The sequence below is a fragment of the Saimiri boliviensis genome, chromosome X (genome assembly GCF_048565385.1).
Source record: "Saimiri boliviensis isolate mSaiBol1 chromosome X, mSaiBol1.pri, whole genome shotgun sequence".
NCBI classification, from domain to species: domain Eukaryota; kingdom Metazoa; phylum Chordata; class Mammalia; order Primates; family Cebidae; genus Saimiri; species Saimiri boliviensis.
Window position 1 is genome coordinate 79,606,220 of NC_133470.1, and position 72,089 is coordinate 79,678,308.

The window sequence follows — 72,089 nt, forward strand, 5'->3', positions numbered from 1 at the left end:
ATTCTAGAATTTTAGAGTGTATGAATTCTAGAATCTTAAACTGGTCTAAATTCCGGAATCTTAGCATGTATGAGTTCTGGAATCCTAAAAAGGTCCGGATTCTAGAATCCTTGAATGAATTAATTCTAGAATCCTATAAAGGTTTGAATTCTGGAATCCTAGAATGTATGAATTCTAGAACCCCAACCTGTATGAATTCCAGAATCCTAGAAGGTACGCATTCTAGAATCCTAAGACAGGATTGAACTTTAGAATCCTGGAATGTGTGAAATTCTGGAAACACAAAATATCTGAGTTCTAGAATTGTAGAAAGTCTGAAATCTGGACTCCAACCATATCTGAATTCTAGAGCTTTAGAATGTCTGAATTCTAGAATCACAAAATGTCTAAATTCTAGAATACAGGAACGTTTGAAATTGGGAATTATAATATAGGATGAGTTCCAGAATCCTAGAAGAGATGAATTGTAGAATCATAAGGTCTATGAATGGAAGAATGATAGAATGTCTGAATACTAGAATCCTGAAATGTATGAATTCTAGAATCTTAAAAAGGTCTGAATTCTATAGTGCTAAACTGTATGAATCCTAAAATCATAAAATGTCTGAATTCTAGAATATGAGGATGTCCATATTCTAGAATTCTACAATGATAAAATGTCTCAATTCTAAAACCCTAAAAAATGTTAGTCCTAGAATTGTGGAAAGTCTTAATTTTAGAATCCAGCGATGATGTCTGAATTCTAGAATTTTACAATGACTGAATTCTAGCATCAAGAAATATCTGAATTCTAGAATGCTAGAAAGTGTGAATTCTGGAATCCTACAAGGCACAAATTCTAGAATCCTAAAGAAGTCTGAATTCTAGCATCTTTAAAACGTCTAACCTCTAAAATCGTAGAATGTATAAATTTCTGAATCCTAAAAAGTCTGTATTCTAGAATTCCGGAATGTATGAATTCTAGAATCATAAAATGCCTCAATTCTAGAATCCGAATAATGTATGAATTGTGGAATCGTTAAAATGTCAAAATTTTCGAATTCTAAAATGTGTGAATTCTACCATGGAAGAAATGCTGAATTCTAGAATGCAAGCATGTCGGAACTGTCGAATGGTAGTATGTCTGAATTCTAGGACCATAAAAAGTCTTAGTTCTAGAATCCTAAAATGAATGAATGCTAGAATCCCAGGGTGAATGAATTCTAGAATCTGAAAAAGGTCTCAATTCCAGAATATAAGAATACATGAATTCTAGAATACTAGAAAACTCTGAAATCTAGAATCCTAGAATGAATGAACTCCAGAATCCTCTAAAGGTCTGAATTCTGGAATTCCAGAATCCTAGAATGTATGATTTCCAGAAACCTAAAAAGTAGGAAACCTAGGTCCCTAGAATATGTGAATTCTGGCATCCAAAAAAAGATCCGGATTTCAGAATCTTCAAATGCATGAATTCTAGAATCCTAAAATGTCTGAATTCTAGAACCAAAAAAAAAAAAAAAAGGTGAGAATTTAGAAGTTCCGGATGTCTAAATTCTAGAATTGTAGAATCATAACACGTCTGAATTCGAGAATCTGAAAATGTGTGTGTTCTAGAATTGTAGAATGTTAAATTTCCAGAATCCAACGATGTCTGAATTCTAGAATTTTAGCTGTTGTGAATTCTAGAATCTTGGAATGTATGCATTCTAGAATCTTAAACGGCTCTGAATTCTACAATGTAAAAATGTCAAAATCCTAGAATCATAACATGACTGAATCATAGATTCCTTGAATGTATGAATTCTAGAATCTGTAAATAGTGCAAATTCTAGAATCCTAGAAGGTCTGAATTCTAGGATGATAAGATGTCTGAATATGGGAATCATGGAATGTCTGAATGCAAGACTCCTAAAATGTGTGTTGCAGAGGGTCTCAATTCTAGAATCCAACAATGGCTGAATTCCAGAATTTCAGAACGTCTGAATTCTAGAAACATAAAATGTCTGAATTCTAGAATCATAGAATATGTGAATTCTAGTATCCTATCATGTATAAATTCTAGAATCCTAACAAGACGTGAATTCTAGAATTTTAGAATGTATGTATTCTAGAGTCTTAAATATGTCTATATCCTAGAATCCTAGAACGCATGAATTCTACCATTGTAAAAACGTCTGAATTTTGGAATCCTAGAAAGAATGGCTTCTACAATGTTAAGAAGGCATGTATTCTAGAATTCTGGAATGTGTGACTTTTTTAATTTGAGAATGCATGAATTCCAGAATCCTAGAATGTATGAATTCTAGATTTCAAGAGTGTATGAATTCTAGAATCCCAAATATTTCTGAAATGTAGAATCATCGAATGTCAGATTTCTAGAATCATAAAGGGTCTGAACTCTAGAATCCAAAAATGAATGGAATCTAGAATCATAAAACGCTGGAATCCTGAATCTGCACATGTCCAAATTACAGAATTGTAAAACGATAAAACATCTGAATTCTAGAATCAGAAAATGTATGAGTTCTAGAATTGTAGACAGATACGATTCTAGGATCCAAAGATGTCTCAATTCTAGAATTTTAGTATGTGTGAATTCCAGAATCTCGGAATGTATGCATTCTAGAATCTTAAACGGCTCTGAATTCTACAATGTAAAAATGTCAAAATCCTAGAATCATAACATGACTGAATCATAGATTCCTTGAATGTATGAATTCTAGAATCTGTAAATAGTGCAAATTCTAGAATCCTAGAAGGTCTGAATTCTAGGATGATAAGATGTCTGAATATGGGAATCATGGAATGTCTGAATGCAAGACTCCTAAAATGTGTGTTGCAGAGGGTCTCAATTCTAGAATCCAACAATGGCTGAATTCCAGAATTTCAGAACGTCTGAATTCTAGAAACATAAAATGTCTGAATTCTAGAATCATAGAATATGTGAATTCTAGTATCCTATCATGTATAAATTCTAGAATCCTAACAAGACCTGAATTCTAGAATTTTAGAATGTATGTATTCTAGAGTCTTAAATATGTCTATATCCTAGAATCCTAGAACGCATGAATTCTACCATTGTAAAAACGTCTGAATTTTGGAATCCTACAAAGAATGGCTTCTACAATGTTAAGAAGGCATGTATTCTAGAATTCTGGAATGTGTGACTTTTTTAATTTGAGAATGCATGAATTCCAGAATCCTAGAATGTATGAATTCTCGATTTCAAGAGTGTATGAATTCTAGAATCCCAAATATTTCTGAAATGTAGAATCATCGAATGTCAGATTTCTAGAATCATAAAGGGTCTGAACTCTAGAATCCAAAAATGAATGGAATCTAGAATCATAAAACGCTGGAATCCTGAATCTGCACATGTCCAAATTACAGAATTGTAAAACGATAAAACATCTGAATTCTAGAATCAGAAAATGTATGAGTTCTAGAATTGTAGACAGATACGATTCTAGGATCCAAAGATGTCTCAATTCTAGAATTTTAGTATGTGTGAATTCCAGAATCTCGGAATGTATGCATTCTAGAATCTTCAACAGGTCTGAATTCTCCAATGTGAAAATGTCGAAAACCTAGACTCAGAAGATGTCTGAATTATGGATTCCTAGAATGTATGGACTCTAGAATCTTTAAAAGGTCCGAATTCTAGAATCTTCCAATGTCTGAATTCTAGAATCCTAAAATGTCTGAATTCTAGAATCCTAAAATGTCTGAATTCTAGAGTCATAAAATGTTAGAATTCTAGAGTCTCCGGACGTCTAATTTCCGGAATGGTAGAATCAAGAAACGTCTGAGTTCTGGAATCTTAGGACAGTGTGAATTCCAGAATCCCGGAAGGTACGATTCCATGAATCATAGGATATCTGAATGCGAGATTCACAGAATGTCTGAACGCAAGACTACTAAAATGTGTGTTGCAGAATGTCTCCGTTCCAGAAACCCACGATGTCTGAATTCTAGAATTTTAGAACGTCTGAATGCCAGAAACAATGTCTGAATTCTAGACTCACAGAATGGGTGAATTCCAGCATCCCATAATGTATGCATTCTAGAATCCTAACAAGATCTGGGTTCCAGAATTTTAGAATGTATGAATTCTAGAATCTTAAATGTGTCCAAATCCTAGAATCCTAGAATCCTAGAATGTATGAATTCAAGAACTTTAAGAAGGCCTGAATTTTAGAATCCTCGAAAGAATGGATTCCACAATGTTAGAAAGGTGTGTAGCCTAGAATTGTAGAATGCATAAAATTTGCAAGTTTAGAACGTATGGATTCCAGAATGCCCAAACGTATGAATTCTAGAATCCTAACTAGGTCTGAATTCTAGAATCTTAGAATGTATGAATTCTAGAATCCTAAATAGATCTGAATTCTAGAATCTTTTAATGCATGAGTTCTAGAATGAACAAAGTCTGAATTCTGGAATCCTAAAGAGGTCTGAATTCTAGAATCCGAGAAGGTGTGAATTCTAGAATCACCAAATACATGAATTTTAGAATTTTTAAATGCGAGAATGGTACAAATGAAGAAATTCGGAATTCCAGAATTCAAGCAATGTGGAAATTGTAGAATTATAGTATGTCCGAATCCTAGAACCTTAAAAAGTCTGAATTTTAGAATCCTAGAACGTAGGCATTCTAGAATTTTAGAGTGTATGAATTCTAGAATCTTAAACTGGTCTAAATTCCGGAATCTTAGCATGTATGAGTTCTAGAATCCCAAAAAGGTCCGGATTCTAGAATCCTTGAATGAATTAATTCTAGAATCCTATAAAGGTTTGAATTCTGGAATCCTAGAATGTATGAATTCTAGAACCCCAACCTGTATGAATTCCAGAATCCTAGAAGGTACGCATTCTAGAATCCTAAGACAGGATTGAACTTTAGAATCCTGGAATGTGTGAAATTCTGGAAACACAAAATATCTGAGTTCTAGAATTGTAGAAAGTCTGAAATCTGGACTCCAACCATATCTGAATTCTAGAGCTTTAGAATATCTGAATTCTAGAATCACAAAATGTCTAAATTCTAGAATACAGGAACGTTTGAAATTGGGAATTATAATATAGGATGAGTTCCAGAATCCTAGAAGAGATGAATTGTAGAATCATAAGGTCTATGAATGGAAGAATGATAGAATGTCTGAATACTAGAATCCTGAAATGTATGAATTCTAGAATCTTAAAAAGGTCTGAATTCTATAGTGCTAAACTGTATGAATCCTAAAATCATAAAATGTCTGAATTCTAGAATATGAGGATGTCCATATTCTAGAATTCTACAATGATAAAATGTCTCAATTCTAAAACCCTAAAAAATGTTAGTCCTAGAATTGTGGAAAGTCTTAATTTTAGAATCCAGCGATGATGTCTGAATTCTAGAATTTTACAATGACTGAATTCTAGCATCAAGAAATATCTGAATTCTAGAATGCTAGAAAGTGTGAATTCTGGAATCCTACAAGGCACAAATTCTAGAATCCTAAAGAAGTCTGAATTCTAGCATCTTTAAAACGTCTAACCTCTAAAATCGTAGAATGTATAAATTTCTGAATCCTAAAAAGTCTGTATTCTAGAATTCCGGAATGTATGAATTCTAGAATCATAAAATGCCTCAATTCTAGAATCCGAATAATGTATGAATTGTGGAATCGTTAAAATGTCAAAATTTTCGAATTCTAAAATGTGTGAATTCTACCATGGAAGAAAGGCTGAATTCTAGAATGCAAGCATGTCGGAACTGTCGAATGGTAGTATGTCTGAATTCTAGGACCATAAAAAGTCTTAGTTCTAGAATCCTAAAATGAATGAATGCTAGAATCCCAGGGTGTATGAATTCTAGAATCTGAAAAAGGTCTCAATTCCAGAATATAAGAATACATGAATTCTAGAATACTAGAAAAGTCTGAAATCTAGAATCCTAGAATGAATGAACTCCAGAATCCTCTAAAGGTCTGAATTCTGGAATTCCAGAATCCTAGAATGTATGATTTCCAGAAACCTAAAAAGTAGGAAACCTAGGTCCCTAGAATATATGAATTCTGGCATCCAAAAAAAGATCCGGATTTCAGAATCTTCAAATGCATGAATTCTAGAATCCTAAAATGTCTGAATTCTAGAACCAAAAAAAAAAAAAAGGTGAGAATTTAGAAGTTCCGGATGTCTAAATTCTAGAATTGTAGAATCATAACACGTCTGAATTCGAGAATCTGAAAATGTGTGTGTTCTAGAATTGTAGAATGTTAAATTTCCAGAATCCAACGATGTCTGAATTCTAGAATTTTAGCTGTTGTGAATTCTAGAATCTTGGAATGTATGCATTCTAGAATCTTAAACGGCTCTGAATTCTACAATGTAAAAATGTCAAAATCCTAGAATCATAACATGACTGAATCATAGATTCCTTGAATGTATGAATTCTAGAATCTGTAAATAGTGCAAATTCTAGAATCCTAGAAGGTCTGAATTCTAGGATGATAAGATGTCTGAATATGGGAATCATGGAATGTCTGAATGCAAGACTCCTAAAATGTGTGTTGCAGAGGGTCTCAATTCTAGAATCCAACAATGGCTGAATTCCAGAATTTCAGAACGTCTGAATTCTAGAAACATAAAATGTCTGAATTCTAGAATCATAGAATATGTGAATTCTAGTATCCTATCATGTATAAATTCTAGAATCCTAACAAGACGTGAATTCTAGAATTTTAGAATGTATGTATTCTAGAGTCTTAAATATGTCTATATCCTAGAATCCTAGAACGCATGAATTCTACCATTGTAAAAACGTCTGAATTTTGGAATCCTACAAAGAATGGCTTCTACAATGTTAAGAAGGCATGTATTCTAGAATTCTGGAATGTGTGACTTTTTTAATTTGAGAATGCATGAATTCCAGAATCCTAGAATGTATGAATTCTAGATTTCAAGAGTGTATGAATTCTAGAATCCCAAATATTTCTGAAATGTAGAATCATCGAATGTCAGATTTCTAGAATCATAAAGGGTCTGAACTCTAGAATCCAAAAATGAATGGAATCTAGAATCATAAAACGCTGGAATCCTGAATCTGCACATGTCCAAATTACAGAATTGTAAAACGATAAAACATCTGAATTCTAGAATCAGAAAATGTATGAGTTCTAGAATTGTAGACAGATACGATTTTAGGATCCAAAGATGTCTCAATTCTAGAATTTTAGTATGTGTGAATTCCAGAATCTCGGAATGTATGCATTCTAGAATCTTAAACGGCTCTGAATTCTACAATGTAAAAATGTCAAAATCCTAGAATCATAACATGACTGAATCATAGATTCCTTGAATGTATGAATTCTAGAATCTGTAAATAGTGCAAATTCTAGAATCCTAGAAGGTCTGAATTCTAGGATGATAAGATGTCTGAATATGGGAATCATGGAATGTCTGAATGCAAGACTCCTAAAATGTGTGTTGCAGAGGGTCTCAATTCTAGAATCCAACAATGGCTGAATTCCAGAATTTCAGAACGTCTGAATTCTAGAAACATAAAATGTCTGAATTCTAGAATCATAGAATATGTGAATTCTAGTATCCTATCATGTATAAATTCTAGAATCCTAACAAGACGTGAATTCTAGAATTTTAGAATGTATGTATTCTAGAGTCTTAAATATGTCTATATCCTAGAATCCTAGAACGCATGAATTCTACCATTGTAAAAACGTCTGAATTTTGGAATCCTACAAAGAATGGCTTCTACAATGTTAAGAAGGCATGTATTCTAGAATTCTGGAATGTGTGACTTTTTTAATTTGAGAATGCATGAATTCCAGAATCCTAGAATGTATGAATTCTAGATTTCAAGAGTGTATGAATTCTAGAATCCCAAATATTTCTGAAATGTAGAATCATCGAATGTCAGATTTCTAGAATCATAAAGGGTCTGAACTCTAGAATCCAAAAATGAATGGAATCTAGAATCATAAAACGCTGGAATCCTGAATCTGCACATGTCCAAATTACAGAATTGTAAAACGATAAAACATCTGAATTCTAGAATCAGAAAATGTATGAGTTCTAGAATTGTAGACAGATACGATTCTAGGATCCAAAGATGTCTCAATTCTAGAATTTTAGTATGTGTGAATTCCAGAATCTCGGAATGTATGCATTCTAGAATCTTCAACAGGTCTGAATTCTCCAATGTGAAAATGTCGAAAACCTAGACTCAGAAGATGTCTGAATTATGGATTCCTAGAATGTATGGACTCTAGAATCTTTAAAAGGTCCGAATTCTAGAATCTTCCAATGTCTGAATTCTAGAATCCTAAAACGTCTGAATTCTAGAATCCTAAAATGTCTGAATTCTAGAGTCATAAAATGTTAGAATTCTAGAGTCTCCGGACGTCTAATTTCCGGAATGGTAGAATCAAGAAACGTCTGAGTTCTGGAATCTTAGGACAGTGTGAATTCCAGAATCCCGGAAGGTACGATTCCATGAATCATAGGATATCTGAATGCGAGATTCACAGAATGTCTGAACGCAAGACTACTAAAATGTGTGTTGCAGAATGTCTCCGTTCCAGAAACCCACGATGTCTGAATTCTAGAATTTTAGAACGTCTGAATGCCAGAAACAATGTCTGAATTCTAGACTCACAGAATGGGTGAATTCCAGCATCCCATAATGTATGCATTCTAGAATCCTAACAAGATCTGGGTTCCAGAATTTTAGAATGTATGAATTCTAGAATCTTAAATGTGTCCAAATCCTAGAATCCTAGAATCCTAGAATGTATGAATTCAAGAACTTTAAGAAGGCCTGAATTTTAGAATCCTCGAAAGAATGGATTCCACAATGTTAGAAAGGTGTGTAGCCTAGAATTGTAGAATGCATAAAATTTGCAAGTTTAGAACGTATGGATTCCAGAATGCCCAAACGTATGAATTCTAGAATCCTAACTAGGTCTGAATTCTAGAATCTTAGAATGTATGAATTCTAGAATCCTAAATAGATCTGAATTCTAGAATCTTTTAATGCATGAGTTCTAGAATGAACAAAGTCTGAATTCTGGAATCCTAAAGAGGTCTGAATTCTAGAATCCGAGAAGGTGTGAATTCTAGAATCACCAAATACATGAATTTTAGAATTTTTAAATGCGAGAATGGTACAAATGAAGAAATTCGGAATTCCAGAATTCAAGCAATGTGGAAATTGTAGAATTATAGTATGTCCGAATCCTAGAACCTTAAAAAGTCTGAATTTTAGAATCCTAGAACGTAGGCATTCTAGAATTTTAGAGTGTATGAATTCTAGAATCTTAAACTGGTCTAAATTCCGGAATCTTAGCATGTATGAGTTCTAGAATCCCAAAAAGGTCCGGATTCTAGAATCCTTGAATGAATTAATTCTAGAATCCTATAAAGGTTTGAATTCTGGAATCCTAGAATGTATGAATTCTAGAACCCCAACCTGTATGAATTCCAGAATCCTAGAAGGTACGCATTCTAGAATCCTAAGACAGGATTGAACTTTAGAATCCTGGAATGTGTGAAATTCTGGAAACACAAAATATCTGAGTTCTAGAATTGTAGAAAGTCTGAAATCTGGACTCCAACCATATCTGAATTCTAGAGCTTTAGAATATCTGAATTCTAGAATCACAAAATGTCTAAATTCTAGAATACAGGAACGTTTGAAATTGGGAATTATAATATAGGATGAGTTCCAGAATCCTAGAAGAGATGAATTGTAGAATCATAAGGTCTATGAATGGAAGAATGATAGAATGTCTGAATACTAGAATCCTGAAATGTATGAATTCTAGAATCTTAAAAAGGTCTGAATTCTATAGTGCTAAACTGTATGAATCCTAAAATCATAAAATGTCTGAATTCTAGAATATGAGGATGTCCATATTCTAGAATTCTACAATGATAAAATGTCTCAATTCTAAAACCCTAAAAAATGTTAGTCCTAGAATTGTGGAAAGTCTTAATTTTAGAATCCAGCGATGATGTCTGAATTCTAGAATTTTACAATGACTGAATTCTAGCATCAAGAAATATCTGAATTCTAGAATGCTAGAAAGTGTGAATTCTGGAATCCTACAAGGCACAAATTCTAGAATCCTAAAGAAGTCTGAATTCTAGCATCTTTAAAACGTCTAACCTCTAAAATCGTAGAATGTATAAATTTCTGAATCCTAAAAAGTCTGTATTCTAGAATTCCGGAATGTATGAATTCTAGAATCATAAAATGCCTCAATTCTAGAATCCGAATAATGTATGAATTGTGGAATCGTTAAAATGTCAAAATTTTCGAATTCTAAAATGTGTGAATTCTACCATGGAAGAAATGCTGAATTCTAGAATGCAAGCATGTCGGAACTGTCGAATGGTAGTATGTCTGAATTCTAGGACCATAAAAAGTCTTAGTTCTAGAATCCTAAAATGAATGAATGCTAGAATCCCAGGGTGAATGAATTCTAGAATCTGAAAAAGGTCTCAATTCCAGAATATAAGAATACATGAATTCTAGAATACTAGAAAACTCTGAAATCTAGAATCCTAGAATGAATGAACTCCAGAATCCTCTAAAGGTCTGAATTCTGGAATTCCAGAATCCTAGAATGTATGATTTCCAGAAACCTAAAAAGTAGGAAACCTAGGTCCCTAGAATATGTGAATTCTGGCATCCAAAAAAAGATCCGGATTTCAGAATCTTCAAATGCATGAATTCTAGAATCCTAAAATGTCTGAATTCTAGAACCAAAAAAAAAAAAAAGGTGAGAATTTAGAAGTTCCGGATGTCTAAATTCTAGAATTGTAGAATCATAACACGTCTGAATTCGAGAATCTGAAAATGTGTGTGTTCTAGAATTGTAGAATGTTAAATTTCCAGAATCCAACGATGTCTGAATTCTAGAATTTTAGCTGTTGTGAATTCTAGAATCTTGGAATGTATGCATTCTAGAATCTTAAACGGCTCTGAATTCTACAATGTAAAAATGTCAAAATCCTAGAATCATAACATGACTGAATCATAGATTCCTTGAATGTATGAATTCTAGAATCTGTAAATAGTGCAAATTCTAGAATCCTAGAAGGTCTGAATTCTAGGATGATAAGATGTCTGAATATGGGAATCATGGAATGTCTGAATGCAAGACTCCTAAAATGTGTGTTGCAGAGGGTCTCAATTCTAGAATCCAACAATGGCTGAATTCCAGAATTTCAGAACGTCTGAATTCTAGAAACATAAAATGTCTGAATTCTAGAATCATAGAATATGTGAATTCTAGTATCCTATCATGTATAAATTCTAGAATCCTAACAAGACGTGAATTCTAGAATTTTAGAATGTATGTATTCTAGAGTCTTAAATATGTCTATATCCTAGAATCCTAGAACGCATGAATTCTACCATTGTAAAAACGTCTGAATTTTGGAATCCTACAAAGAATGGCTTCTACAATGTTAAGAAGGCATGTATTCTAGAATTCTGGAATGTGTGACTTTTTAAATTTGAGAATGCATGAATTCCAGAATCCTAGAATGTATGAATTCTAGATTTCAAGAGTGTATGAATTCTAGAATCCCAAATATTTCTGAAATGTAGAATCATCGAATGTCAGATTTCTAGAATCATAAAGGGTCTGAACTCTAGAATCCAAAAATGAATGGAATCTAGAATCATAAAACGCTGGAATCCTGAATCTGCACATGTCCAAATTACAGAATTGTAAAACGATAAAACATCTGAATTCTAGAATCAGAAAATGTATGAGTTCTAGAATTGTAGACAGATACGATTCTAGGATCCAAAGATGTCTCAATTCTAGAATTTTAGTATGTGTGAATTCCAGAATTTCGGAATGTATGCATTCTAGAATCTTCAACAGGTCTGAATTCTCCAATGTGAAAATGTCGAAAACCTAGACTCAGAAGATGTCTGAATTATGGATTCCTAGAATGTATGGACTCTAGAATCTTTAAAAGATCCGAATTCTAGAATCTTCCAATGTCTGAATTCTAGAATCCTAAAACGTCTGAATTCTAGAATCCTAAAATGTCTGAATTCTAGAGTCATAAAATGTTAGAATTCTAGAGTCTCCGGACGTCTAATTTCCGGAATGGTAGAATCAAGAAACTTCTGAGTTCTGGAATCTTAGGACAGTGTGAATTCCAGAATCCCGGAAGGTACGATTCCATGAATCATAGGATATCTGAATGCGAGATTCACAGAATGTCTGAACGCAAGACTACTAAAATGTGTGTTGCAGAATGTCTCCGTTCCAGAAACCCACGATGTCTGAATTCTAGAATTTTAGAACGTCTGAATGCCAGAAACAATGTCTGAATTCTAGACTCACAGAATGGGTGAATTCCAGTATCCCATAATGTATGCATTCTAGAATCCTAACAAGATCTGGGTTCCAGAATTTTAGAATGTATGAATTCTAGAATCTTAAATGTGTCCAAATCCTAGAATCCTAGAATCCTAGAATGTATGAATTCAAGAACTTTAAGAAGGCCTGAATTTTAGAATCCTCGAAAGAATGGATTCCACAATGTTAGAAAGGTGTGTAGCCTAGAATTGTAGAATGCATAAAATTTGCAAGTTTAGAACGTATGGATTCCAGAATGCCCAAACGTATGAATTCTAGAATCCTAACTAGGTCTGAATTCTAGAATCTTAGAATGTATGAATTCTAGAATCCTAAATAGATCTGAATTCTAGAATCTTTTAATGCATGAGTTCTAGAATGAACAAAGTCTGAATCCTGGAATCCTAAAGAGGTCTGAATTCTAGAATCCGAGAAGGTGTGAATTCTAGAATCACCAAATACATGAATTTTAGAATTTTTAAATGCGAGAATGGTATAAATGAAGGAATTCGGAATTCCAGAATTCAAGCAATGTGGAAATTGTAGAATTATAGTATGTCCGAATCCTAGAACCTTAAAAAGTCTGAATTTTAGAATCCTAGAACGTAGGCATTCTAGAATTTTAGAGTGTATGAATTCTAGAATCTTAAACTGGTCTAAATTCCGGAATCTTAGCATGTATGAGTTCTAGAATCCCAAAAAGGTCCGGATTCTAGAATCCTTGAATGAATTAATTCTAGAATCCTATAAAGGTTTGAATTCTGGAATCCTAGAATGTATGAATTCTAGAACCCCAACCTGTATGAATTCCAGAATCCTAGAAGGTACGCATTCTAGAATCCTAAGACAGGATTGAACTTTAGAATCCTGGAATGTGTGAAATTCTGGAAACACAAAATATCTGAGTTCTAGAATTGTAGAAAGTCTGAAATCTGGACTCCAACCATATCTGAATTCTAGAGCTTTAGAATGTCTGAATTCTAGAATCACAAAATGTCTAAATTCTAGAATACAGGAACGTTTGAAATTGGGAATTATAATATAGGATGAGTTCCAGAATCCTAGAAGAGATGAATTGTAGAATCATAAGGTCTATGAATGGAAGAATGATAGAATGTCTGAATACTAGAATCCTGAAATGTATGAATTCTAGAATCTTAAAAAGGTCTGAATTCTATAGTGCTAAACTGTATGAATCCTAAAATCATAAAATGTCTGAATTCTAGAATATGAGGATGTCCATATTCTAGAATTCTACAATGATAAAATGTCTCAATTCTAAAACCCTAAAAAATGTTAGTCCTAGAATTGTGGAAAGTCTTAATTTTAGAATCCAGCGATGATGTCTGAATTCTAGAATTTTACAATGACTGAATTCTAGCATCAAGAAATATCTGAATTCTAGAATGCTAGAAAGTGTGAATTCTGGAATCCTACAAGGCACAAATTCTAGAATCCTAAAGAAGTCTGAATTCTAGCATCTTTAAAACGTCTAACCTCTAAAATCGTAGAATGTATAAATTTCTGAATCCTAAAAAGTCTGTATTCTAGAATTCCGGAATGTATGAATTCTAGAATCATAAAATGCCTCAATTCTAGAATCCGAATAATGTATGAATTGTGGAATCGTTAAAATGTCAAAATTTTCGAATTCTAAAATGTGTGAATTCTACCATGGAAGAAATGCTGAATTCTAGAATGCAAGCATGTCGGAACTGTCGAATGGTAGTATGTCTGAATTCTAGGACCATAAAAAGTCTTAGTTCTAGAATCCTAAAATGAATGAATGCTAGAATCCCAGGGTGAATGAATTCTAGAATCTGAAAAAGGTCTCAATTCCAGAATATAAGAATACATGAATTCTAGAATACTAGAAAACTCTGAAATCTAGAATCCTAGAATGAATGAACTCCAGAATCCTCTAAAGGTCTGAATTCTGGAATTCCAGAATCCTAGAATGTATGATTTCCAGAAACCTAAAAAGTAGGAAACCTAGGTCCCTAGAATATGTGAATTCTGGCATCCAAAAAAAGATCCGGATTTCAGAATCTTCAAATGCATGAATTCTAGAATCCTAAAATGTCTGAATTCTAGAACCAAAAAAAAAAAAAAAAGGTGAGAATTTAGAAGTTCCGGATGTCTAAATTCTAGAATTGTAGAATCATAACACGTCTGAATTCGAGAATCTGAAAATGTGTGTGTTCTAGAATTGTAGAATGTTAAATTTCCAGAATCCAACGATGTCTGAATTCTAGAATTTTAGCTGTTGTGAATTCTAGAATCTTGGAATGTATGCATTCTAGAATCTTAAACGGCTCTGAATTCTACAATGTAAAAATGTCAAAATCCTAGAATCATAACATGACTGAATCATAGATTCCTTGAATGTATGAATTCTAGAATCTGTAAATAGTGCAAATTCTAGAATCCTAGAAGGTCTGAATTCTAGGATGATAAGATGTCTGAATATGGGAATCATGGAATGTCTGAATGCAAGACTCCTAAAATGTGTGTTGCAGAGGGTCTCAATTCTAGAATCCAACAATGGCTGAATTCCAGAATTTCAGAACGTCTGAATTCTAGAAACATAAAATGTCTGAATTCTAGAATCATAGAATATGTGAATTCTAGTATCCTATCATGTATAAATTCTAGACTCCTAACAAGACGTGAATTCTAGAATTTTAGAATGTATGTATTCTAGAGTCTTAAATATGTCTATATCCTAGAATCCTAGAACGCATGAATTCTACCATTGTAAAAACGTCTGAATTTTGGAATCCTACAAAGAATGGCTTCTACAATGTTAAGAAGGCATGTATTCTAGAATTCTGGAATGTGTGACTTTTTAAATTTGAGAATGCATGAATTCCAGAATCCTAGAATGTATGAATTCTAGATTTCAAGAGTGTATGAATTCTAGAATCCCAAATATTTCTGAAATGTAGAATCATCGAATGTCAGATTTCTAGAATCATAAAGGGTCTGAACTCTAGAATCCAAAAATGAATGGAATCTAGAATCATAAAACGCTGGAATCCTGAATCTGCACATGTCCAAATTACAGAATTGTAAAACGATAAAACATCTGAATTCTAGAATCAGAAAATGTATGAGTTCTAGAATTGTAGACAGATACGATTCTAGGATCCAAAGATGTCTCAATTCTAGAATTTTAGTATGTGTGAATTCCAGAATTTCGGAATGTATGCATTCTAGAATCTTCAACAGGTCTGAATTCTCCAATGTGAAAATGTCGAAAACCTAGACTCAGAAGATGTCTGAATTATGGATTCCTAGAATGTATGGACTCTAGAATCTTTAAAAGGTCCGAATTCTAGAATCTTCCAATGTCTGAATTCTAGAATCCTAAAACGTCTGAATTCTAGAATCCTAAAATGTCTGAATTCTAGAGTCATAAAATGTTAGAATTCTAGAGTCTCCGGACGTCTAATTTCCGGAATGGTAGAATCAAAAAACTTCTGAGTTCTGGAATCTTAGGACAGTGTGAATTCCAGAATCCCGGAAGGTACGATTCCATGAATCATAGGATATCTGAATGCGAGATTCACAGAATGTCTGAACGCAAGACTACTAAAATGTGTGTTGCAGAATGTCTCCGTTCCAGAAACCCACGATGTCTGAATTCTAGAATTTTAGAACGTCTGAATGCCAGAAACAATGTCTGAATTCTAGACTCACAGAATGGGTGAATTCCAGCATCCCATAATGTATGCATTCTAGAATCCTAACAAGATCTGGGTTCCAGAATTTTAGAATGTATGAATTCTAGAATCTTAAATGTGTCCAAATCCTAGAATCCTAGAATCCAAGAATGTATGAATTCAAGAACTTTAAGAAGGCCTGAATTTTAGAATCCTCGAAAGAATGGATTCCACAATGTTAGAAAGGTGTGTAGCCTAGAATTGTAGAATGCATAAAATTTGCAAGTTTAGAACGTATGGATTCCAGAATGCCCAAACGTATGAATTCTAGAATCCTAACTAGGTCTGAATTCTAGAATCTTAGAATGTATGAATTCTAGAATCCTAAATAGATCTGAATTCTAGAATCTTTTAATGCATGAGTTCTAGAATGAACAAAGTCTGAATCCTGGAATCCTAAAGAGGTCTGAATTCTAGAATCCGAGAAGGTGTGAATTCTAGAATCACCAAATACATGAATTTTAGAATTTTTAAATGCGAGAATGGTATAAATGAAGGAATTCGGAATTCCAGAATTCAAGCAATGTGGAAATTGTAGAATTATAGTATGTCCGAATCCTAGAACCTTAAAAAGTCTGAATTTTAGAATCGTAGAACGTAGGAATTCTAGAATTTTAGAGTGTATGAATTCTAGAATCTTAAACTGGTCTAAATTCCGGAATCTTAGCATGTATGAGTTCTGGAATCCTAAAAAGGTCCGGATTCTAGAATCCTTGAATGAATTAATTCTAGAATCCTATAAAGGTTTGAATTCTGGAATCCTAGAATGTATGAATTCTAGAACCCCAACCTGTATGAATTCCAGAATCCTAGAAGGTACGCATTCTAGAATCCTAAGACAGGATTGAACTTTCGAATCCTGGAATGTGTGAAATTCTGGAAACACAAAATATCTGAGTTCTAGAATTGTAGAAAGTCTGAAATCTGGACTCCAACCATATCTGAATTCTAGAGCTTTAGAATGTCTGAATTCTAGAATCACAAAATGTCTAAATTCTAGAATACAGGAACGTTTGAAATTGGGAATTATAATATAGGATGAGTTCCAGAATCCTAGAAGAGATGAATTGTAGAATCATAAGGTCTATGAATGGAAGAATGATAGAATGTCTGAATACTAGAATCCTGAAATGTATGAATTCTAGAATCTTAAAAAGGTCTGAATTCTATAGTGCTAAACTGTATGAATCCTAAAATCATAAAATGTCTGAATTCTAGAATATGAGGATGTCCATATTCTAGAATTCTACAATGATAAAATGTCTCAATTCTAAAACCCTAAAAAATGTTAGTCCTAGAATTGTGGAAAGTCTTAATTTTAGAATCCAGCGATGATGTCTGAATTCTAGAATTTTACAATGACTGAATTCTAGCATCAAGAAATATCTGAATTCTAGAATGCTAGAAAGTGTGAATTCTGGAATCCTACAAGGCACAAATTCTAGAATCCTAAAGAAGTCTGAATTCTAGCATCTTTAAAACGTCTAACCTCTAAAATCGTAGAATGTATAAATTTCTGAATCCTAAAAAGTCTGTATTCTAGAATTCCGGAATGTATGAATTCTAGAATCATAAAATGCCTCAATTCTAGAATCCGAATAATGTATGAATTGTGGAATCGTTAAAATGTCAAAATTTTCGAATTCTAAAATGTGTGAATTCTACCATGGAAGAAATGCTGAATTCTAGAATGCAAGCATGTCGGAACTGTCGAATGGTAGTATGTCTGAATTCTAGGACCATAAAAAGTCTTAGTTCTAGAATCCTAAAATGAATGAATGCTAGAATCCCAGGGTGAATGAATTCTAGAATCTGAAAAAGGTCTCAATTCCAGAATATAAGAATACATGAATTCTAGAATACTAGAAAACCCTGAAATCTAGAATCCTAGAATGAATGAACTCCAGAATCCTCTAAAGGTCTGAATTCTGGAATTCCAGAATCCTAGAATGTATGATTTCCAGAAACCTAAAAAGTAGGAAACCTAGGTCCCTAGAATATGTGAATTCTGGCATCCAAAAAAAAGATCCGGATTTCAGAATCTTCAAATGCATGAATTCTAGAATCCTAAAATGTCTGAATTCTAGAACCAAAAAAAAAAAAAAGGTGAGAATTTAGAAGTTCCGGATGTCTAAATTCTAGAATTGTAGAATCATAACACGTCTGAATTCGAGAATCTGAAAATGTGTGTGTTCTAGAATTGTAGAATGTTAAATTTCCAGAATCCAACGATGTCTGAATTCTAGAATTTTAGCTGTTGTGAATTCTAGAATCTTGGAATGTATGCATTCTAGAATCTTAAACGGCTCTGAATTCTACAATGTAAAAATGTCAAAATCCTAGAATCATAACATGACTGAATCATAGATTCCTTGAATGTATGAATTCTAGAATCTGTAAATAGTGCAAATTCTAGAATCCTAGAAGGTCTGAATTCTAGGATGATAAGATGTCTGAATATGGGAATCATGGAATGTCTGAATGCAAGACTCCTAAAATGTGTGTTGCAGAGGGTCTCAATTCTAGAATCCAACAATGGCTGAATTCCAGAATTTCAGAACGTCTGAATTCTAGAAACATAAAATGTCTGAATTCTAGAATCATAGAATATGTGAATTCTAGTATCCTATCATGTATAAATTCTAGAATCCTAACAAGACGTGAATTCTAGAATTTTAGAATGTATGTATTCTAGAGTCTTAAATATGTCTATATCCTAGAATCCTAGAACGCATGAATTCTACCATTGTAAAAACGTCTGAATTTTGGAATCCTACAAAGAATGGCTTCTACAATGTTAAGAAGGCATGTATTCTAGAATTCTGGAATGTGTGACTTTTTTAATTTGAGAATGCATGAATTCCAGAATCCTAGAATGTATGAATTCTAGATTTCAAGAGTGTATGAATTCTAGAATCCCAAATATTTCTGAAATGTAGAATCATCGAATGTCAGATTTCTAGAATCATAAAGGGTCTGAACTCTAGAATCCAAAAATGAATGGAATCTAGAATCATAAAACGCTGGAATCCTGAATCTGCACATGTCCAAATTACAGAATTGTAAAACGATAAAACATCTGAATTCTAGAATCAGAAAATGTATGAGTTCTAGAATTGTAGACAGATACGATTCTAGGATCCAAAGATGTCTCAATTCTAGAATTTTAGTATGTGTGAATTCCAGAATTTCGGAATGTATGCATTCTAGAATCTTCAACAGGTCTGAATTCTCCAATGTGAAAATGTCGAAAACCTAGACTCAGAAGATGTCTGAATTATGGATTCCTAGAATGTATGGACTCTAGAATCTTTAAAAGGTCCGAATTCTAGAATCTTCCAATGTCTGAATTCTAGAATCCTAAAACGTCTGAATTCTAGAATCCTAAAATGTCTGAATTCTAGAGTCATAAAATGTTAGAATTCTAGAGTCTCCGGACGTCTAATTTCCGGAATGGTAGAATCAAGAAACTTCTGAGTTCTGGAATCTTAGGACAGTGTGAATTCCAGAATCCCGGAAGGTACGATTCCATGAATCATAGGATATCTGAATGCGAGATTCACAGAATGTCTGAACGCAAGACTACTAAAATGTGTGTTGCAGAATGTCTCCGTTCCAGAAACCCACGATGTCTGAATTCTAGAATTTTAGAACGTCTGAATGCCAGAAACAATGTCTGAATTCTAGACTCACAGAATGGGTGAATTCCAGTATCCCATAATGTATGCATTCTAGAATCCTAACAAGATCTGGGTTCCAGAATTTTAGAATGTATGAATTCTAGAATCTTAAATGTGTCCAAATCCTAGAATCCTAGAATCCTAGAATGTATGAATTCAAGAACTTTAAGAAGGCCTGAATTTTAGAATCCTCGAAAGAATGGATTCCACAATGTTAGAAAGGTGTGTAGCCTAGAATTGTAGAATGCATAAAATTTGCAAGTTTAGAACGTATGGATTCCAGAATGCCCAAACGTATGAATTCTAGAATCCTAACTAGGTCTGAATTCTAGAATCTTAGAATGTATGAATTCTAGAATCCTAAATAGATCTGAATTCTAGAATCTTTTAATGCATGAGTTCTAGAATGAACAAAGTCTGAATCCTGGAATCCTAAAGAGGTCTGAATTCTAGAATCCGAGAAGGTGTGAATTCTAGAATCACCAAATACATGAATTTTAGAATTTTTAAATGCGAGAATGGTATAAATGAAGGAATTCGGAATTCCAGAATTCAAGCAATGTGGAAATTGTAGAATTATAGTATGTCCGAATCCTAGAACCTTAAAAAGTCTGAATTTTAGAATCGTAGAACGTAGGAATTCTAGAATTTTAGAGTGTATGAATTCTAGAATCTTAAACTGGTCTAAATTCCGGAATCTTAGCATGTATGAGTTCTGGAATCCTAAAAAGGTCCGGATTCTAGAATCCTTGAATGAATTAATTCTAGAATCCTATAAAGGTTTGAATTCTGGAATCCTAGAATGTATGAATTCTAGAACCCCAACCTGTATGAATTCCAGAATCCTAGAAGGTACGCATTCTAGAATCCTAAGACAGGATTGAACTTTCGAATCCTGGAATGTGTGAAATTCTGGAAACACAAAATATCTGAGTTCTAGAATTGTAGAAAGTCTGAAATCTGGACTCCAACCATATCTGAATTCTAGAGCTTTAGAATGTCTGAATTCTAGAATCACAAAATGTCTAAATTCTAGAATACAGGAACGTTTGAAATTGGGAATTATAATATAGGATGAGTTCCAGAATCCTAGAAGAGATGAATTGTAGAATCATAAGGTCTATGAATGGAAGAATGATAGAATGTCTGAATACTAGAATCCTGAAATGTATGAATTCTAGAATCTTAAAAAGGTCTGAATTCTATAGTGCTAAACTGTATGAATCCTAAAATCATAAAATGTCTGAATTCTAGAATATGAGGATGTCCATATTCTAGAATTCTACAATGATAAAATGTCTCAATTCTAAAACCCTAAAAAATGTTAGTCCTAGAATTGTGGAAAGTCTTAATTTTAGAATCCAGCGATGATGTCTGAATTCTAGAATTTTACAATGACTGAATTCTAGTATCAAGAAATATCTGAATTCTAGAATGCTAGAAAGTGTGAATTCTGGAATCCTACAAGGCACAAATTCTAGAATCCTAAAGAAGTCTGAATTCTAGCATCTTTAAAACGTCTAACCTCTAAAATCGTAGAATGTATAAATTTCTGAATCCTAAAAAGTCTGTATTCTAGAATTCCGGAATGTATGAATTCTAGAATCATAAAATGCCTCAATTCTAGAATCCGAATAATGTATGAATTGTGGAATCGTTAAAATGTCAAAATTTTCGAATTCTAAAATGTGTGAATTCTACCATGGAAGAAATGCTGAATTCTAGAATGCAAGCATGTCGGAACTGTCGAATGGTAGTATGTCTGAATTCTAGGACCATAAAAAGTCTTAGTTCTAGAATCCTAAAATGAATGAATGCTAGAATCCCAGGGTGAATGAATTCTAGAATCTGAAAAAGGTCTCAATTCCAGAATATAAGAATACATGAATTCTAGAATACTAGAAAACTCTGAAATCTAGAATCCTAGAATGAATGAACTCCAGAATCCTCTAAAGGTCTGAATTCTGGAATTCCAGAATCCTAGAATGTATGATTTCCAGAAACCTAAAAAGTAGGAAACCTAGGTCCCTAGAATATGTGAATTCTGGCATCCAAAAAAAGATCCGGATTTCAGAATCTTCAAATGCATGAATTCTAGAATCCTAAAATGTCTGAATTCTAGAACCAAAAAAAAAAAAAAAGGTGAGAATTTAGAAGTTCCGGATGTCTAAATTCTAGAATTGTAGAATCATAACACGTCTGAATTCGAGAATCTGAAAATGTGTGTGTTCTAGAATTGTAGAATGTTAAATTTCCAGAATCCAACGATGTCTGAATTCTAGAATTTTAGCTGTTGTGAATTCTAGAATCTTGGAATGTATGCATTCTAGAATCTTAAACGGCTCTGAATTCTACAATGTAAAAATGTCAAAATCCTAGAATCATAACATGACTGAATCATAGATTCCTTGAATGTATGAATTCTAGAATCTGTAAATAGTGCAAATTCTAGAATCCTAGAAGGTCTGAATTCTAGGATGATAAGATGTCTGAATATGGGAATCATGGAATGTCTGAATGCAAGACTCCTAAAATGTGTGTTGCAGAGGGTCTCAATTCTAGAATCCAACAATGGCTGAATTCCAGAATTTCAGAACGTCTGAATTCTAGAAACATAAAATGTCTGAATTCTAGAATCATAGAATATGTGAATTCTAGTATCCTATCATGTATAAATTCTAGAATCCTAACAAGACGTGAATTCTAGAATTTTAGAATGTATGTATTCTAGAGTCTTAAATATGTCTATATCCTAGAATCCTAGAACGCATGAATTCTACCATTGTAAAAACGTCTGAATTTTGGAATCCTACAAAGAATGGCTTCTACAATGTTAAGAAGGCATGTATTCTAGAATTCTGGAATGTGTGACTTTTTTAATTTGAGAATGCATGAATTCCAGAATCCTAGAATGTATGAATTCTAGATTTCAAGAGTGTATGAATTCTAGAATCCCAAATATTTCTGAAATGTAGAATCATCGAATGTCAGATTTCTAGAATCATAAAGGGTCTGAACTCTAGAATCCAAAAATGAATGGAATCTAGAATCATAAAACGCTGGAATCCTGAATCTGCACATGTCCAAATTACAGAATTGTAAAACGATAAAACATCTGAATTCTAGAATCAGAAAATGTATGAGTTCTAGAATTGTAGACAGATACGATTCTAGGATCCAAAGATGTCTCAATTCTAGAATTTTAGTATGTGTGAATTCCAGAATCTCGGAATGTATGCATTCTAGAATCTTAAACGGCTCTGAATTCTACAATGTAAAAATGTCAAAATCCTAGAATCATAACATGACTGAATCATAGATTCCTTGAATGTATGAATTCTAGAATCTGTAAATAGTGCAAATTCTAGAATCCTAGAAGGTCTGAATTCTAGGATGATAAGATGTCTGAATATGGGAATCATGGAATGTCTGAATGCAAGACTCCTAAAATGTGTGTTGCAGAGGGTCTCAATTCTAGAATCCAACAATGGCTGAATTCCAGAATTTCAGAACGTCTGAATTCTAGAAACATAAAATGTCTGAATTCTAGAATCATAGAATATGTGAATTCTAGTATCCTATCATGTATAAATTCTAGAATCCTAACAAGACCTGAATTCTAGAATTTTAGAATGTATGTATTCTAGAGTCTTAAATATGTCTATATCCTAGAATCCTAGAACGCATGAATTCTACCATTGTAAAAACGTCTGAATTTTGGAATCCTACAAAGAATGGCTTCTACAATGTTAAGAAGGCATGTATTCTAGAATTCTGGAATGTGTGACTTTTTTAATTTGAGAATGCATGAATTCCAGAATCCTAGAATGTATGAATTCTAGATTTCAAGAGTGTATGAATTCTAGAATCCCAAATATTTCTGAAATGTAGAATCATCGAATGTCAGATTTCTAGAATCATAAAGGGTCTGAACTCTAGAATCCAAAAATGAATGGAATCTAGAATCATAAAACGCTGGAATCCTGAATCTGCACATGTCCAAATTACAGAATTGTAAAACGATAAAACATCTGAATTCTAGAATCAGAAAATGTATGAGTTCTAGAATTGTAGACAGATACGATTCTAGGATCCAAAGATGTCTCAATTCTAGAATTTTAGTATGTGTGAATTCCAGAATCTCGGAATGTATGCATTCTAGAATCTTCAACAGGTCTGAATTCTCCAATGTGAAAATGTCGAAAACCTAGACTCAGAAGATGTCTGAATTATGGATTCCTAGAATGTATGGACTCTAGAATCTTTAAAAGGTCCGAATTCTAGAATCTTCCAATGTCTGAATTCTAGAATCCTAAAATGTCTGAATTCTAGAATCCTAAAATGTCTGAATTCTAGAGTCATAAAATGTTAGAATTCTAGAGTCTCCGGACGTCTAATTTCCGGAATGGTAGAATCAAGAAACGTCTGAGTTCTGGAATCTTAGGACAGTGTGAATTCCAGAATCCCGGAAGGTACGATTCCATGAATCATAGGATATCTGAATGCGAGATTCACAGAATGTCTGAACGCAAGACTACTAAAATGTGTGTTGCAGAATGTCTCCGTTCCAGAAACCCACGATGTCTGAATTCTAGAATTTTAGAACGTCTGAATGCCAGAAACAATGTCTGAATTCTAGACTCACAGAATGGGTGAATTCCAGCATCCCATAATGTATGCATTCTAGAATCCTAACAAGATCTGGGTTCCAGAATTTTAGAATGTATGAATTCTAGAATCTTAAATGTGTCCAAATCCTAGAATCCTAGAATCCTAGAATGTATGAATTCAAGAACTTTAAGAAGGCCTGAATTTTAGAATCCTCGAAAGAATGGATTCCACAATGTTAGAAAGGTGTGTAGCCTAGAATTGTAGAATGCATAAAATTTGCAAGTTTAGAACGTATGGATTCCAGAATGCCCAAACGTATGAATTCTAGAATCCTAACTAGGTCTGAATTCTAGAATCTTAGAATGTATGAATTCTAGAATCCTAAATAGATCTGAATTCTAGAATCTTTTAATGCATGAGTTCTAGAATGAACAAAGTCTGAATTCTGGAATCCTAAAGAGGTCTGAATTCTAGAATCCGAGAAGGTGTGAATTCTAGAATCACCAAATACATGAATTTTAGAATTTTTAAATGCGAGAATGGTACAAATGAAGAAATTCGGAATTCCAGAATTCAAGCAATGTGGAAATTGTAGAATTATAGTATGTCCGAATCCTAGAACCTTAAAAAGTCTGAATTTTAGAATCCTAGAACGTAGGCATTCTAGAATTTTAGAGTGTATGAATTCTAGAATCTTAAACTGGTCTAAATTCCGGAATCTTAGCATGTATGAGTTCTAGAATCCCAAAAAGGTCCGGATTCTAGAATCCTTGAATGAATTAATTCTAGAATCCTATAAAGGTTTGAATTCTGGAATCCTAGAATGTATGAATTCTAGAACCCCAACCTGTATGAATTCCAGAATCCTAGAAGGTACGCATTCTAGAATCCTAAGACAGGATTGAACTTTAGAATCCTGGAATGTGTGAAATTCTGGAAACACAAAATATCTGAGTTCTAGAATTGTAGAAAGTCTGAAATCTGGACTCCAACCATATCTGAATTCTAGAGCTTTAGAATATCTGAATTCTAGAATCACAAAATGTCTAAATTCTAGAATACAGGAACGTTTGAAATTGGGAATTATAATATAGGATGAGTTCCAGAATCCTAGAAGAGATGAATTGTAGAATCATAAGGTCTATGAATGGAAGAATGATAGAATGTCTGAATACTAGAATCCTGAAATGTATGAATTCTAGAATCTTAAAAAGGTCTGAATTCTATAGTGCTAAACTGTATGAATCCTAAAATCATAAAATGTCTGAATTCTAGAATATGAGGATGTCCATATTCTAGAATTCTACAATGATAAAATGTCTCAATTCTAAAACCCTAAAAAATGTTAGTCCTAGAATTGTGGAAAGTCTTAATTTTAGAATCCAGCGATGATGTCTGAATTCTAGAATTTTACAATGACTGAATTCTAGCATCAAGAAATATCTGAATTCTAGAATGCTAGAAAGTGTGAATTCTGGAATCCTACAAGGCACAAATTCTAGAATCCTAAAGAAGTCTGAATTCTAGCATCTTTAAAACGTCTAACCTCTAAAATCGTAGAATGTATAAATTTCTGAATCCTAAAAAGTCTGTATTCTAGAATTCCGGAATGTATGAATTCTAGAATCATAAAATGCCTCAATTCTAGAATCCGAATAATGTATGAATTGTGGAATCGTTAAAATGTCAAAATTTTCGAATTCTAAAATGTGTGAATTCTACCATGGAAGAAATGCTGAATTCTAGAATGCAAGCATGTCGGAACTGTCGAATGGTAGTATGTCTGAATTCTAGGACCATAAAAAGTCTTAGTTCTAGAATCCTAAAATTAATGAATGCTAGAATCCCAGGGTGTATGAATTCTAGAATCTGAAAAAGGTCTCAATTCCAGAATATAAGAATACATGAATTCTAGAATACTAGAAAAGTCTGAAATCTAGAATCCTAGAATGAATGAACTCCAGAATCCTCTAAAGGTCTGAATTCTGGAATTCCAGAATCCTAGAATGTATGATTTCCAGAAACCTAAAAAGTAGGAAACCTAGGTCCCTAGAATATATGAATTCTGGCATCCAAAAAAAGATCCGGATTTCAGAATCTTCAAATGCATGAATTCTAGAATCCTAAAATGTCTGAATTCTAGAACCAAAAAAAAAAAAAGGTGAGAATTTAGAAGTTCCGGATGTCTAAATTCTAGAATTGTAGAATCATAACACGTCTGAATTCGAGAATCTGAAAATGTGTGTGTTCTAGAATTGTAGAATGTTAAATTTCCAGAATCCAACGATGTCTGAATTCTAGAATTTTAGCTGTTGTGAATTCTAGAATCTTGGAATGTATGCATTCTAGAATCTTAAACGGCTCTGAATTCTACAATGTAAAAATGTCAAAATCCTAGAATCATAACATGACTGAATCATAGATTCCTTGAATGTATGAATTCTAGAATCTGTAAATAGTGCAAATTCTAGAATCCTAGAAGGTCTGAATTCTAGGATGATAAGATGTCTGAATATGGGAATCATGGAATGTCTGAATGCAAGACTCCTAAAATGTGTGTTGCAGAGGGTCTCAATTCTAGAATCCAACAATGGCTGAATTCCAGAATTTCAGAACGTCTGAATTCTAGAAACATAAAATGTCTGAATTCTAGAATCATAGAATATGTGAATTCTAGTATCCTATCATGTATAAATTCTAGAATCCTAACAAGACCTGAATTCTAGAATTTTAGAATGTATGTATTCTAGAGTCTTAAATATGTCTATATCCTAGAATCCTAGAACGCATGAATTCTACCATTGTAAAAACGTCTGAATTTTGGAATCCTAGAAAGAATGGCTTCTACAATGTTAAGAAGGCATGTATTCTAGAATTCTGGAATGTGTGACTTTTTTAATTTGAGAATGCATGAATTCCAGAATCCTAGAATGTATGAATTCTAGATTTCAAGAGTGTATGAATTCTAGAATCCCAAATATTTCTGAAATGTAGAATCATCGAATGTCAGATTTCTAGAATCATAAAGGGTCTGAACTCTAGAATCCAAAAATGAATGGAATCTAGAATCATAAAACGCTGGAATCCTGAATCTGCACATGTCCAAATTACAGAATTGTAAAACGATAAAACATCTGAATTCTAGAATCAGAAAATGTATGAGTTCTAGAATTGTAGACAGATACGATTCTAGGATCCAAAGATGTCTCAATTCTAGAATTTTAGTATGTGTGAATTCCAGAATCTCGGAATGTATGCATTCTAGAATCTTAAACGGCTCTGAATTCTACAATGTAAAAATGTCAAAATCCTAGAATCATAACATGACTGAATCATAGATTCCTTGAATGTATGAATTCTAGAATCTGTAAATAGTGCAAATTCTAGAATCCTAGAAGGTCTGAATTCTAGGATGATAAGATGTCTGAATATGGGAATCATGGAATGTCTGAATGCAAGACTCCTAAAATGTGTGTTGCAGAGGGTCTCAATTCTAGAATCCAACAATGGCTGAATTCCAGAATTTCAGAACGTCTGAATTCTAGAAACATAAAATGTCTGAATTCTAGAATCATAGAATATGTGAATTCTAGTATCCTATCATGTATAAATTCTAGAATCCTAACAAGACCTGAATTCTAGAATTTTAGAATGTATGTATTCTAGAGTCTTAAATATGTCTATATCCTAGAATCCTAGAACGCATGAATTCTACCATTGTAAAAACGTCTGAATTTTGGAATCCTACAAAGAATGGCTTCTACAATGTTAAGAAGGCATGTATTCTAGAATTCTGGAATGTGTGACTTTTTTAATTTGAGAATGCATGAATTCCAGAATCCTAGAATGTATGAATTCTAGATTTCAAGAGTGTATGAATTCTAGAATCCCAAATATTTCTGAAATGTAGAATCATCGAATGTCAGATTTCTAGAATCATAAAGGGTCTGAACTCTAGAATCCAAAAATGAATGGAATCTAGAATCATAAAACGCTGGAATCCTGAATCTGCACATGTCCAAATTACAGAATTGTAAAACGATAAAACATCTGAATTCTAGAATCAGAAAATGTATGAGTTCTAGAATTGTAGACAGATACGATTCTAGGATCCAAAGATGTCTCAATTCTAGAATTTTAGTATGTGTGAATTCCAGAATCTCGGAATGTATGCATTCTAGAATCTTCAACAGGTCTGAATTCTCCAATGTGAAAATGTCGAAAACCTAGACTCAGAAGATGTCTGAATTATGGATTCCTAGAATGTATGGACTCTAGAATCTTTAAAAGGTCCGAATTCTAGAATCTTCCAATGTCTGAATTCTAGAATCCTAAAACGTCTGAATTCTAGAATCCTAAAATGTCTGAATTCTAGAGTCATAAAATGTTAGAATTCTAGAGTCTCCGGACGTCTAATTTCCGGAATGGTAGAATCAAGAAACGTCTGAGTTCTGGAATCTTAGGACAGTGTGAATTCCAGAATCCCGGAAGGTACGATTCCATGAATCATAGGATATCTGAATGCGAGATTCACAGAATGTCTGAACGCAAGACTACTAAAATGTGTGTTGCAGAATGTCTCCGTTCCAGAAACCCACGATGTCTGAATTCTAGAATTTTAGAACGTCTGAATGCCAGAAACAATGTCTGAATTCTAGACTCACAGAATGGGTGAATTCCAGCATCCCATAATGTATGCATTCTAGAATCCTAACAAGATCTGGGTTCCAGAATTTTAGAATGTATGAATTCTAGAATCTTAAATGTGTCCAAATCCTAGAATCCTAGAATCCTAGAATGTATGAATTCAAGAACTTTAAGAAGGCCTGAATTTTAGAATCCTCGAAAGAATGGATTCCACAATGTTAGAAAGGTGTGTAGCCTAGAATTGTAGAATGCATAAAATTTGCAAGTTTAGAAAGTATGGATTCCAGAATGCCCAAACGTATGAATTCTAGAATCCTAACTAGGTCTGAATTCTAGAATCTTAGAATGTATGAATTCTAGAATCCTAAATAGATCTGAATTCTAGAATCTTTTAATGCATGAGTTCTAGAATGAACAAAGTCTGAATCCTGGAATCCTAAAGAGGTCTGAATTCTAGAATCCGAGAAGGTGTGAATTCTAGAATCACCAAATACATGAATTTTAGAATTTTTAAATGCGAGAATGGTATAAATGAAGGAATTCGGAATTCCAGAATTCAAGCAATGTGGAAATTGTAGAATTATAGTATGTCCGAATCCTAGAACCTTAAAAAGTCTGAATTTTAGAATCGTAGAACGTAGGAATTCTAGAATTTTAGAGTGTATGAATTCTAGAATCTTAAACTGGTCTAAATTCCGGAATCTTAGCATGTATGAGTTCTGGAATCCTAAAAAGGTCCGGATTCTAGAATCCTTGAATGAATTAATTCTAGAATCCTATAAAGGTTTGAATTCTGGAATCCTAGAATGTATGAATTCTAGAACCCCAACCTGTATGAATTCCAGAATCCTAGAAGGTACGCATTCTAGAATCCTAAGACAGGATTGAACTTTAGAATCCTGGAATGTGTGAAATTCTGGAAACACAAAATATCTGAGTTCTAGAATTGTAGAAAGTCTGAAATCTGGACTCCAACCATATCTGAATTCTAGAGCTTTAGAATGTCTGAATTCTAGAATCACAAAATGTCTAAATTCTAGAATACAGGAACGTTTGAAATTGGGAATTATAATATAGGATGAGTTCCAGAATCCTAGAAGAGATGAATTGTAGAATCATAAGGTCTATGAATGGAAGAATGATAGAATGTCTGAATACTAGAATCCTGAAATGTATGAATTCTAGAATCTTAAAAAGGTCTGAATTCTATAGTGCTAAACTGTATGAATCCTAAAATCATAAAATGTCTGAATTCTAGAATATGAGGATGTCCATATTCTAGAATTCTACAATGATAAAATGTCTCAATTCTAAAACCCTAAAAAATGTTAGTCCTAGAATTGTGGAAAGTCTTAATTTTAGAATCCAGCGATGATGTCTGAATTCTAGAATTTTACAATGACTGAATTCTAGCATCAAGAAATATCTGAATTCTAGAATGCTAGAAAGTGTGAATTCTGGAATCCTACAAGGCACAAATTCTAGAATCCTAAAGAAGTCTGAATTCTAGCATCTTTAAAACGTCTAACCTCTAAAATCGTAGAATGTATAAATTTCTGAATCCTAAAAAGTCTGTATTCTAGAATTCCGGAATGTATGAATTCTAGAATCATAAAATGCCTCAATTCTAGAATCCGAATAATGTATGAATTGTGGAATCGTTAAAATGTCAAAATTTTCGAATTCTAAAATGTGTGAATTCTACCATGGAAGAAATGCTGAATTCTAGAATGCAAGCATGTCGGAACTGTCGAATGGTAGTATGTCTGAATTCTAGGACCATAAAAAGTCTTAGTTCTAGAATCCTAAAATGAATGAATGCTAGAATCCCAGGGTGAATGAATTCTAGAATCTGAAAAAGGTCTCAATTCCAGAATATAAGAATACATGAATTCTAGAATACTAGAAAACTCTGAAATCTAGAATCCTAGAATGAATGAACTCCAGAATCCTCTAAAGGTCTGAATTCTGGAATTCCAGAATCCTAGAATGTATGATTTCCAGAAACCTAAAAAGTAGGAAACCTAGGTCCCTAGAATATGTGAATTCTGGCATCCAAAAAAAGATCCGGATTTCAGAATCTTCAAATGCATGAATTCTAGAATCCTAAAATGTCTGAATTCTAGAACCAAAAAAAAAAAAAGGTGAGAATTTAGAAGTTCCGGATGTCTAAATTCTAGAATTGTAGAATCATAACACGTCTGAATTCGAGAATCTGAAAATGTGTGTGTTCTAGAATTGTAGAATGTTAAATTTCCAGAATCCAACGATGTCTGAATTCTAGAATTTTAGCTGTTGTGAATTCTAGAATCTTGGAATGTATGCATTCTAGAATCTTAAACGGCTCTGAATTCTACAATGTAAAAATGTCAAAATCCTAGAATCATAACATGACTGAATCATAGATTCCTTGAATGTATGAATTCTAGAATCTGTAAATAGTGCAAATTCTAGAATCCTAGAAGGTCTGAATTCTAGGATGATAAGATGTCTGAATATGGGAATCATGGAATGTCTGAATGCAAGACTCCTAAAATGTGTGTTGCAGAGGGTCTCAATTCTAGAATCCAACAATGGCTGAATTCCAGAATTTCAGAACGTCTGAATTCTAGAAACATAAAATGTCTGAATTCTAGAATCATAGAATATGTGAATTCTAGTATCCTATCATGTATAAATTCTAGAATCCTAACAAGACGTGAATTCTAGAATTTTAGAATGTATGTATTCTAGAGTCTTAAATATGTCTATATCCTAGAATCCTAGAACGCATGAATTCTACCATTGTAAAAACGTCTGAATTTTGGAATCCTACAAAGAATGGCTTCTACAATGTTAAGAAGGCATGTATTCTAGAATTCTGGAATGTGTGACTTTTTTAATTTGAGAATGCATGAATTCCAGAATCCTAGAATGTATGAATTCTAGATTTCAAGAGTGTATGAATTCTAGAATCCCAAATATTTCTGAAATGTAGAATCATCGAATGTCAGATTTCTAGAATCATAAAGGGTCTGAACTCTAGAATCCAAAAATGAATGGAATCTAGAATCATAAAACGCTGGAATCCTGAATCTGCACATGTCCAAATTACAGAATTGTAAAACGATAAAACATCTGAATTCTAGAATCAGAAAATGTATGAGTTCTAGAATTGTAGACAGATACGATTCTAGGATCCAAAGATGTCTCAATTCTAGAATTTTAGTATGTGTGAATTCCAGAATTTCGGAATGTATGCATTCTAGAATCTTCAACAGGTCTGAATTCTCCAATGTGAAAATGTCGAAAACCTAGACTCAGAAGATGTCTGAATTATGGATTCCTAGAATGTATGGACTCTAGAATCTTTAAAAGGTCCGAATTCTAGAATCTTCCAATGTCTGAATTCTAGAATCCTAAAACGTCTGAATTCTAGAATCCTAAAATGTCTGAATTCTAGAGTCATAAAATGTTAGAATTCTAGAGTCTCCGGACGTCTAATTTCCGGAATGGTAGAATCAAAAAACTTCTGAGTTCTGGAATCTTAGGACAGTGTGAATTCCAGAATCCCGGAAGGTACGATTCCATGAATCATAGGATATCTGAATGCGAGATTCACAGAATGTCTGAACGCAAGACTACTAAAATGTGTGTTGCAGAATGTCTCCGTTCCAGAAACCCACGATGTCTGAATTCTAGAATTTTAGAACGTCTGAATGCCAGAAACAATGTCTGAATTCTAGACTCACAGAATGGGTGAATTCCAGTATCCCATAATGTATGCATTCTAGAATCCTAACAAGATCTGGGTTCCAGAATTTTAGAATGTATGAATTCTAGAATCTTAAATGTGTCCAAATCCTAGAATCCTAGAATCCAAGAATGTATGAATTCAAGAACTTTAAGAAGGCCTGAATTTTAGAATCCTCGAAAGAATGGATTCCACAATGTTAGAAAGGTGTGTAGCCTAGAATTGTAGAATGCATAAAATTTGCAAGTTTAGAACGTATGGATTCCAGAATGCCCAAACGTATGAATTCTAGAATCCTAACTAGGTCTGAATTCTAGAATCTTAGAATGTATGAATTCTAGAATCCTAAATAGATCTGAATTCTAGAATCTTTTAATGCATGAGTTCCAGAATGAACAAAGTCTGAATCCTGGAATCCTAAAGAGGTCTGAATTCTAGAATCCGAGAAGGTGTGAATTCTAGAATCACCAAATACATGAATTTTAGAATTTTTAAATGCGAGAATGGTATAAATGAAGGAATTCGGAATTCCAGAATTCAAGCAATGTGGAAATTGTAGAATTATAGTATGTCCGAATCCTAGAACCTTAAAAAGTCTGAATTTTAGAATCGTAGAACGTAGGAATTCTAGAATTTTAGAGTGTATGAATTCTAGAATCTTAAACTGGTCTAAATTCCGGAATCTTAGCATGTATGAGTTCTGGAATCCTAAAAAGGTCCGGATTCTAGAATCCTTGAATGAATTAATTCTAGAATCCTATAAAGGTTTGAATTCTGGAATCCTAGAATGTATGAATTCTAGAACCCCAACCTGTATGAATTCCAGAATCCTAGAAGGTACGCATTCTAGAATCCTAAGACAGGATTGAACTTTAGAATCCTGGAATGTGTGAAATTCTGGAAACACAAAATATCTGAGTTCTAGAATTGTAGAAAGTCTGAATCTGGACTCCAACCATATCTGAATTCTAGAGCTTTAGAATGTCTGAATTCTAGAATCACAAAATGTCTAAATTCTAGAATACAGGAACGTTTGAAATTGGGAATTATAATATAGGATGAGTTCCAGAATCCTAGAAGAGATGAATTGTAGAATCATAAGGTCTATGAATGGAAGAATGATAGAATGTCTGAATACTAGAATCCTGAAATGTATGAATTCTAGAATCTTAAAAAGGTCTGAATTCTATAGTGCTAAACTGTATGAATCCTAAAATCATAAAATGTCTGAATTCTAGAATATGAGGATGTCCATATTCTAGAATTCTACAATGATAAAATGTCTCAATTCTAAAACCCTAAAAAATGTTAGTCCTAGAATTGTGGAAAGTCTTAATTTTAGAATCCAGCGATGATGTCTGAATTCTAGAATTTTACAATGACTGAATTCTAGCATCAAGAAATATCTGAATTCTAGAATGCTAGAAAGTGTGAATTCTGGAATCCTACAAGGCACAAATTCTAGAATCCTAAAGAAGTCTGAATTCTAGCATCTTTAAAACGTCTAACCTCTAAAATCGTAGAATGTATAAATTTCTGAATCCTAAAAAGTCTGTATTCTAGAATTCCGGAATGTATGAATTCTAGAATCATAAAATGCCTCAATTCTAGAATCCGAATAATGTATGAATTGTGGAATCGTTAAAATGTCAAAATTTTCGAATTCTAAAATGTGTGAATTCTACCATGGAAGAAATGCTGAATTCTAGAATGCAAGCATGTCGGAACTGTCGAATGGTAGTATGTCTGAATTCTAGGACCATAAAAAGTCTTAGTTCTAGAATCCTAAAATGAATGAATGCTAGAATCCCAGGGTGAATGAATTCTAGAATCTGAAAAAGGTCTCAATTCCAGAATATAAGAATACATGAATTCTAGAATACTAGAAAACTCTGAAATCTAGAATCCTAGAATGAATGAACTCCAGAATCCTCTAAAGGTCTGAATTCTGGAATTCCAGAATCCTAGAATGTATGATTTCCAGAAACCTAAAAAGTAGGAAACCTAGGTCCCTAGAATATGTGAATTCTGGCATCCAAAAAAAGATCCGGATTTCAGAATCTTCAAATGCATGAATTCTAGAATCCTAAAATGTCTGAATTCTAGAACCAAAAAAAAAAAAAGGTGAGAATTTAGAAGTTCCGGATGTCTAAATTCTAGAATTGTAGAATCATAACACGTCTGAATTCGAGAATCTGAAAATGTGTGTGTTCTAGAATTGTAGAATGTTAAATTTCCAGAATCCAACGATGTCTGAATTCTAGAATTTTAGCTGTTGTGAATTCTAGAATCTTGGAATGTATGCATTCTAGAATCTTAAACGGCTCTGAATTCTACAATGTAAAAATGTCAAAATCCTAGAATCATAACATGACTGAATCATAGATTCCTTGAATGTATGAATTCTAGAATCTGTAAATAGTGCAAATTCTAGAATCCTAGAAGGTCTGAATTCTAGGATGATAAGATGTCTGAATATGGGAATCATGGAATGTCTGAATGCAAGACTCCTAAAATGTGTGTTGCAGAGGGTCTCAATTCTAGAATCCAACAATGGCTGAATTCCAGAATTTCAGAACGTCTGAATTCTAGAAACATAAAATGTCTGAATTCTAGAATCATAGAATATGTGAATTCTAGTATCCTATCATGTATAAATTCTAGAATCCTAACAAGACGTGAATTCTAGAATTTTAGAATGTATGTATTCTAGAGTCTTAAATATGTCTATATCCTAGAATCCTAGAACGCATGAATTCTACCATTGTAAAAACGTCTGAATTTTGGAATCCTACAAAGAATGGCTTCTACAATGTTAAGAAGGCATGTATTCTAGAATTCTGGAATGTGTGACTTTTTAAATTTGAGAATGCATGAATTCCAGAATCCTAGAATGTATGAATTCTAGATTTCAAGAGTGTATGAATTCTAGAATCCCAAATATTTCTGAAATGTAGAATCATCGAATGTCAGATTTCTAGAATCATAAAGGGTCTGAACTCTAGAATCCAAAAATGAATGGAATCTAGAATCATAAAACGCTGGAATCCTGAATCTGCACATGTCCAAATTACAGAATTGTAAAACGATAAAACATCTGAATTCTAGAATCAGAAAATGTATGAGTTCTAGAATTGTAGACAGATACGATTCTAGGATCCAAAGATGTCTCAATTCTAGAATTTTAGTATGTGTGAATTCCAGAATCTCGGAATGTATGCATTCTAGAATCTTCAACAGGTCTGAATTCTCCAATGTGAAAATGTCGAAAACCTAGACTCAGAAGATGTCTGAATTATGGATTCCTAGAATGTATGGACTCTAGAATCTTTAAAAGGTCCGAATTCTAGAATCTTCCAATGTCTGAATTCTAGAATCCTAAAACGTCTGAATTCTAGAATCCTAAAATGTCTGAATTCTAGAGTCATAAAATGTTAGAATTCTAGAGTCTCCGGACGTCTAATTTCCGGAATGGTAGAATCAAGAAACGTCTGAGTTCAGGAATCTTAGGACAGTGTGAATTCCAGAATCCCGGAAGGTACGATTCCATGAATCATAGGATATCTGAATGCGAGATTCACAGAATGTCTGAACGCAAGACTACTAAAATGTGTGTTGCAGAATGTCTCCGTTCCAGAAACCCACGATGTCTGAATTCTAGAATTTTAGAACGTCTGAATGCCAGAAACAATGTCTGAATTCTAGACTCACAGAATGGGTGAATTCCAGCATCCCATAATGTATGCATTCTAGAATCCTAACAAGATCTGGGTTCCAGAATTTTAGAATGTATGAATTCTAGAATCTTAAATGTGTCCAAATCCTAGAATCCTAGAATCCAAGAATGTATGAATTCAAGAACTTTAAGAAGGCCTGAATTTTAGAATCCTCGAAAGAATGGATTCCACAATGTTAGAAAGGTGTGTAGCCTAGAATTGTAGAATGCATAAAATTTGCAAGTTTAGAACGTATGGATTCCAGAATGCCCAAACGTATGAATTCTAGAATCCTAACTAGGTCTGAATTCTAGAATCTTAGAATGTATGAATTCTAGAATCCTAAATAGATCTGAATTCTAGAATCTTTTAATGCATGAGTTCTAGAATGAACAAAGTCTGAATCCTGGAATCCTAAAGAGGTCTGAATTCTAGAATCCGAGAAGGTGTGAATTCTAGAATCACCAAATACATGAATTTTAGAATTTTTAAATGCGAGAATGGTATAAATGAAGGAATTCGGAATTCCAGAATTCAAGCAATGTGGAAATTGTAGAATTATAGTATGTCCGAATCCTAGAACCTTAAAAAGTCTGAATTTTAGAATCGTAGAACGTAGGAATTCTAGAATTTTAGAGTGTATGAATTCTAGAATCTTAAACTGGTCTAAATTCCGGAATCTTAGCATGTATGAGTTCTGGAATCCTAAAAAGGTCCGGATTCTAGAATCCTTGAATGAATTAATTCTAGAATCCTATAAAGGTTTGAATTCTGGAATCCTAGAATGTATGAATTCTAGAACCCCAACCTGTATGAATTCCAGAATCCTAGAAGGTACGCATTCTAGAATCCTAAGACAGGATTGAACTTTAGAATCCTGGAATGTGTGAAATTCTGGAAACACAAAATATCTGAGTTCTAGAATTGTAGAAAGTCTGAAATCTGGACTCCAACCATATCTGAATTCTAGAGCTTTAGAATGTCTGAATTCTAGAATCACAAAATGTCTAAATTCTAGAATACAGGAACGTTTGAAATTGGGAATTATAATATAGGATGAGTTCCAGAATCCTAGAAGAGATGAATTGTAGAATCATAAGGTCTATGAATGGAAGAATGATAGAATGTCTGAATACTAGAATCCTGAAATGTATGAATTCTAGAATCTTAAAAAGGTCTGAATTCTATAGTGCTAAACTGTATGAATCCTAAAATCATAAAATGTCTGAATTCTAGAATATGAGGATGTCCATATTCTAGAATTCTACAATGATAAAATGTCTCAATTCTAAAACCCTAAAAAATGTTAGTCCTAGAATTGTGGAAAGTCTTAATTTTAGAATCCAGCGATGATGTCTGAATTCTAGAATTTTACAATGACTGAATTCTAGCATCAAGAAATATCTGAATTCTAGAATGCTAGAAAGTGTGAATTCTGGAATCCTACAAGGCACAAATTCTAGAATCCTAAAGAAGTCTGAATTCTAGCATCTTTAAAACGTCTAACCTCTAAAATCGTAGAATGTATAAATTTCTGAATCCTAAAAAGTCTGTATTCTAGAATTCCGGAATGTATGAATTCTAGAATCATAAAATGCCTCAATTCTAGAATCCGAATAATGTATGAATTGTGGAATCGTTAAAATGTCAAAATTTTCGAATTCTAAAATGTGTGAATTCTACCATGGAAGAAATGCTGAATTCTAGAATGCAAGCATGTCGGAACTGTCGAATGGTAGTATGTCTGAATTCTAGGACCATAAAAAGTCTTAGTTCTAGAATCCTAAAATGAATGAATGCTAGAATCCCAGGGTGAATGAATTCTAGAATCTGAAAAAGGTCTCAATTCCAGAATATAAGAATACATGAATTCTAGAATACTAGAAAACTCTGAAATCTAGAATCCTAGAATGAATGAACTCCAGAATCCTCTAAAGGTCTGAATTCTGGAATTCCAGAATCCTAGAATGTATGATTTCCAGAAACCTAAAAAGTAGGAAACCTAGGTCCCTAGAATATGTGAATTCTGGCATCCAAAAAAAGATCCGGATTTCAGAATCTTCAAATGCATGAATTCTAGAATCCTAAAATGTCTGAATTCTAGAACCAAAAAAAAAAAAAGGTGAGAATTTAGAAGTTCCGGATGTCTAAATTCTAGAATTGTAGAATCATAACACGTCTGAATTCGAGAATCTGAAAATGTGTGTGTTCTAGAATTGTAGAATGTTAAATTTCCAGAATCCAACGATGTCTGAATTCTAGAATTTTAGCAGGTTTGAATTCTAGAATCTTGGAATGTATGCATTCTAGAATCTTAAACGGCTCTGAATTCTACAATGTAAAAATGTCAAAATCCTAGAATCATAACATGACTGAATCATAGATTCCTTGAATGTATGAATTCTAGAATCTGTAAATAGTGCAAATTCTAGAATCCTAGAAGGTCTGAATTCTAGGATGATAAGATGTCTGAATATGGGAATCATGGAATGTCTGAATGCAAGACTCCTAAAATGTGTGTTGCAGAGGGTCTCAATTCTAGAATCCAACAATGGCTGAATTCCAGAATTTCAGAACGTCTGAATTCTAGAAACATAAAATGTCTGAATTCTAGAATCATAGAATATGTGAATTCTAGTATCCTATCATGTATAAATTCTAGAATCCTAACAAGACCTGAATTCTAGAATTTTAGAATGTATGTATTCTAGAGTCTTAAATATGTCTATATCCTAGAATCCTAGAACGCATGAATTCTACCATTGTAAAAACGTCTGAATTTTGGAATCCTACAAAGAATGGCTTCTACAATGTTAAGAAGGCATGTATTCTAGAATTCTGGAATGTGTGACTTTTTTAATTTGAGAATGCATGAATTCCAGAATCCTAGAATGTATGAATTCTAGATTTCAAGAGTGTATGAATTCTAGAATCCCAAATATTTCTGAAATGTAGAATCATCGAATGTCAGATTTCTAGAATCATAAAGGGTCTGAACTCTAGAATCCAAAAATGAATGGAATCTAGAATCATAAAACGCTGGAATCCTGAATCTGCACATGTCCAAATTACAGAATTGTAAAACGATAAAACATCTGAATTCTAGAATCAGAAAATGTATGAGTTCTAGAATTGTAGACAGATACGATTCTAGGATCCAAAGATGTCTCAATTCTAGAATTTTAGTATGTGTGAATTCCAGAATCTCGGAATGTATGCATTCTAGAATCTTCAACAGGTCTGAATTCTCCAATGTGAAAATGTCGAAAACCTAGACTCAGAAGATGTCTGAATTATGGATTCCTAGAATGTATGGACTCTAGAATCTTTAAAAGGTCCGAATTCTAGAATCTTCCAATGTCTGAATTCTAGAATCCTAAAACGTCTGAATTCTAGAATCCTAAAATGTCTGAATTCTAGAGTCATAAAATGTTAGAATTCTAGAGTCTCCGGACGTCTAATTTCCGGAATGGTAGAATCAAGAAACGTCTGAGTTCTGGAATCTTAGGACAGTGTGAATTCCAGAATCCCGGAAGGTACGATTCCATGAATCATAGGATATCTGAATGCGAGATTCACAGAATGTCTGAACGCAAGACTACTAAAATGTGTGTTGCAGAATGTCTCCGTTCCAGAAACCCACGATGTCTGAATTCTAGAATTTTAGAACGTCTGAATGCCAGAAACAATGTCTGAATTCTAGACTCACAGAATGGGTGAATTCCAGCATCCCATAATGTATGCATTCTAGAATCCTAACAAGATCTGGGTTCCAGAATTTTAGAATGTATGAATTCTAGAATCTTAAATGTGTCCAAATCCTAGAATCCTAGAATCCTAGAATGTATGAATTCAAGAACTTTAAGAAGGCCTGAATTTTAGAATCCTCGAAAGAATGGATTCCACAATGTTAGAAAGGTGTGTAGCCTAGAATTGTAGAATGCATAAAATTTGCAAGTTTAGAACGTATGGATTCCAGAATGCCCAAACGTATGAATTCTAGAATCCTAACTAGGTCTGAATTCTAGAATCTTAGAATGTATGAATTCTAGAATCCTAAATAGATCTGAATTCTAGAATCTTTTAATGCATGAGTTCTAGAATGAACAAAGTCTGAATTCTGGAATCCTAAAGAGGTCTGAATTCTAGAATCCGAGAAGGTGTGAATTCTAGAATCACCAAATACATGAATTTTAGAATTTTTAAATGCGAGAATGGTACAAATGAAGAAATTCGGAATTCCAGAATTCAAGCAATGTGGAAATTGTAGAATTATAGTATGTCCGAATCCTAGAACCTTAAAAAGTCTGAATTTTAGAATCCTAGAACGTAGGCATTCTAGAATTTTAGAGTGTATGAATTCTAGAATCTTAAACTGGTCTAAATTCCGGAATCTTAGCATGTATGAGTTCTAGAATCCCAAAAAGGTCCGGATTCTAGAATCCTTGAATGAATTAATTCTAGAATCCTATAAAGGTTTGAATTCTGGAATCCTAGAATGTATGAATTCTAGAACCCCAACCTGTATGAATTCCAGAATCCTAGAAGGTACGCATTCTAGAATCCTAAGACAGGATTGAACTTTAGAATCCTGGAATGTGTGAAATTCTGGAAACACAAAATATCTGAGTTCTAGAATTGTAGAAAGTCTGAAATCTGGACTCCAACCATATCTGAATTCTAGAGCTTTAGAATATCTGAATTCTAGAATCACAAAATGTCTAAATTCTAGAATACAGGAACGTTTGAAATTGGGAATTATAATATAGGATGAGTTCCAGAATCCTAGAAGAGATGAATTGTAGAATCATAAGGTCTATGAATGGAAGAATGATAGAATGTCTGAATACTAGAATCCTGAAATGTATGAATTCTAGAATCTTAAAAAGGTCTGAATTCTATAGTGCTAAACTGTATGAATCCTAAAATCATAAAATGTCTGAATTCTAGAATATGAGGATGTCCATATTCTAGAATTCTACAATGATAAAATGTCTCAATTCTAAAACCCTAAAAAATGTTAGTCCTAGAATTGTGGAAAGTCTTAATTTTAGAATCCAGCGATGATGTCTGAATTCTAGAATTTTACAATGACTGAATTCTAGCATCAAGAAATATCTGAATTCTAGAATGCTAGAAAGTGTGAATTCTGGAATCCTACAAGGCACAAATTCTAGAATCCTAAAGAAGTCTGAATTCTAGCATCTTTAAAACGTCTAACCTCTAAAATCGTAGAATGTATAAATTTCTGAATCCTAAAAAGTCTGTATTCTAGAATTCCGGAATGTATGAATTCTAGAATCATAAAATGCCTCAATTCTAGAATCCGAATAATGTATGAATTGTGGAATCGTTAAAATGTCAAAATTTTCGAATTCTAAAATGTGTGAATTCTACCATGGAAGAAATGCTGAATTCTAGAATGCAAGCATGTCGGAACTGTCGAATGGTAGTATGTCTGAATTCTAGGACCATAAAAAGTCTTAGTTCTAGAATCCTAAAATGAATGAATGCTAGAATCCCAGGGTGAATGAATTCTAGAATCTGAAAAAGGTCTCAATTCCAGAATATAAGAATACATGAATTCTAGAATACTAGAAAACTCTGACATCTAGAATCCTAGAATGAATGAACTCCAGAATCCTCTAAAGGTCTGAATTCTGGAATTCCAGAATCCTAGAATGTATGATTTCCAGAAACCTAAAAAGTAGGAAACCTAGGTCCCTAGAATATGTGAATTCTGGCATCCAAAAAAAGATCCGGATTTCAGAATCTTCAAATGCATGAATTCTAGAATCCTAAAATGTCTGAATTCTAGAACCAAAAAAAAAAAAAGGTGAGAATTTAGAAGTTCCGGATGTCTAAATTCTAGAATTGTAGAATCATAACACGTCTGAATTCGAGAATCTGAAAATGTGTGTGTTCTAGAATTGTAGAATGTTAAATTTCCAGAATCCAACGATGTCTGAATTCTAGAATTTTAGCAGGTTTGAATTCTAGAATCTTGGAATGTATGCATTCTAGAATCTTAAACGGCTCTGAATTCTACAATGTAAAAATGTCAAAATCCTAGAATCATAACATGACTGAATCATAGATTCCTTGAATGTATGAATTCTAGAATCTGTAAATAGTGCAAATTCTAGAATCCTAGAAGGTCTGAATTCTAGGATGATAAGATGTCTGAATATGGGAATCATGGAATGTCTGAATGCAAGACTCCTAAAATGTGTGTTGCAGAGGGTCTCAATTCTAGAATCCAACAATGGCTGAATTCCAGAATTTCAGAACGTCTGAATTCTAGAAACATAAAATGTCTGAATTCTAGAATCATAGAATATGTGAATTCTAGTATCCTATCATGTATAAATTCTAGAATCCTAACAAGACCTGAATTCTAGAATTTTAGAATGTATGTATTCTAGAGTCTTAAATATGTCTATATCCTAGAATCCTAGAACGCATGAATTCTACCATTGTAAAAACGTCTGAATTTTGGAATCCTACAAAGAATGGCTTCTACAATGTTAAGAAGGCATGTATTCTAGAATTCTGGAATGTGTGACTTTTTTAATTTGAGAATGCATGAATTCCAGAATCCTAGAATGTATGAATTCTAGATTTCAAGAGTGTATGAATTCTAGAATCCCAAATATTTCTGAAATGTAGAATCATCGAATGTCAGATTTCTAGAATCATAAAGGGTCTGAACTCTAGAATCCAAAAATGAATGGAATCTAGAATCATAAAACGCTGGAATCCTGAATCTGCACATGTCCAAATTACAGAATTGTAAAACGATAAAACATCTGAATTCTAGAATCAGAAAATGTATGAGTTCTAGAATTGTAGACAGATACGATTCTAGGATCCAAAGATGTCTCAATTCTAGAATTTTAGTATGTGTGAATTCCAGAATCTCGGAATGTATGCATTCTAGAATCTTCAACAGGTCTGAATTCTCCAATGTGAAAATGTCGAAAACCTAGACTCAGAAGATGTCTGAATTATGGATTCCTAGAATGTATGGACTCTAGAATCTTTAAAAGGTCCGAATTCTAGAATCTTCCAATGTCTGAATTCTAGAATCCTAAAACGTCTGAATTCTAGAATCCTAAAATGTCTGAATTCTAGAGTCATAAAATGTTAGAATTCTAGAGTCTCCGGACGTCTAATTTCCGGAATGGTAGAATCAAGAAACGTCTGAGTTCTGGAATCTTAGGACAGTGTGAATTCCAGAATCCCGGAAGGTACGATTCCATGAATCATAGGATATCTGAATGCGAGATTCACAGAATGTCTGAACGCAAGACTACTAAAATGTGTGTTGCAGAATGTCTCCGTTCCAGAAACCCACGATGTCTGAATTCTAGAATTTTAGAACGTCTGAATGCCAGAAACAATGTCTGAATTCTAGACTCACAGAATGGGTGAATTCCAGCATCCCATAATGTATGCATTCTAGAATCCTAACAAGATCTGGGTTCCAGAATTTTAGAATGTATGAATTCTAGAATCTTAAATGTGTCCAAATCCTAGAATCCTAGAATCCTAGAATGTATGAATTCAAGAACTTTAAGAAGGCCTGAATTTTAGAATCCTCGAAAGAATGGATTCCACAATGTTAGAAAGGTGTGTAGCCTAGAATCGTAGAATGCATAAAATTTGCAAGTTTAGAACGTATGGATTCCAGAATGCCCAAACGTATGAATTCTAGAATCCTAACTAGGTCTGAATTCTAGAATCTTAGAATGTATGAATTCTAGAATCCTAAATAGATCTGAATTCTAGAATCTTTTAATGCATGAGTTCTAGAATGAACAAAGTCTGAATTCTGGAATCCTAAAGAGGTCTGAATTCTAGAATCCGAGAAGGTGTGAATTCTAGAATCACCAAATACATGAATTTTAGAATTTTTAAATGCGAGAATGGTACAAATGAAGAAATTCGGAATTCCAGAATTCAAGCAATGTGGAAATTGTAGAATTATAGTATGTCCGAATCCTAGAACCTTAAAAAGTCTGAATTTTAGAATCCTAGAACGTAGGCATTCTAGAATTTTAGAGTGTATGAATTCTAGAATCTTAAACTGGTCTAAATTCCGGAATCTTAGCATGTATGAGTTCTAGAATCCCAAAAAGGTCCGGATTCTAGAATCCTTGAATGAATTAATTCTAGAATCCTATAAAGGTTTGAATTCTGGAATCCTAGAATGTATGAATTCTAGAACCCCAACCTGTATGAATTCCAGAATCCTAGAAGGTACGCATTCTAGAATCCTAAGACAGGATTGAACTTTAGAATCCTGGAATGTGTGAAATTCTGGAAACACAAAATATCTGAGTTCTAGAATTGTAGAAAGTCTGAAATCTGGACTCCAACCATATCTGAATTCTAGAGCTTTAGAATATCTGAATTCTAGAATCACAAAATGTCTAAATTCTAGAATACAGGAACGTTTGAAATTGGGAATTATAATATAGGATGAGTTCCAGAATCCTAGAAGAGATGAATTGTAGAATCATAAGGTCTATGAATGGAAGAATGATAGAATGTCTGAATACTAGAATCCTGAAATGTATGAATTCTAGAATCTTAAAAAGGTCTGAATTCTATAGTGCTAAACTGTATGAATCCTAAAATCATAAAATGTCTGAATTCTAGAATATGAGGATGTCCATATTCTAGAATTCTACAATGATAAAATGTCTCAATTCTAAAACCCTAAAAAATGTTAGTCCTAGAATTGTGGAAAGTCTTAATTTTAGAATCCAGCGATGATGTCTGAATTCTAGAATTTTACAATGACTGAATTCTAGCATCAAGAAATATCTGAATTCTAGAATGCTAGAAAGTGTGAATTCTGGAATCCTACAAGGCACAAATTCTAGAATCCTAAAGAAGTCTGAATTCTAGCATCTTTAAAACGTCTAACCTCTAAAATCGTAGAATGTATAAATTTCTGAATCCTAAAAAGTCTGTATTCTAGAATTCCGGAATGTATGAATTCTAGAATCATAAAATGCCTCAATTCTAGAATCCGAATAATGTATGAATTGTGGAATCGTTAAAATGTCAAAATTTTCGAATTCTAAAATGTGTGAATTCTACCATGGAAGAAAGGCTGAATTCTAGAATGCAAGCATGTCGGAACTGTCGAATGGTAGTATGTCTGAATTCTAGGACCATAAAAAGTCTTAGTTCTAGAATCCTAAAATGAATGAATGCTAGAATCCCAGGGTGAATGAATTCTAGAATCTGAAAAAGGTCTCAATTCCAGAATATAAGAATACATGAATTCTAGAATACTAGAAAACTCTGAAATCTAGAATCCTAGAATGAATGAACTCCAGAATCCTCTAAAGGTCTGAATTCTGGAATTCCAGAATCCTAGAATGTATGATTTCCAGAAACCTAAAAAGTAGGAAACCTAGGTCCCTAGAATATGTGAATTCTGGCATCCAAAAAAAGATCCGGATTTCAGAATCTTCAAATGCATGAATTCTAGAATCCTAAAATGTCTGAATTCTAGAACCAAAAAAAAAAAAAAAAAAGGTGAGAATTTAGAATTTCCGGATGTCTAAATTCTAGAATTGTAGAATCATAACACGTCTGAATTCGAGAATCTGAAAATGTGTGTGTTCTAGAATTGTAGAATGTTAAATTTCCAGAATCCAACGATTTCTGAATTCTAGAATTTTAGCTGTTGTGAATTCTAGAATCTTGGAATGTATGCATTCTAGAATCTTAAACGGCTCTGAATTCTACAATGTAAAAATGTCAAAATCCTAGAATCATAACATGACTGAATCATAGATTCCTTGAATGTATGAATTCTAGAATCTGTAAATAGTGCAAATTCTAGAATCCTAGAAGGTCTGAATTCTAGGATGATAAGATGTCTGAATATGGGAATCATGGAATGTCTGAATGCAAGACTCCTAAAATGTGTGTTGCAGAGGGTCTCAATTCTAGAATCCAACAATGGCTGAATTCCAGAATTTCAGAACGTCTGAATTCTAGAAACATAAAATGTCTGAATTCTAGAATCATAGAATATGTGAATTCTAGTATCCTATCATGTATAAATTCTAGAATCCTAACAAGACGTGAATTCTAGAATTTTAGAATGTATGTATTCTAGAGTCTTAAATATGTCTATATCCTAGAATCCTAGAACGCATGAATTCTACCATTGTAAAAACGTCTGAATTTTGGAATCCTACAAAGAATGGCTTCTACAATGTTAAGAAGGCATGTATTCTAGAATTCTGGAATGTGTGACTTTTTAAATTTGAGAATGCATGAATTCCAGAATCCTAGAATGTATGAATTCTAGATTTCAAGAGTGTATGAATTCTAGAATCCCAAATATTTCTGAAATGTAGAATCATCGAATGTCAGATTTCTAGAATCATAAAGGGTCTGAACTCTAGAATCCAAAAATGAATGGAATCTAGAATCATAAAACGCTGGAATCCTGAATCTGCACATGTCCAAATTACAGAATTGTAAAACGATAAAACATCTGAATTCTAGAATCAGAAAATGTATGAGTTCTAGAATTGTAGACAGATACGATTCTAGGATCCAAAGATGTCTCAATTCTAGAATTTTAGTATGTGTGAATTCCAGAATCTCGGAATGTATGCATTCTAGAATCTTCAACAGGTCTGAATTCTCCAATGTGAAAATGTCGAAAACCTAGACTCAGAAGATGTCTGAATTATGGATTCCTAGAATGTATGGACTCTAGAATCTTTAAAAGGTCCGAATTCTAGAATCTTCCAATGTCTGAATTCTAGAATCCTAAAACGTCTGAATTCTAGAATCCTAAAATGTCTGAATTCTAGAGTCATAAAATGTTAGAATTCTAGAGTCTCCGGACGTCTAATTTCCGGAATGGTAGAATCAAGAAACGTCTGAGTTCTGGAATCTTAGGACAGTGTGAATTCCAGAATCCCGGAAGGTACGATTCCATGAATCATAGGATATCTGAATGCGAGATTCACAGAATGTCTGAACGCAAGACTACTAAAATGTGTGTTGCAGAATGTCTCCGTTCCAGAAACCCACGATGTCTGAATTCTAGAATTTTAGAACGTCTGAATGCCAGAAACAATGTCTGAATTCTAGACTCACAGAATGGGTGAATTCCAGCATCCCATAATGTATGCATTCTAGAATCCTAACAAGATCTGGGTTCCAGAATTTTAGAATGTATGAATTCTAGAATCTTAAATGTGTCCAAATCCTAGAATCCTAGAATCCTAGAATGTATGAATTCAAGAACTTTAAGAAGGCCTGAATTTTAGAATCCTCGAAAGAATGGATTCCACAATGTTAGAAAGGTGTGTAGCCTAGAATTGTAGAATGCATAAAATTTGCAAGTTTAGAACGTATGGATTCCAGAATGCCCAAACGTATGAATTCTAGAATCCTAACTAGGTCTGAATTCTAGAATCTTAGAATGTATGAATTCTAGAATCCTAAATAGATCTGAATTCTAGAATCTTTTAATGCATGAGTTCTAGAATGAACAAAGTCTGAATTCTGGAATCCTAAAGAGGTCTGAATTCTAGAATCCGAGAAGGTGTGAATTCTAGAATCACCAAATACATGAATTTTAGAATTTTTAAATGCGAGAATGGTACAAATGAAGAAATTCGGAATTCCAGAATTCAAGCAATGTGGAAATTGTAGAATTATAGTATGTCCGAATCCTAGAACCTTAAAAAGTCTGAATTTTAGAATCCTAGAACGTAGGCATTCTAGAATTTTAGAGTGTATGAATTCTAGAATCTTAAACTGGTCTAAATTCCGGAATCTTAGCATGTATGAGTTCTAGAATCCCAAAAAGGTCCGGATTCTAGAATCCTTGAATGAATTAATTCTAGAATCCTATAAAGGTTTGAATTCTGGAATCCTAGAATGTATGAATTCTAGAACCCCAACCTGTATGAATTCCAGAATCCTAGAAGGTACGCATTCTAGAATCCTAAGACAGGATTGAACTTTAGAATCCTGGAATGTGTGAAATTCTGGAAACACAAAATATCTGAGTTCTAGAATTGTAGAAAGTCTGAAATCTGGACTCCAACCATATCTGAATTCTAGAGCTTTAGAATATCTGAATTCTAGAATCACAAAATGTCTAAATTCTAGAATACAGGAACGTTTGAAATTGGGAATTATAATATAGGATGAGTTCCAGAATCCTAGAAGAGATGAATTGTAGAATCATAAGGTCTATGAATGGAAGAATGATAGAATGTCTGAATACTAGAATCCTGAAATGTATGAATTCTAGAATCTTAAAAAGGTCTGAATTCTATAGTGCTAAACTGTATGAATCCTAAAATCATAAAATGTCTGAATTCTAGAATATGAGGATGTCCATATTCTAGAATTCTACAATGATAAAATGTCTCAATTCTAAAACCCTAAAAAATGTTAGTCCTAGAATTGTGGAAAGTCTTAATTTCAGAATCCAGCGATGATGTCTGAATTCTAGAATTTTACAATGACTGAATTCTAGCATCAAGAAATATCTGAATTCTAGAATGCTAGAAAGTGTGAATTCTGGAATCCTACAAGGCACAAATTCTAGAATCCTAAAGAAGTCTGAATTCTAGCATCTTTAAAACGTCTAACCTCTAAAATCGTAGAATGTATAAATTTCTGAATCCTAAAAAGTCTGTATTCTAGAATTCCGGAATGTATGAATTCTAGAATCATAAAATGCCTCAATTCTAGAATCCGAATAATGTATGAATTGTGGAATCGTTAAAATGTCAAAATTTTCGAATTCTAAAATGTGTGAATTCTACCATGAAAGAAAGGCTGAATTCTAGAATGCAAGCATGTCGGAACTGTCGAATGGTAGTATGTCTGAATTCTAGGACCATAAAAAGTCTTAGTTCTAGAATCCTAAAATGAATGAATGCTAGAATCCCAGGGTGTATGAATTCTAGAATCTGAAAAAGGTCTCAATTCCAGAATATAAGAATACATGAATTCTAGAATACTAGAAAAGTCTGAAATCTAGAATCCTAGAATGAATGAACTCCAGAATCCTCTAAAGGTCTGAATTCTGGAATTCCAGAATCCTAGAATGTATGATTTCCAGAAACCTAAAAAGTAGGAAACCTAGGTCCCTAGAATATATGAATTCTGGCATCCAAAAAAAGATCCGGATTTCAGAATCTTCAAATGCATGAATTCTAGAATCCTAAAATGTCTGAATTCTAGAACCAAAAAAAAAAAAAAGGTGAGAATTTAGAAGTTCCGGATGTCTAAATTCTAGAATTGTAGAATCATAACACGTCTGAATTCGAGAATCTGAAAATGTGTGTGTTCTAGAATTGTAGAATGTTAAATTTCCAGAATCCAACGATGTCTGAATTCTAGAATTTTAGCTGTTGTGAATTCTAGAATCTTGGAATGTATGCATTCTAGAATCTTAAACGGCTCTGAATTCTACAATGTAAAAATGTCAAAATCCTAGAATCATAACATGACTGAATCATAGATTCCTTGAATGTATGAATTCTAGAATCTGTAAATAGTGCAAATTCTAGAATCCTAGAAGGTCTGAATTCTAGGAGGATAAGATGTCTGAATATGGGAATCATGGAATGTCTGAATGCAAGACTCCTAAAATGTGTGTTGCAGAGGGTCTCAATTCTAGAATCCAACAATGGCTGAATTCCAGAATTTCAGAATGTCTGAATTCTAGAAACATAAAATGTCTGAATTCTAGAATCATAGAATATGTGAATTCTAGTATCCTATCATGTATAAATTCTAGAATCCTAACAAGACGTGAATTCTAGAATTTTAGAATGTATGTATTCTAGAGTCTTAAATATGTCTATATCCTAGAATCCTAGAACGCATGAATTCTACCATTGTAAAAACGTCTGAATTTTGGAATCCTAGAAAGAATGGCTTCTACAATGTTAAGAAGGCATGTATTCTAGAATTCTGGAATGTGTGACTTTTTTAATTTGAGAATGCATGAATTCCAGAATCCGAGAATGTATGAATTCTAGATTTCAAGAGTGTATGAATTCTAGAATCCCAAATATTTCTGAAATGTAGAATCATCGAATGTCAGATTTCTAGAATCATAAAGGGTCTGAACTCTAGAATCCAAAAATGAATGGAATCTAGAATCATAAAACGCTGGAATCCTGAATCTGCACATGTCCAAATTACAGAATTGTAAAACGATAAAACATCTGAATTCTAGAATCAGAAAATGTATGAGTTCTAGAATTGTAGACAGATACAATTCTAGAATCCAAAGATATCTCAATTCTAGAATTTTAGTATGTGTGAATTCCAGAATCTCGGAATGTATGCATTCTAGAATCTTCAACAGGTCTGAATTCTCCAATGTGAAAATGTCGAAAACCTAGACTCAGAAGATGTCTGAATTATGGATTCCTAGAATGTATGGACTCTAGAATCTTTAAAAGTTCCGAATTCTAGAATCTTCCAATGTCTGAATTCTAGAATCCTAAAACGTCTGAATTCTAGAATCCTAAAATGTCTGAATTCTAGAGTCATAAAATGTTAGAATTCTAGAGTCTCCGGACGTCTAATTTCCGGAATGGTAGAATCAAGAAACGTCTGAGTTCAGGAATCTTAGGACAGTGTGAATTCCAGAATCCCGGAAGGTACGATTCCATGAATCATAGGATATCTGAATGCGAGATTCACAGAACGTCTGAACGCAAGACTACTAAAATGTGTGTTGCAGAATGTCTCCGTTCCAGAAACCCACGATGTCTGAATTCTAGAATTTTAGAACGTCTGAATGCCAGAAACAATGTCTGAATTCTAGACTCACAGAATGGGTGAATTCCAGTATCCCATAATGTATGCATTCTAGAATCCTAACAAGATCTGGGTTCCAGAATTTTAGAATGTATGAATTCTAGAATCTTAAATGTGTCCAAATCCTAGAATCCTAGAATCCTAGAATGTATGAATTCAAGAACTTTAAGAAGGCCTGAATTTTAGAATCCTCGAAAGAATGGATTCCACAATGTTAGAAAGGTGTGTAGCCTAGAATTGTAGAATGCATAAAATTTGCAAGTTTAGAACGTATGGATTCCAGAATGCCCAAACGTATGAATTCTAGAATCCTAACTAGGTCTGAATTCTAGAATCTTAGAATGTATGAATTCTAGAATCCTAAATAGATCTGAATTCTAGAATCTTTTAATGCATGAGTTCTAGAATGAACAAAGTCTGAATTCTGGAATCCTAAAGAGGTCTGAATTCTAGAATCCGAGAAGGTGTGAATTCTAGAATCACCAAATACATGAATTTTAGAATTTTTAAATGCGAGAATGGTACAAATGAAGAAATTCGGAATTCCAGAATTCAAGCAATGTGGAAATTGTAGAATTATAGTATGTCCGAATCCTAGAACCTTAAAAAGTCTGAATTTTAGAATCCTAGAACGTAGGCATTCTAGAATTTTAGAGTGTATGAATTCTAGAATCTTAAACTGGTCTAAATTCCGGAATCTTAGCATGTATGAGTTCTAGAATCCCAAAAAGGTCCGGATTCTAGAATCCTTGAATGAATTAATTCTAGGATCCTATAAAGGTTTGAATTCTGGAATCCTAGAATGTATGAATTCTAGAACCCCAACCTGTATGAATTCCAGAATCCTAGAAGGTACGCATTCTAGAATCCTAAGACAGGATTGAACTTTAGAATCCTGGAATGTGTGAAATTCTGGAAACACAAAATATCTGAGTTCTAGAATTGTAGAAAGTCTGAAATCTGGACTCCAACCATATCTGAATTCTAGAGCTTTAGAATGTCTGAATTCTAGAATCACAAAATGTCTAAATTCTAGAATACAGGAACGTTTGAAATTGGGAATTATAATATAGGATGAGTTCCAGAATCCTAGAAGAGATGAATTGTAGAATCATAAGGTCTATGAATGGAAGAATGATAGAATGTCTGAATACTAGAATCCTGAAATGTATGAATTCTAGAATCTTAAAAAGGTCTGAATTCTATAGTGCTAAACTGTATGAATCCTAAAATCATAAAATGTCTGAATTCTAGAATATGAGGATGTCCATATTCTAGAATTCTACAATGATAAAATGTCTCAATTCTAAAACCCTAAAAAAATGTTAGTCCCAGAATTGTGGAAAGTCTTAATTTTAGAATCCAGCGATGATGTCTGAATTCTAGAATTTTACAATGACTGAATTCTAGCATCAAGAAATATCTGAAATCTAGAATGCTAGAAAGTGTGAATTCTGGAATCCTACAAGGCACAAATTCTAGAATCCTAAAGAAGTCTGAATTCTAGCATCTTTAAAACGTCTAACCTCTAAAATCGTAGAATGTATAAATTTCTGAATCCTAAAAAGTCTGTATTCTAGAATTCCGGAATGTATGAATTCTAGAATCATAAAATGCCTCAATTCTAGAATCCGAAAAATGTATGAATTGTGGAATCGTTAAAATGTCAAAATTTTCGAATTCTAAAATGTGTGAATTCTACCATGGAAGAAATGCTGAATTCTAGAATGCAAGCATGTCGGAACTGTCGAATGGTAGTATGTCTGAATTCTAGGACCATAAAAAGTCTTAGTTCTAGAATCCTAAAATGAATGAATGCTAGAATCCCAGGGTGTATGAATTCTGGAATCTGAAAAAGGTCTCAATTCCAGAATATAAGAATACATGAATTCTAGAATACTAGAAAAGTCTGAAATCTAGAATCCTAGAATGAATGAACTCCAGAATCCTCTAAAGGTCTGAATTCTGGAATTCCAGAATCCTAGAATGTATGATTTCCAGAAACCTAAAAAGTAGGAAACCTAGGTCCCTAGAATATATGAATTCTGGCATCCAAAAAAAGATCCGGATTTCAGAATCTTCAAATGCATGAATTCTAGAATCCTAAAATGTCTGAATTCTAGAACCAAAAAAAACAAAAAAAAGGTGAGAATTTAGAAGTTCCGGATGTCTAAATTCTAGAATTGTAGAATCATAACACGTCTGAATTCGAGAATCTGAAAATGTGTGTGTTCTAGAATTGTAGAATGTTAAATTTCCAGAATCCAACGATGTCTGAATTCTAGAATTTAGCAGGTTTGAATTCTAGAATCTTGGAATGTATGCATTCTAGAATCTTAAACGGCTCTGAATTCTACAATGTAAAAATGTCAAAATCCTAGAATCATAACATGACTGAATCATAGATTCCTTGAATGTATGAATTCTAGAATCTGTAAATAGTGCAAATTCTAGAATCCTAGAAGGTCTGAATTCTAGGATGATAAGATGTCTGAATATGGGAATCATGGAATGTCTGAATGCAAGACTCCTAAAATGTGTGTTGCAGAGTGTCTCAATTCTAGAATCCAACAATGGCTGAATTCCAGAATTTCAGAATGTCTGAATTCTAGAAACATAAAATGTCTGAATTCTAGAATCATAGAATATGTGAATTCTAGTATCCTATCATGTATAAATTCTAGAATCCTAACAAGACCTGAATTCTAGAATTTTAGAATGTATGTATTCTAGAGTCTTAAATATGTCTATATCCTAGAATCCTAGAACGCATGAATTCTACCATTGTAAAAACGTCTGAATTTTGGAATCCTACAAAGAATGGCTTCTACAATGTTAAGAAGGCATGTATTCTAGAATTCTGGAATGTGTGACTTTTTTTAATTTGAGAATGCATGAATTCCAGAATCCTAGAATGTATGAATTCTAGATTTCAAGAGTGTATGAATTCTAGAATCCCAAATATTTCTGAAATCTAGAATCATCGAATGTCAGATTTCTAGAATCATAAAGGGTCTGAACTCTAAATCCAAAAATGAATGGAATCTAGAATCATAAAACGCTGGAATCCTGAATCTGCACATGTCCAAATTACAGAATTGTAAAACGATAAAACATCTGAATTCTAGAATCAGAAAATGTATGAGTTCTAGAATTGAAGACAGATAGAATTCTAGAATCCAAAGGTATCTCAATTCTAGAATTTTAGTATGTGTGAATTCCAGAATCTCGGAATATATGCATTCTAGAATCTTCAACAGGTCTGAATTCTCCAATGTGAAAATGTCGAAAACCTAGACTCAGAAGATGTCTGAATTATGGATTCCTAGAATGTATGGACTCTAGAATCTTTAAAAGGTCCGAATTCTAGAATCATCCAATGTCTGAATTCTAGAATCCTAAAATGTCTGAATTCTAGAGTCATAAAATGTTAGAATTCTAGAGTCTCCGGACGTCTAATTTCCGGAATGGTAGAATCAAGAAACGTCTGAGTTCAGGAATCTTAGGACAGTGTGAATTCCAGAATCCCGGAAGGTACGATTCCATGAATCATAGGATATCTGAATGCGAGATTCACAGAACGTCTGAACGCAAGACTACTAAAATGTGTGTTGCAGAATGTCTCCGTTCCAGAAACCCACGATGTCTGAATTCTAGAATTTTAGAACGTCTGAATGCCAGAAACAATGTCTGAATTCTAGACTCACAGAATGGGTGAATTCCAGTATCCCATAATGTATGCATTCTAGAATCCTAACAAGATCTGGGTTCCAGAATGTTAGAATGTATGAATTCTAGAATCTTAAATGTGTCCAAATCCTAGAATCCTAGAATCCTAGAATGTATGAATTCAAGAACTTTAAGAAGGCCTGAATTTTAGAATCCTCGAAAGAATGGATTCCACAATGTTAGAAAGGTGTGTACCCTAGAATTGTAGAATGCATAAAATTTGCAAGTTTAGAACGTATGGATTCCAGAATGCCCAAACGTATGAATTCTAGAATCCTAACTAGGTCTGAATTCTAGAATCTTAGAATGTATGAATTCTAGAATCCTAAATAGATCTGAATTCTAGAATCTTTTAATGCATGAGTTCTAGAATGAACAAAGTCTGAATTCTGGAATCCTAAAGAGGTCTGAATTCTAGAATCCGAGAAGGTGTGAATTCTAGAATCACCAAATACATGAATTTTAGAATTTTTAAATGCGAGAATGGTACAAATGAAGAAATTCAGAATTCCAGAATTCAAGCAATGTGGAAATTGTAGAATTATAGTATGTCCGAATCCTAGAAGCTTAAAAAGTCTGAATTTTAGAATCCTAGAACGTAGGCATTCTAGAATTTTAGAGTGTATGAATTCTAGAATCTTAAACTGGTCTAAATTCCGGAATCTTAGCATGTATGAGTTCTAGAATCCTAAAAAGGTCCGGATTCTAGAATCCTTGAATGAATTAATTCTAGAATCCTATAAAGGTTTGAATTCTGGAATCCTAGAATGTATGAATTCTAGAACCCCAACCTGTATGAATTCCAGAATCCTAGAAGGTACGCATTCTAGAATCCTAAGACAGGATTGAACTTTAGAATCCTGGAATGTGTGAAATTCTGGAAACACAAAATATCTGAGTTCTAGAATTGTAGAAAGTCTGAAATCTGGACTCCAACCATATCTGAATTCTAGAGCTTTAGAATATCTGAATTCTAGAATCACAAAATGTCTAAATTCTAGAATACAGGAACGTTTGAAATTGGGAATTATAATATAGGATGAGTTCCAGAATCCTAGAAGAGATGAATTGTAGAATCATAAGGTCTATGAATGGAAGAATGATAGAATGTCTGAATACTAGAATCCTGAAATGTATGAATTCTAGAATCTTAAAAAGGTCTGAATTCTATAGTGCTAAACTGTATGAATCCTAAAATCATAAAATGTCTGAATTCTAGAATATGAGGATGTCCATATTCTAGAATTCTACAATGATAAAATGTCTCAATTCTAAAACCCTAAAAAAATGTTAGTCCCAGAATTGTGGAAAGTCTTAATTTTAGAATCCAGCGATGATGTCTGAATTCTAGAATTTTACAATGACTGAATTCTAGCATCAAGAAATATCTGAAATCTAGAATGCTAGAAAGTGTGAATTCTGGAATCCTACAAGGCACAAATTCTAGAATCTTAAAGAAGTCTGAATTCTAGCATCTTTAAAACGTCTAACCTCTAAAATCGTAGAATGTATAAATTTCTGAATCCTAAAAAGTCTGTATTCTAGAATTCCGGAATGTATGAATTCTAGAATCATAAAATGCCTCAATTCTAGAATCCGAAAAATGTATGAATTGTGGAATCGTTAAAATGTCAAAATTTTCGAATTCTAAAATGTGTGAATTCTACCATGGAAGAAATGCTGAATTCTAGAATGCAAGCATGTCGGAACTGTCGAATGGTAGTATGTCTGAATTCTAGGACCATAAAAAGTCTTAGTTCTAGAATCCTAAAATGAATGAATGCTAGAATCCCAGGGTGTATGAATTCTAGAATCTGAAAAAGGTCTCAATTCCAGAATATAAGAATACATGAATTCTAGAATACTAGAAAAGTCTGAAATCTAGAATCCTAGAATGAATGAACTCCAGAATCCTCTAAAGGTCTGAATTCTGGAATTCCAGAATCCTAGAATGTATGATTTCCAGAAACCTAAAAAGTAGGAAACCTAGGTCCCTAGAATATATGAATTCTGGCATCCCAAAAAAGATCCGGATTTCAGAATCTTCAAATGCATGAATTCTAGAATCCTAAAATGTCTGAATTCTAGAACCAAAAAAAAAAAAAAAAAAAAGGTGAGAATTTAGAAGTTCCGGATGTCTAAATTCTAGAATTGTAGAATCATAACACGTCTGAATTCGAGAATCTGAAAATGTGTGTGTTCTAGAATTGTAGAATGTTAAATTTCCAGAATCCAACGATGTCTGAATTCTAGAATTTTAGCAGGTGTGAATTCTAGAATCTTGGAATGTATGCATTCTAGAATCTTAAACGGCTCTGAATTCTACAATGTAAAAATGTCAAAATCCTAGAATCATAACATGACTGAATCATAGATTCCTTGAATGTATGAATTCTAGAATCTGTAAATAGTGCAAATTCTAGAATCCTAGAAGGTCTGAATTCTAGGATGATAAGATGTCTGAATATGGGAATCATGGAATGTCTGAATGCAAGACTCCTAAAATGTGTGTTGCAGAGGGTCTCAATTCTAGAATCCAACAATGGCTGAATTCCAGAATTTCAGAATGTCTGAATTCTAGAAACATAAAATGTCTGAATTCTAGAATCATAGAATATGTGAATTCTAGTATCCTATCATGTATAAATTCTAGAATCCTAACAAGACCTGAATTCTAGAATTTTAGAATGTATGTATTCTAGAGTCTTAAATATGTCTATATCCTAGAATCCTAGAATGCATGAATTCTACCATTGTAAAAACGTCTGAATTTTGGAATCCTAGAAAGAATGGCTTCTACAATGTTAAGAAGGCATGTATTCTAGAATTCTGGAATGTGTGACTTTTTTAATTTGAGAATGCATGAATTCCAGAATCCTAGAATGTATGAATTCTAGATTTCAAGAGTGTATGAATTCTAGAATCCCAAATATTTCTGAAATGTAGAATCATCGAATGTCAGATTTCTAGAATCATAAAGGGTCTGAACTCTAGAATCCAAAAATGAATGGAATCTAGAATCATAAAACGCTGGAATCCTGAATCTGCACATGTCCAAATTACAGAATTGTAAAACGATAAAACATCTGAATTCTAGAATCAGAAAATGTATGAGTTCTAGAATTGTAGACAGATAGAATTCTAGAATCCAAAGGTATCCCAATTCTAGAATTTTAGTATGTGTGAATTCCAGAATCTCGGAATGTATGCATTCTAGAATCTTCAACAGGTCTGAATTCTCCAATGTGAAAATGTCGAAAACCTAGACTCAGAAGATGTCTGAATTATGGATTCCTAGAATGTATGGACTCTAGAATCTTTAAAAGGTCCGAATTCTAGAATCTTCCAATGTCTGAATTCTAGAATCCTAAAATGTCTGAATTCTAGAGTCATAAAATGTTAGAATTCTAGAGTCTCCGGACGTCTAATTTCCGGAATGGTAGAATCAAGAAACGTCTGAGTTCTGGAATCTTAGGACAGTGTGAATTCCAGAATCCCGGAAGGTACGATTCCATGAATCATAGGATATCTGAATGCGAGATTCACAGAACGTCTGAACGCAAGACTACTAAAATGTGTGTTGCAGAATGTCTCCGTTCCAGAAACCCACAATGTCTGAATTCTAGAATTTTAGAACGTCTGAATGCCAGAAACAATGTCTGAATTCTAGACTCACAGAATGGGTGAATTCCAGTATCCCATAATGTATGCATTCTAGAATCCTAACAAGATCTGGGTTCCAGAATTTTAGAATGTATGAATTCTAGAATCTTAAATGTGTCCAAATCCTAGAATCCTAGAATCCTAGAATGTATGAATTCAAGAACTTTAAGAAGGCCTGAATTTTAGAATCCTCGAAAGAATGGATTCCACAATGTTAGAAAGGTGTGTACCCTAGAATTGTAGAATGCATAAAATTTGCAAGTTTAGAACGTATGGATTCCAGAATGCCCAAACGTATGAATTCTAGAATCCTAACTAGGTCTGAATTCTAGAATCTTAGAATGTATGAATTCTAGAATCCTAAATAGATCTGAATTCTAGAATCTTTTAATGCATGAGTTCTAGAATGAACAAAGTCTGAATTCTGGAATCCTAAAGAGGTCTGAATTCTAGAATCCGAGAAGGTGTGAATTCTAGAATCACCAAATACATGAATTTTAGAATTTTTAAATGCGAGAATGGTACAAATGAAGAAATTCGGAATTCCAGAATTCAAGCAATGTGGAAATTGTAGAATTATAGTATGTCCGAATCCTAGAAGCTTAAAAAGTCTGAATTTTAGAATCCTAGAACGTAGGCATTCTAGAATTTTAGAGTGTATGAATTCTAGAATCTTAAACTGGTCTAAATTCCGGAATCTTAGCATGTATGAGTTCTAGAATCCTAAAAAGGTCCGGATTCTAGAATCCTTGAATGAATTAATTCTAGAATCCTATAAAGGTTTGAATTCTGGAATCCTAGAATGTATGAATTCTAGAACCCCAACCTGTATGAATTCCAGAATCCTAGAAGGTACGCATTCTAGAATCCTAAGACAGGATTGAACTTTAGAATCCTGGAATGTGTGAAATTCTGGAAACACAAAATATCTGAGTTCTAGAATTGTAGAAAGTCTGAAATCTGGACTCCAACCATATCTGAATTCTAGAGCTTTAGAATATCTGAATTCTAGAATCACAAAATGTCTAAATTCTAGAATACAGGAACGTTTGAAATTGGGAATTATAATATAGGATGAGTTCCAGAATCCTAGAAGAGATGAATTGTAGAATCATAAGGTCTATGAATGGAAGAATGATAGAATGTCTGAATACTAGAATCCTGAAATGTATGAATTCTAGAATCTTAAAAAGGTCTGAATTCTATAGTGCTAAACTGTATGAATCCTAAAATCATAAAATGTCTGAATTCTAGAATATGAGGATGTCCATATTCTAGAATTCTACAATGATAAAATGTCTCAATTCTAAAACCCTAAAAAAATGTTAGTCCCAGAATTGTGGAAAGTCTTAATTTTAGAATCCAGCGATGATGTCTGAATTCTAGAATTTTACAATGACTGAATTCTAGCATCAAGAAATATCTGAAATCTAGAATGCTAGAAAGTGTGAATTCTGGAATCCTACAAGGCACAAATTCTAGAATCTTAAAGAAGTCTGAATTCTAGCATCTTTAAAACGTCTAACCTCTAAAATCGTAGAATGTATAAATTTCTGAATCCTAAAAAGTCTGTATTCTAGAATTCCGGAATGTATGAATTCTAGAATCATAAAATGCCTCAATTCTAGAATCCGAAAAATGTATGAATTGTGGAATCGTTAAAATGTCAAAATTTTCGAATTCTAAAATGTGTGAATTCTACCATGGAAGAAATGCTGAATTCTAGAATGCAAGCATGTCGGAACTGTCGAATGGTAGTATGTCTGAATTCTAGGACCATAAAAAGTCTTAGTTCTAGAATCCTAAAATGAATGAATGCTAGAATCCCAGGGTGTATGAATTCTAGAATCTGAAAAAGGTCTCAATTCCAGAATATAAGAATACATGAATTCTAGAATACTAGAAAAGTCTGAAATCTAGAATCCTAGAATGAATGAACTCCAGAATCCTCTAAAGGTCTGAATTCTGGAATTCCAGAATCCTAGAATGTATGATTTCCAGAAACCTAAAAAGTAGGAAACCTAGGTCCCTAGAATATATGAATTCTGGCATCCCAAAAAAGATCCGGATTTCAGAATCTTCAAATGCATGAATTCTAGAATCCTAAAATGTCTGAATTCTAGAACCAAAAAAAAAAAAAAAAAAAGGTGAGAATTTAGAAGTTCCGGATGTCTAAATTCTAGAATTGTAGAATCATAACACGTCTGAATTCGAGAATCTGAAAATGTGTGTGTTCTAGAATTGTAGAATGTTAAATTTCCAGAATCCAACGATGTCTGAATTCTAGAATTTTAGCAGGTGTGAATTCTAGAATCTTGGAATGTATGCATTCTAGAATCTTAAACGGCTCTGAATTCTACAATGTAAAAATGTCAAAATCCTAGAATCATAACATGACTGAATCATAGATTCCTTGAATGTATGAATTCTAGAATCTGTAAATAGTGCAAATTCTAGAATCCTAGAAGGTCTGAATTCTAGGATGATAAGATGTCTGAATATGGGAATCATGGAATGTCTGAATGCAAGACTCCTAAAATGTGTGTTGCAGAGGGTCTCAATTCTAGAATCCAACAATGGCTGAATTCCAGAATTTCAGAATGTCTGAATTCTAGAAACATAAAATGTCTGAATTCTAGAATCATAGAATATGTGAATTCTAGTATCCTATCATGTATAAATTCTAGAATCCTAACAAGACCTGAATTCTAGAATTTTAGAATGTATGTATTCTAGAGTCTTAAATATGTCTATATCCTAGAATCCTAGAACGCATGAATTCTACCATTGTAAAAACGTCTGAATTTTGGAATCCTAGAAAGAATGGCTTCTACAATGTTAAGAAGGCATGTATTCTAGAATTCTGGAATGTGTGACTTTTTTAATTTGAGAATGCATGAATTCCAGAATCCTAGAATGTATGAATTCTAGATTTCAAGAGTGTATGAATTCTAGAATCCCAAATATTTCTGAAATCTAGAATCATCGAATGTCAGATTTCTAGAATCATAAAGGGTCTGAACTCTAGAATCCAAAAATGAATGGAATCTAGAATCATAAAACGCTGGAATCCTGAATCTGCACATGTCCAAATTACAGAATTGTAAAACGATAAAACATCTGAATTCTAGAATCAGAAAATGTATGAGTTCTAGAATTGTAGACAGATACAATTCTAGAATCCAAAGATATCTCAATTCTAGAATTTTAGTATGTGTGAATTCCAGAATCTCGGAATGTATGCATTCTAGAATCTTCAACAGGTCTGAATTCTCCAATGTGAAAATGTCGAAAACCTAGACTCAGAAGATGTCTGAATTATGGATTCCTAGAATGTATGGACTCTAGAATCTTTAAAAGGTCCGAATTCTAGAATCTTCCAATGTCTGAATTCTAGAATCCTAAAATGTCTGAATTCTAGAGTCATAAAATGTTAGAATTCTAGAGTCTCCGGACGTCTAATTTCCGGAATGGTAGAATCAAGAAACGTCTGAGTTCTGGAATCTTAGGACAGTGTGAATTCCAGAATCCCGGAAGGTACGATTCCATGAATCATAGGATATCTGAATGCGAGATTCACAGAACGTCTGAACGCAAGACTACTAAAATGTGTGTTGCAGAATGTCTCCGTTCCAGAAACCCACAATGTCTGAATTCTAGAATTTTAGAACGTCTGAATGCCAGAAACAATGTCTGAATTCTAGACTCACAGAATGGGTGAATTCCAGTATCCCATAATGTATGCATTCTAGAATCCTAACAAGATCTGGGTTCCAGAATTTTAGAATGTATGAATTCTAGAATCTTAAATGTGTCCAAATCCTAGAATCCTAGAATCCTAGAATGTATGAATTCAAGAACTTTAAGAAGGCCTGAATTTTAGAATCCTCGAAAGAATGGATTCCACAATGTTAGAAAGGTGTGTACCCTAGAATTGTAGAATGCATAAAATTTGCAAGTTTAGAACGTATGGATTCCAGAATGCCCAAACGTATGAATTCTAGAATCCTAACTAGGTCTGAATTCTAGAATCTTAGAATGTATGAATTCTAGAATCCTAAATAGATCTGAATTCTAGAATCTTTTAATGCATGAGTTCTAGAATGAACAAAGTCTGAATTCTGGAATCCTAAAGAGGTCTGAATTCTAGAATCCGAGAAGGTGTGAATTCTAGAATCACCAAATACATGAATTTTAGAATTTTTAAATGCGAGAATGGTACAAATGAAGAAATTCGGAATTCCAGAATTCAAGCAATGTGGAAATTGTAGAATTATAGTATGTCCGAATCCTAGAAGCTTAAAAAGTCTGAATTTTAGAATCCTAGAACGTAGGCATTCTAGAATTTTAGAGTGTATGAATTCTAGAATCTTAAACTGGTCTAAATTCCGGAATCTTAGCATGTATGAGTTCTAGAATCCTAAAAAGGTCCGGATTCTAGAATCCTTGAATGAATTAATTCTAGAATCCTATAAAGGTTTGAATTCTGGAATCCTAGAATGTATGAATTCTAGAACCCCAACCTGTATGAATTCCAGAATCCTAGAAGGTACGCATTCTAGAATCCTAAGACAGGATTGAACTTTAGAATCCTGGAATGTGTGAAATTCTGGAAACACAAAATATCTGAGTTCTAGAATTGTAGAAAGTCTGAAATCTGGACTCCAACCATATCTGAATTCTAGAGCTTTAGAATATCTGAATTCTAGAATCACAAAATGTCTAAATTCTAGAATACAGGAACGTTTGAAATTGGGAATTATAATATAGGATGAGTTCCAGAATCCTAGAAGAGATGAATTGTAGAATCATAAGGTCTATGAATGGAAGAATGATAGAATGTCTGAATACTAGAATCCTGAAATGTATGAATTCTAGAATCTTAAAAAGGTCTGAATTCTATAGTGCTAAACTGTATGAATCCTAAAATCATAAAATGTCTGAATTCTAGAATATGAGGATGTCCATATTCTAGAATTCTACAATGATAAAATGTCTCAATTCTAAAACCCTAAAAAAATGTTAGTCCCAGAATTGTGGAAAGTCTTAATTTTAGAATCCAGCGATGATGTCTGAATTCTAGAATTTTACAATGACTGAATTCTAGCATCAAGAAATATCTGAAATCTAGAATGCTAGAAAGTGTGAATTCTGGAATCCTACAAGGCACAAATTCTAGAATCTTAAAGAAGTCTGAATTCTAGCATCTTTAAAACGTCTAACCTCTAAAATCGTAGAATGTATAAATTTCTGAATCCTAAAAAGTCTGTATTCTAGAATTCCGGAATGTATGAATTCTAGAATCATAAAATGCCTCAATTCTAGAATCCGAAAAATGTATGAATTGTGGAATCGTTAAAATGTCAAAATTTTCGAATTCTAAAATGTGTGAATTCTACCATGGAAGAAATGCTGAATTCTAGAATGCAAGCATGTCGGAACTGTCGAATGGTAGTATGTCTGAATTCTAGGACCATAAAAAGTCTTAGTTCTAGAATCCTAAAATGAATGAATGCTAGAATCCCAGGGTGTATGAATTCTAGAATCTGAAAAAGGTCTCAATTCCAGAATATAAGAATACATGAATTCTAGAATACTAGAAAAGTCTGAAATCTAGAATCCTAGAATGAATGAACTCCAGAATCCTCTAAAGGTCTGAATTCTGGAATTCCAGAATCCTAGAATGTATGATTTCCAGAAACCTAAAAAGTAGGAAACCTAGGTCCCTAGAATATATGAATTCTGGCATCCCAAAAAAGATCCGGATTTCAGAATCTTCAAATGCATGAATTCTAGAATCCTAAAATGTCTGAATTCTAGAACCAAAAAAAAAAAAAAAAAAAAGGTGAGAATTTAGAAGTTCCGGATGTCTAAATTCTAGAATTGTAGAATCATAACACGTCTGAATTCGAGAATCTGAAAATGTGTGTGTTCTAGAATTGTAGAATGTTAAATTTCCAGAATCCAACGATGTCTGAATTCTAGAATTTTAGCAGGTGTGAATTCTAGAATCTTGGAATGTATGCATTCTAGAATCTTAAACGGCTCTGAATTCTACAATGTAAAATGTCAAAATCCTAGAATCATAACATGACTGAATCATAGATTCCTTGAATGTATGAATTCTAGAATCTGTAAATAGTGCAAATTCTAGAATCCTAGAAGGTCTGAATTCTAGGATGATAAGATGTCTGAATATGGGAATCATGGAATGTCTGAATGCAAGACTCCTAAAATGTGTGTTGCAGAGGGTCTCAATTCTAGAATCCAACAATGGCTGAATTCCAGAATTTCAGAATGTCTGAATTCTAGAAACATAAAATGTCTGAATTCTAGAATCATAGAATATGTGAATTCTAGTATCCTATCATGTATAAATTCTAGAATCCTAACAAGACCTGAATTCTAGAATTTTAGAATGTATGTATTCTAGAGTCTTAAATATGTCTATATCCTAGAATCCTAGAACGCATGAATTCTACCATTGTAAAAACGTCTGAATTTTGGAATCCTACAAAGAATGGCTTCTACAATGTTAAGAAGGCATGTATTCTAGAATTCTGGAATGTGTGACTTTTTTTAATTTGAGAATGCATGAATTCCAGAATCCTAGAATGTATGAATTCTAGATTTCAAGAGTGTATGAATTCTAGAATCCCAAATATTTCTGAAATGTAGAATCATCGAATGTCAGATTTCTAGAATCATAAAGGGTCTGAACTCTAGAATCCAAAAATGAATGGAATCTAGAATCATAAAACGCTGGAATCCTGAATCTGCACATGTCCAAATTACAGAATTGTAAAACGATAAAACATCTGAATTCTAGAATCAGAAAATGTATGAGTTCTAGAATTGTAGACAGATAGAATTCTAGAATCCAAAGGTATCCCAATTCTAGAATTTTAGTATGTGTGAATTCCAGAATCTCGGAATGTATGCATTCTAGAATCTTCAACAGGTCTGAATTCTCCAATGTGAAAATGTCGAAAACCTAGACTCAGAAGATGTCTGAATTATGGATTCCTAGAATGTATGGACTCTAGAATCTTTAAAAGGTCCGAATTCTAGAATCTTCCAATGTCTGAATTCTAGAATCCTAAAATGTCTGAATTCTAGAGTCATAAAATGTTAGAATTCTAGAGTCTCCGGACGTCTAATTTCCGGAATGGTAGAAGCAAAAAACTTCTGAGTTCTGGAATCTTAGGACAGTGTGAATTCCAGAATCCCGGAAGGTACGATTCCATGAATCATAGGATATCTGAATGCGAGATTCACAGAACGTCTGAACGCAAGACTACTAAAATGTGTGTTGCAGAATGTCTCCGTTCCAGAAACCCACGATGTCTGAATTCTAGAATTTTAGAACGTCTGAATGCCAGAAACAATGTCTGAATTCTAGACTCACAGAATGGGTGAATTCCAGTATCCCATAATGTATGCATTCTAGAATCCTAACAAGATCTGGGTTCCAGAATTTTAGAATGTATGAATTCTAGAATCTTAAATGTGTCCAAATCCTAGAATCCTAGAATCCTAGAATGTATGAATTCAAGAACTTTAAGAAGGCCTGAATTTTAGAATCCTCGAAAGAATGGATTCCACAATGTTAGAAAGGTGTGTAGCCTAGAATTGTAGAATGCATAAAATTTGCAAGTTTAGAACGTATGGATTCCAGAATGCCCAAACGTATGAATTCTAGAATCCTAACTAGGTCTGAATTCTAGAATCTTAGAATGTATGAATTCTAGAATCCTAAATAGATCTGAATTCTAGAATCTTTTAATGCATGAGTTCTAGAATGAACAAAGTCTGAATTCTGGAATCCTAAAGAGGTCTGAATTCTAGAATCCGAGAAGGTGTGAATTCTAGAATCACCAAATACATGAATTTTAGAATTTTTAAATGCGAGAATGGTACAAATGAAGAAATTCGGAATTCCAGAATTCAAGCAATGTGGAAATTGTAGAATTATAGTATGTCCGAATCCTAGAACCTTAAAAAGTCTGAATTTTAGAATCCTAGAACGTAGGCATTCTAGAATTTTAGAGTGTATGAATTCTAGAATCTTAAACTGGTCTAAATTCCGGAATCTTAGCATGTATGAGTTCTAGAATCCTAAAAAGGTCCGGATTCTAGAATCCTTGAATGAATTAATTCTAGAATCCTATAAAGGTTTGAATTCTGGAATCCTAGAATGTATGAATTCTAGAACCCCAACCTGTATGAATTCCAGAATCCTAGAAGGTACGCATTCTAGAATCCTAAGACAGGATTGAACTTTAGAATCCTGGAATGTGTGAAATTCTGGAAACACAAAATGTCTGAGTTCTAGAATTGTAGAAAGTCTGAAATCTGGACTCCAACCATATCTGAATTCTAGAGCTTTAGAATATCTGAATTCTAGAATCACAAAATGTCTAAATTCTAGAATACAGGAACGTTTGAAATTGGGAATTATAATATAGGATGAGTTCCAGAATCCTAGAAGAGATGAATTGTAGAATCATAAGGTCTATGAATGGAAGAATGATAGAATGTCTGAATACTAGAATCCTGAAATGTATGAATTCTAGAATCTTAAAAAGGTCTGAATTCTATAGTGCTAAACTGTATGAATCCTAAAATCATAAAATGTCTGAATTCTAGAATATGAGGATGTCCATATTCTAGAATTCTACAATGATAAAATGTCTCAATTCTAAAACCCTAAAAAAATGTTAGTCCCAGAATTGTGGAAAGTCTTAATTTTAGAATCCAGCGATGATGTCTGAATTCTAGAATTTTACAATGACTGAATTCTAGCATCAAGAAATATCTGAAATCTAGAATGCTAGAAAGTGTGAATTCTGGAATCCTACAAGGCACAAATTCTAGAATCTTAAAGAAGTCTGAATTCTAGCATCTTTAAAACGTCTAACCTCTAAAATCGTAGAATGTATAAATTTCTGAATCCTAAAAAGTCTGTATTCTAGAATTCCGGAATGTATGAATTCTAGAATCATAAAATGCCTCAATTCTAGAATCCGAAAAATGTATGAATTGTGGAATCGTTAAAATGTCAAAATTTTCGAATTCTAAAATGTGTGAATTCTACCATGGAAGAAATGCTGAATTCTAGAATGCAAGCATGTCGGAACTGTCGAATGGTAGTATGTCTGAATTCTAGGACCATAAAAAGTCTTAGTTCTAGAATCCTAAAATGAATGAATGCTAGAATCCCAGGGTGTATGAATTCTAGAATCTGAAAAAGGTCTCAATTCCAGAATATAAGAATACATGAATTCTAGAATACTAGAAAAGTCTGAAATCTAGAATCCTAGAATGAATGAACTCCAGAATCCTCTAAAGGTCTGAATTCTGGAATTCCAGAATCCTAGAATGTATGATTTCCAGAAACCTAAAAAGTAGGAAACCTAGGTCCCTAGAATATATGAATTCTGGCATCCCAAAAAAGATCCGGATTTCAGAATCTTCAAATGCATGAATTCTAGAATCCTAAAATGTCTGAATTCTAGAACCAAAAAAAAAAAAAAAAAAAAGGTGAGAATTTAGAAGTTCCGGATGTCTAAATTCTAGAATTGTAGAATCATAACACGTCTGAATTCGAGAATCTGAAAATGTGTGTGTTCTAGAATTGTAGAATGTTAAATTTCCAGAATCCAACGATGTCTGAATTCTAGAATTTTAGCAGGTGTGAATTCTAGAATCTTGGAATGTATGCATTCTAGAATCTTAAACGGCTCTGAATTCTACAATGTAAAAATGTCAAAATCCTAGAATCATAACATGACTGAATCATAGATTCCTTGAATGTATGAATTCTAGAATCTGTAAATAGTGCAAATTCTAGAATCCTAGAAGGTCTGAATTCTAGGATGATAAGATGTCTGAATATGGGAATCATGGAATGTCTGAATGCAAGACTCCTAAAATGTGTGTTGCAGAGGGTCTCAATTCTAGAATCCAACAATGGCTGAATTCCAGAATTTCAGAATGTCTGAATTCTAGAAACATAAAATGTCTGAATTCTAGAATCATAGAATATGTGAATTCTAGTATCCTATCATGTATAAATTCTAGAATCCTAACAAGACCTGAATTCTAGAATTTTAGAATGTATGTATTCTAGAGTCTTAAATATGTCTATATCCTAGAATCCTAGAATGCATGAATTCTACCATTGTAAAAACGTCTGAATTTTGGAATCCTAGAAAGAATGGCTTCTACAATGTTAAGAAGGCATGTATTCTAGAATTCTGGAATGTGTGACTTTTTTAATTTGAGAATGCATGAATTCCAGAATCCTAGAATGTATGAATTCTAGATTTCAAGAGTGTATGAATTCTAGAATCCCAAATATTTCTGAAATGTAGAATCATCGAATGTCAGATTTCTAGAATCATAAAGGGTCTGAACTCTAGAATCCAAAAATGAATGGAATCTAGAATCATAAAACGCTGGAATCCTGAATCTGCACATGTCCAAATTACAGAATTGTAAAACGATAAAACATCTGAATTCTAGAATCAGAAAATGTATGAGTTCTAGAATTGTAGACAGATACAATTCTAGAATCCAAAGGTATCCCAATTCTAGAATTTTAGTATGTGTGAATTCCAGAATCTCGGAATGTATGCATTCTAGAATCTTCAACAGGTCTGAATTCTCCAATGTGAAAATGTCGAAAACCTAGACTCAGAAGATGTCTGAATTATGGATTCCTAGAATGTATGGACTCTAGAATCTTTAAAAGGTCCGAATTCTAGAATCTTCCAATGTCTGAATTCTAGAATCCTAAAATGTCTGAATTCTAGAGTCATAAAATGTTAGAATTCTAGAGTCTCCGGACGTCTAATTTCCGGAATGGTAGAATCAAGAAACGTCTGAGTTCTGGAATCTTAGGACAGTGTGAATTCCAGAATCCCGGAAGGTACGATTCCATGAATCATAGGATATCTGAATGCGAGATTCACAGAACGTCTGAACGCAAGACTACTAAAATGTGTGTTGCAGAATGTCTCCGTTCCAGAAACCCACAATGTCTGAATTCTAGAATTTTAGAACGTCTGAATGCCAGAAACAATGTCTGAATTCTAGACTCACAGAATGGGTGAATTCCAGTATCCCATAATGTATGCATTCTAGAATCCTAACAAGATCTGGGTTCCAGAATTTTAGAATGTATGAATTCTAGAATCTTAAATGTGTCCAAATCCTAGAATCCTAGAATCCTAGAATGTATGAATTCAAGAACTTTAAGAAGGCCTGAATTTTAGAATCCTCGAAAGAATGGATTCCACAATGTTAGAAAGGTGTGTAGCCTAGAATTGTAGAATGCATAAAATTTGCAAGTTTAGAACGTATGGATTCCAGAATGCCCAAACGTATGAATTCTAGAATCCTAACTAGGTCTGAATTCTAGAATCTTAGAATGTATGAATTCTAGAATCCTAAATAGATCTGAATTCTAGAATCTTTTAATGCATGAGTTCTAGAATGAACAAAGTCTGAATTCTGGAATCCTAAAGAGGTCTGAATTCTAGAATCCGAGAAGGTGTGAATTCTAGAATCACCAAATACATGAATTTTAGAATTTTTAAATGCGAGAATGGTACAAATGAAGAAATTCGGAATTCCAGAATTCAAGCAATGTGGAAATTGTAGAATTATAGTATGTCCGAATCCTAGAAGCTTAAAAAGTCTGAATTTTAGAATCCTAGAACGTAGGCATTCTAGAATTTTAGAGTGTATGAATTCTAGAATCTTAAACTGGTCTAAATTCCGGAATCTTAGCATGTATGAGTTCTAGAATCCTAAAAAGGTCCGGATTCTAGAATCCTTGAATGAATTAATTCTAGAATCCTATAAAGGTTTGAATTCTGGAATCCTAGAATGTATGAATTCTAGAACCCCAACCTGTATGAATTCCAGAATCCTAGAAGGTACGCATTCTAGAATCCTAAGACAGGATTGAACTTTAGAATCCTGGAATGTGTGAAATTCTGGAAACACAAAATATCTGAGTTCTAGAATTGTAGAAAGTCTGAAATCTGGACTCCAACCATATCTGAATTCTAGAGCTTTAGAATATCTGAATTCTAGAATCACAAAATGTCTAAATTCTAGAATACAGGAACGTTTGAAATTGGGAATTATAATATAGGATGAGTTCCAGAATCCTAGAAGAGATGAATTGTAGAATCATAAGGTCTATGAATGGAAGAATGATAGAATGTCTGAATACTAGAATCCTGAAATGTATGAATTCTAGAATCTTAAAAAGGTCTGAATTCTATAGTGCTAAACTGTATGAATCCTAAAATCATAAAATGTCTGAATTCTAGAATATGAGGATGTCCATATTCTAGAATTCTACAATGATAAAATGTCTCAATTCTAAAACCCTAAAAAAATGTTAGTCCCAGAATTGTGGAAAGTCTTAATTTTAGAATCCAGCGATGATGTCTGAATTCTAGAATTTTACAATGACTGAATTCTAGCATCAAGAAATATCTGAAATCTAGAATGCTAGAAAGTGTGAATTCTGGAATCCTACAAGGCACAAATTCTAGAATCTTAAAGAAGTCTGAATTCTAGCATCTTTAAAACGTCTAACCTCTAAAATCGTAGAATGTATAAATTTCTGAATCCTAAAAAGTCTGTATTCTAGAATTCCGGAATGTATGAATTCTAGAATCATAAAATGCCTCAATTCTAGAATCCGAAAAATGTATGAATTGTGGAATCGTTAAAATGTCAAAATTTTCGAATTCTAAAATGTGTGAATTCTACCATGGAAGAAATGCTGAATTCTAGAATGCAAGCATGTCGGAACTGTCGAATGGTAGTATGTCTGAATTCTAGGACCATAAAAAGTCTTAGTTCTAGAATCCTAAAATGAATGAATGCTAGAATCCCAGGGTGTATGAATTCTAGAATCTGAAAAAGGTCTCAATTCCAGAATATAAGAATACATGAATTCTAGAATACTAGAAAAGTCTGAAATCTAGAATCCTAGAATGAATGAACTCCAGAATCCTCTAAAGGTCTGAATTCTGGAATTCCAGAATCCTAGAATGTATGATTTCCAGAAACCTAAAAAGTAGGAAACCTAGGTCCCTAGAATATATGAATTCTGGCATCCCAAAAAAGATCCGGATTTCAGAATCTTCAAATGCATGAATTCTAGAATCCTAAAATGTCTGAATTCTAGAACCAAAAAAAAAAAAAAAAAAAGGTGAGAATTTAGAAGTTCCGGATGTCTAAATTCTAGAATTGTAGAATCATAACACGTCTGAATTCGAGAATCTGAAAATGTGTGTGTTCTAGAATTGTAGAATGTTAAATTTCCAGAATCCAACGATGTCTGA